Here is a 72089-nt window from a genome sequence, read left to right as displayed (position 1 = left end):
ACGTGTCCAATACTCAAGTAATGAACAAACTTGGATAATCACAACAGAAGTTTAAAAGTCCCCACCGTGTTAGTCAGAGGATGACGTCATAAGACACGAGCAGGGACTTGCGGGGAAAATGTACGCCCTGATATTCAGCCCGGGTCTTTTATGCAGCTCGAGTACAGCTGGCTAGCTAATAACAGTACTAAAGGATCTACAAGTTGACATCTCCTCTGCGAAGGCAGTGCGATTCCCCAGGTGATAACACGAGCTGAGGAATACGAAGCATTAAGGCACGAGCTGGAGATGGATATAAAGCACAGCCTCCTGGGCGCAAGCTGACGTTATGTTCAGGTCGTGGTACTCTGACAATCTGCCATATCTAGGAGTCTTTATAAATCTGGATACGTTATTTATAAACGTGCATGGTCAGACACTACATGTCTGTTATCCCTGAATTCTCGGACACGTAACATAAACGTGCATAATCAAACATCACATGTCCGATTATGCCAGACGACCCATGATCATTTTTACCTAATGATTAGACCATACCTTAATATCTATTCTAATATTTACCATTTGTGCAAGACAGGTCACAAATGGGATGGGTATTCACGTGATGACCCCTACACCTATCCTAGGATTGTTCTTCTATAAATACCAAGACCTTGGATAGAAAAGGGGTTGGGTTTTCTCTGTGTAATCCAAATACTCTGTCAAAATATAGAGAGAGATACAGTAATAATATTGACTCGTGGACTAGGGGGATTTTAGCCTCCGAATTATGTAAAAAGGAACAAGTGTTCTAACTATCTCATTCTAAGCTTCCTTAAGAATTGTTATTCGTATTGCAGTTTATCCTTAAGCACTAAGTTTCTCCAGCTAATTACGTAATACACTGTTGGCGAAAAACCGCGCCGACACAATCAAATTTGAAGATATGAATTGGAATTCATTAGAAATTGAAATTGAAAGAATTTAGAGAGAAGAAGTGAAAAAAAATAAAGTGGAGGAAAATATAATATTAATAAAGAATATTTAGAATATATATAGATTCACAAAGATATATTTATCTATATTTAAATAATAATATCTTATAAATATCTCATTTAAATTTTAAAAAATCACATTTATTATTATTATAATTTATAAAATGAATAAAAAATTTAGATTAAAGGAGAAAATAATAAAGTGGTTTAAAGAGTTTTTAGAGTGTCACAACATCTCCTTAGTCATCTCCTTATATAGATATAAATGCTCTCATTTATATATATATATAGATTGTTTTGGAGTATGTCAACATTTTACATTTAATAATATCATAAATTATTATTAATGTTCAATGCTAGATTGGAAAATAAATAATACTTTTAGTTTTTTTTTGTAAGTAAAGGGATATTAAGGTATAATTACTCTAATATATATTGAGCATCTAATCATTTTTTTCTTTACAGAAAAAATACCTAAAAGCACGAAAAAATAGTACTTTAGTCATTATGGTCGGTTAATTTTAGTGTTGTTTGGTAACACTTAAAAAAATAGTTTTTTATTTAATTAATTAAAAATTTGACAATTAAACAAAAAATGTGTTTGGTAACTCTATTTTTATTTATTATTTTTAAATTTTAATTAAAATTTATTAAAATTTGAAAATAGAATTTTTTTTCACTTTCAAATTTTTTTTAAACAGTTTTCAATTTTTTCTTTTTTTTTTTCCTTCATCTTCTTCAAATCAACACCTCATATTGTTAAACAAAAAATAAAAATAAAAGTTATCAAACGCGTTTATTATTTTTTGTTTTTAAAAAAAAAAAACAAAAATAGTTACCAAACATATTTTTATTTTTTAAAAATAAAGAAATAAAAATAAAATTTTATTTTCATTTTTGTGTTTAAAAAATTTAAAAACAAAAATTTTACCAAACGGACCCTATCTTAAGTGCTAACTATGCTGATATGTATGGTACTTTTATTTGTCAAATTTATATATATTTTTAAATAATTTAAATTGATTTAAAAAAAGATCAATTGAAAATAATTGATTTATTTAATTAATAATTGAATGCTAAATCTTTTTGCTTAATGATTATTTGTTTTTTTTAAGAATTATGAGTTGGATAGATTATTTAAGAGTATTAAGGGATTCGGCAAAACTAAGAGTACTACCATTAGTTTTCCAATTTTATTTTTCAAAATATATCATCAAAATTCGATTTTTCTTTATCTTACATTAGACTTTTACAGTACATCATCTAATAGGTTCTCTATATTTTTATTTACCTTATATAAATATTATATCTTTAAATATTTTTTATTAATTAAAATAAGAAAATTAAAAAAAAAGGGAAAGATAAATAATAAAAAAAATTAATTAGAGAGAAAACAAAGAAAATGAAACAAAATATTTTTCTACGTGTAGAAATGAGAATGAAGAAAAATAAGAAATTCTAAGATAGTGAACTTGTTTTTTAATATTATTTTGGTAAAATAAATAATTGAGTATATTTCTATAACATTTATTGGGAATTTATGTCAGAAATATCGCTTATTAAATAGAATGAAAACACGTTACTGTGACAGTGACTTAGTTCCATTAACAAAAGTTTACTATTTTTAGGAAAACAAATGAAAAACATTCGACTCTCAGTCCTATCTTAAAACTTGTCGCATCAAATTATTTACTATTATTATTATCGTTGATTGCCATGATCTCGTAGGGGTAAAACCGTCACAACACCTCCGTAAAGTTCACGACACAGAAGGGAGCGGCGCGTGGCCATGGTGGTGGGGATATGAAACTGGGGAGGATGACATCATGACGTACGAGGGTCATTGCGACACGTGGCACCAGCAAGTTGCCAAATAGCTGAAAGGTTGGACCCCCACCTATCCCAAACCCAACGTGCTCATCTATCATATTTGCTGTCCACGTGTCAATCTCCTGACGGACCGGACCTTTACTTGCCTGCCATAAAGAGCAAAAATAAAATAAAGAAGAGCAACTTGCATTGTGAGAATGACCTTAAGTGGGTCCCACTACCCTCGCTGACTGTAGCTGTTTCAGGATTGTGCATGGCCCACACGTCACACCAAAGATCTTTCATATATATTTTTTTAAAATTTTTAACAATAAAAGTTCTTACTTGTTTTTAATTCTAACTAATCAAAATTAAATAAGGGAAAAAAGTGCTTAGAGTAACTTGAATGGAAATAATTTTTAAATTTATTTTATGAAAATTAATTTCTATTAGAGAAATGATTTGATTGTTACAAAATCAAAGTTTTTTTTGCTAAAAAATAAAATCGTGAAATTAATGTATGGATCCAACTCATAATATATTAGTGTAACCAATAGTATCAAATACTTTTTTTTTGGCAAAAAAAAAAAAAATAGTATCAAATACTTTTTGTTTTTGACTGGAAAAGCACGTTGCCACGTAGGATCGACCATAATGTTTTGAGAGATAACATACATTATTATTTCGATTTTTTTTTTTTTGGGAGAAATACCCCTTATTTTTTTCTGTTTAAATATAAAAATAACTTAAATAATATGCGATAAAAACACAATATAACGTACGTTGATTGTATTTTTTTTATCAAGTAAAATCTCATAAAAGGATTATAAAATGAGAGGAAATAATTAGGGAGTTCTTTATTGATGTAATGCACTATGGAGGAGTCAGCGCCAATCCTACGTAAAGATTTCTTTTTCATTTTTATTTTTTTCATTTTGAGAAAACCAATTTCTTATAATGTGGTTGCCGCCCAAATAGTATTTTAATAGTTATGCGTGGAGTGGCTTATTAATTTCCAATAATATGCCTTAGCTAAAATAATAATTTTGTATTTTTTTGTTACCATCATTATCGAAAGTGATACTAAAAACACCCACACAAAAAAAATCAAGTAAGAAGTCCAAAAGGAAAATTTCATGAGTGGTTGATACCTTTGAGTCTTGGATAATACTAGGTATCCCATCCCACCTCATACATCACGTTCGCAGTATCACTTTGTACAGTAGGCGAGTTGTCAGAAATTTAATTAATATAGTATCATTAATAAAAAAATTATTATTTTATATGATAATATGAGTTGTTACAAATTTTCAATTTATAAAACACCACAACGATCTAGTCAGCATTGGCAATAACACCTCACCTATGATAATTTGCATTTGTCAATTAACATTGTGGATTCAAATCTCTTGTCAAACTCATTAATGTATTTATTAATTATTTTTTACACAATATTAAAAAAATCCATATTGTGAATGAGGTGTCTTATTTTAATCAATTTGACCTTAGTAAGACATTTTTTTTTTATATATAATAAACATAAATCCTATATCCTTACTAATATAGCTGAACAAGTAAATAAGTATTTTGCCGATGCTATTTGGATTTTAATTTTTTGTAGAGATTTTAGCATTTTCTACTTTAATCTCTTTAGGATTTTTATGATTGAGCACTCACCAAAATTTATTTTAAATATATAATTTTCTAGACTAATTGAAAAGTAAAATACAAAATAAAATAAAGCTTCAGCCTCAAAATACCAAGAGTAGAGAATTGTTGCTAGTAATATCATTTTTTTACTATCTAAGAGCATCTTCAATGTAGTGCTATAAAGATGGTGCAATACTATATTTAACATATTTTACAAAAAATATAACTCTAATGTTGTTTTAAAAAGTGTACCAAATTTAGTACATACTAAAATTTATGTCAAATTTGGCACAAAATATAGTATGTGCCAAATTTAATACATCAATAAATACAATTTTTTTTATTTACCATATTGTCACTAATTATTATAAGGACAATTTACATAAAATATCTAAATTAGTTATATTTTTTCATTTTTACAGAAGGCTGGAAATTTTTACATTTATACTAATTTTTTTTTTATACGGTTTGTTTACTTTTTTTTTAGTCTTATACGGGTTTGTCCATTGATGTCCACCCACATATCTCTCTCATGTTTTTATTTTTAGTTTCTATACCGCCATGAGATTATCTCCTTATTTTTTATACAGTGTCATTAGTTTTAATTGATCAAAAATATGGTTTTGTGTATTATCGTGTATACCATCTTACATTTATATCTTTATTTTCTATTTTTTTATTATTTTCATGCACTCTCTCTCCAACACTCATCTACTTTAATTGTTATTCTCCATAGTTTCTTTTTTTTTTACTACTACACAATCACATCATAATCATCTTTTTATTAGCATTATTAATTGGTAGAATTGTAGAATATAATTTAATAAAATAATATTTGAGTGTAAAATGAAGACATTGTACTTATACCCAATAATACTCCCCCATCTTTAATCATGATACTTCACCATCTTCTTTTTCTACACTTTTAATCATTTTTTTTCTTGCACTTTATCATATAAACTCATTTTAGTTGTTATTCTTCTTCTTCAACTTATTCGAAGATCAATATATTGTTTTTATCTCATATTCATCATAATGGTCACTGCTTAATGACTTCTTTTCTTGAACATTACTTTATACCCAATATCCATTACAATTCTTATTTTTATGCACGTGTCAACAACCATAAATATTAAGTTATTAAATATTTAATTTTTTCTTTATATATATTTTATGTAATTATGTTGTACATGGGTATATATATATGTTTTTTGTTTCTGCCAAAAAAAAATTATTGTTTTGTTGTTGTTTTTTAGCTCATGTTGTGTTCATGTAATGTATTGATTGTATTGTTGTGGGGTTGATGCCTAGTTGATTTTAAATTGTTTTTTTTAACACTACATTGTTTAGGTTTTAGATTTATGTATAGTTGTCTAATATCATTTTGTTTTTGTGTTGTTTTTTAGTTGTTTAGGTTTTCTGTATAGTTGTTTTCATGTTGTTTTTTAGTTGTGTAAATTTAAATATAGTTGTTGTGTTGATGTCTAATTTATGTTTAATTGTTTTCCGATATATTTTGAATTTTTTTATAAAAAAAATGTGTTAGTATGTAATGGGTTGACTTCTAGTTGTTCTATTGTTGTTTTTTTAATTATTTTTTAATGCAATGAGTTGATGTTTAGTTGTTGTCCAATTGTTATTTTCTAGTTGCTTTTTTGATATTGTATTACAGTGTGTTGCTTTTTAAAAATGTGATGGGTTGCATTGTGTTTGTTGTGGGGTTGTTGTTTAGATTTTATGTATAGTTTTTTTCATTTTGATTTTTAGTTGTTTAAGTTTATTTATAGTTATTCTGCTGTTGTGTTGATGCTTATTGACGCGGTTTTTCACCAACAGTGAATTATATGAATAACTGGGAAGGATTAGTGCTTAATGGTAAACCATACTAAGAAAATTGTAATGCTCAAGGATTTTGGCAATTAGCTGCAAAGAAAATGATCACTCCTTTTTACGTGGTTTGGAGGTTAAAATCCCCCTAGTCCACGAGTCGATATTATTGCTATATACTTCTCTCTATTTTTACAAAGTATTTGCATTACAGAAAGAATCCAACCCCTTGCACTACCCAGGATCCTGGTATTTATAGGAGAATGATCTCTGGGTAGGTATTGGGGTTATCCCGTGATCTCTTGATCCTTCACATCATTTATGCGATATTGATGATTGGTATCTAAATTTTACATTGAAGTGTGGTCTAATCAACAGATAAAAAAGTTAATGGGCCGCATGGCCTAAATCAGGTGTGTGGTGTCTGATCACGCACGTTTATCTTACGTATCCGGGAATTCGGGAATAAAACAGACACGTGATGTCTGTTTTATGCACGTTTATATTGCGTGGTCAACTTTATAAAGACCCTGAGGTATGTCAGACCTTTGGCGTACCCCAAGCTTAACGTAATGTTAGCTCGTGCCTTTTGATGCCGTATTACACAAAATGGTTCCAGGTGATAGGTTGCTAAATGTCTCAACAGCTTGAGCTATTTGTATAGGGGATGGCACCGAATGTTCTCGGATGAGAGGTGAACACGTGGTGCATCGATTATGGCTTTTTATTAGCTCGCTTACCCAAGCTGTCTCAACAAGGTATGTGCTGATTTTCAGGGCGTACATTTGCCCCCCAAGTCCCTGCTCGTGTTCAACGAAGTCACTTCTGACTTACACAGTAGGGACTTTTAAACTCCTATTGCGATCATCCGGATCCTGTCCATTACTTGAGTATCAGACACGTGGAACGTCGTGATTGGCGTCTGTTCGGGTTTCGAGGATTGTATTAAATGGCTTGGCCACCTTTTTGTCGTTGTTTCGTCTTTCGAGTTATGACCCTCGTATCTCACATTAGTTTGATCGGACGGTCCTCATTTCCTAATGCCTCTTACGTATAAATAGAGCTGGCCCTTTTCAGTACTCATCACCTTTCATTTGAAATTTTTCTTCATTTTCTCTCTTCCGAGTCTCAAAAACCCTTCCTCCTCTTCTTATTAAAATCTCATAAATCCCCGTATTCTTGCCACAAAAACCCTTTAGAAGCCTAGTCTTGAGGATTTTTCTGGGACTCCTACTTCTATGCTGCTTGCAACCTTCGCTTGGAAAACATGCTGTAAGTTTTTTGTTTTTCGTGTGTTTCGATTTCCTTTTTTTTTTTTTTTTGCCATGCAAATCTACATTTCATAGTCATAAAAGATAGGTTGTTCCTGAATAACTTTGGCGCATAGGTTTCGACTTTAGGCGTATTGAATAGATCCTAAAACATGCCTAGGCGATTTCTAGGTAATTTTCTGGGTAAACTTAAGAATTCCCCACTCGGGGTATAGAAGGTGAGAGGTTTTTAGGGTATAAAACCAGGTAGCTTAAGGGTCACGTTTCTTGGGCAGTTTTTCTTTAAAACCCTCTTCCCAAGGCAAGTAGTGGCCTGACTCGCCTGACACATGGATCCCTGAATATCAGGGGTCTGTTGGAAAACCTAGGCGCGTGGCACAGGCAACGCGTGGCATCACGCGAGCTGATATTGCGTCAGCTCGCGTATTAGGACATCTCGCCTTTGTTATTTCTCTTGTTCAAAAATTCTACGTCGCCCACTAAAAACCCCGTCGTTTTTATTCGATGGGCAATCTGATGGCACCAAAGAAAGGAGCATCTAAAAAGAGCGCGGCTGGCTCGTCATCCCAGCAGCCTCACAAGGGGAAGGAGGTTGTCCCCGACTCCCCCCTTCCTGAGTTTGGTCCCGTGGTGGAGGCAGAGGTCACGGTTTCTCCTGATGCCTTCTTCGAGGCCAAGAGGATCATCTCCAAGATAACGACCCAAGGAAGGGTCAACAAAATCCTTCTGTCCCACAACATTGAGGCTGGGAAAGGTGCCTTAATCGCTCGACCTCCCTACGAGGGGGAGCGGAGCTGTTCACCGCTCTGGGACGATTTCGCGGCCTGGAGTGATGAACATCTGAAGGCCGGGGCCTTTCTTCCCCTCAATCAGTATTTTGCGGACTTCCTCAATTATTTGAGGTTGGCACCGTTCCAGCTCCCCCCTAACTCGTATCGGCTGTTGGCGGGGTTGAAATACCTTTTTCTGAAGCATGAGTGGGATGTCCCCACTCCGGCGGACATCCTCTACTTCTTCTGCCTCAAATCCATCCCAGACTAGAGCGGTCGAGGGGACGGGTTCTATTACTTGACTTGGTTCCCGAACTCGCCTGCAGTCATCGAGCTACCCAGTCACCCTAATGACTTCAAAGACCAATTCTTCATGTCGAACGAGTTCCGCAACTGCGAACACCTATACTTCAACCGCCCCCGTAAGTTTTCTTTCTTCAGCTCGCATAAAATTCCTTTCATACTTAGTCTTCCTTGTGCGTATATTGATTGGAATGTTTTCGTGCAGCCATTTTTGCGAGGACGACCAGATCTGTGACCCTTGGGGGTCAGTACGAGACTTTGGCGGGGCTCCCATCCAATGAAAAGGACTACCGCCAGCTCATGTCTGATGACACGATGTTGGCGTGTAGGCTGATTGTTGAAGGTCAGACCCTGGCCTTGAGAAGGATGCGGGCCAATGTTCCCGTAATCCGCGAGCTCCCTCCTATTCCTGAAAGGAATGCTGAGGCTGACGGCAAGGAGTCGGAGGAGGACGAGGTACCCCTCGTGCAAAAGAGGTGAGCTCCTGAGGCCGCCAGGGATCCCATTGCTGAGCGGGCTGCGTCGGGGGCAGCAGTCGGCCCCTCCGGCCAAGGTAACCCATATCTTTTAAGGGATTTAGATAGCCCTATGGCCGACCTTAGGATAGTTAGGTTTAACCCCAACTAGCTCGCACATCGTAACCCAGATGACCTAGATCGCAATATTACCTTGCTCCAGTGTGTGGACCACTTAGTTCTCCGGTATGATATGGGCCATCCTAGGGGGACCGTAGTGGTGGACAATACCTTGTCCTTTAGGTCGACCTTCTTTGAAGAGTATGGAACTAATCTTAGGTTGTGGCCATCTCTTCTTCAAGTTGTTGTTGCCTCTGGACTTAGGCAATACATAGAGGAGTCCAGCCCCGAGGTAGAGCTTGACCCGGAACCTCCCTTAATCCAAGAAGTGGTTGACGTAGACTCTCCTTCCCCCATAGCAGCTCCGAGGTCGGAGGTCGTGGAAATAGACTCCTCCTCTAGCTTGGAGGGTATGGTTTTTTGATACATTGAATGTACTTTCCTTGCAAACTGATGATCGTGTATGCATACTTAACATATTTCTCTTTCTTTTTCAGTTGAGGAGATGGCACAGCGAGGGGAACCCGATATCCGGGTGATGTTCCAGAAGGCGAGATCCAGCGGGGGTCCCCTGGTCAAGAAACTTCGACCTACGTCGAAGAAAACTCCTTCGGTCGCGGCTGCTTCCAAATCCCCGGCCAATGGGGCAGGCATGGGCTCGGGAGCTGCGCCTGCCGCACCTGCTGAGAATAGGGGTCCGGCCGCACACCCTCCTCGCCTTCCCCCAGTTCCTGCTCGGGATCAGGTAGCACCAACTGGTCCCCCGGCTCCAGCAATCCCTTCCGCCTCCGTCCGCATTCCTGTCAACCCCCAAGACCTGGAGCAAATTCCAGACACTTTTCGGGGGACTGTCTACGGGACGGCGAACTACGCGGTGGAACATTTTTACAAGGCCAAGCCCAACGACCTGAGGGCGATCGAGGAGAGGAGCCCGGAGAACGTCATGGAGTCAGCCTTGGGAATGAACCTCACAGTAAGCACTTTTCCTGACCTGATTTTTGTTATTTTCCCTGGTATGTGCCTACACTGTTTCTCTGCCTTTTTGCAGGCAGCCCTGGTTCAACATCGCAGTATATCTCGAGCAAGGGCCAGAAATGATGAACTCCAGGCCGAGCTGACTATGACCCAAACCGCTCTCGCCGCCTCTCAACAGAGCAAACAAAGTGCCAAGGCTTCCTTGGTGTTAGCCCAGGCGGGTGAACAGGCGCCGAAGGCTGCCTTGACCACTACTCTGGAAGGCGAGCAGATGGCGAAGGCTGCCTCGGCAGCCCTTCAAGCCGAGCTCGAGGGGGCCAAGGCCAAACAGCTGGAGGTCGAGGCGACCCTTCTAGAGGAGAAGAAAGCATCGACATCCTCCATTGAGAGCATGCTTTACCACTGCTGGGCCTTCAACCAGGATGACAACTTCTCCTTTATGGCCTCCGACGCGTGGGGGCACTACCTCGAGAAGTTCAAGGCTCGGCTACAACAGGAGTTGCAGACTGAGACCAGGGAGGCCTCTGCTGCTGGCGAGCAGGAGACTGAGGAGGTGACGTCCTCAGAGCGGCCTGGAGGGGCTTAGAGTTTTTTGTATTTTTATTTTATTTTTTATTTGTAAATGTTAAGTTTATACATTATGATGTGCTCGAGACAATTTAGTTTGCGTTAATTTTTGTTGACACCTCATTTCTATAGAAGAAATATCGTTAATCTATTAACCAACTTCTAAGTTTCTGAAACCTGGTCGTGTCCAGGATATTTAATTTGAAAAAATTAGTTTGCGTTAGTTTTATTGACACGTCGCGTTTTTTTAGAAAAAACACTGGTTAATCAATTTAACCAACTTCTAAGTTTCTGAAACCTGGTCGTGTCCAGGATATTTAATTTGAAAAACTTAGTTCGCGTTAGTTTTATTGACACCTTGCGTTTTTTAGAAAAAACACTAGTTAATCAATTTAACCAACTTCTAATTTTTGGAACCTGGTCGTGTCCAGGATATTTAATTTTAAAAACTTAGTTTGTGTTAGTTTTATTGACACTTCGCGTATTTTTAGAAAAACACTGGTTAATCAATTTAACCAACTTCTAAGTTTCTGAAACCTGGTCGTGTCCAGGATATTTAATTTGAAAACTTAGTTCGCGTTAGTTTTATTGACACCTCGCGTTTTTTTAGAAAAAACACTGGTTAATAAATTTAACCAACTTCTAATTTTTGGAACCTGGTCGTGTCCAGGATATTTAATTTTAAAACTTAGTTCGCGTTAGTTTTATTGACACATCGCGTTTTTTAGAAAAAACACTGCTTAATCAATTTAATCAACTTCCAAGTTTCGAATATGGTCCTCGGGTTATCTACCCCCCCAAGTAATCAGGAAGTGGACTTGCTGGGTTACTTTGAACTAAGTGTGGATGCCAAAAATCCACCAAAAAGAAAAAGTCTCTAAGTCCATGGTTGGAATACAAGGGTAAAGGTCACTTAGTCATGTTATTAGACTTGGGCCCATAAATCTTGCGGAACCGGGAGATTGTCCTAAGGGAAGCATCACCTTATGAGCCATGAAGTATGGTCTTGCTAGGCTAAGGGGCCAAGCTACGCATTGCAAAAGGGCAACTGCATGAGGGCCTTGCGTAGCGAGGCCCTACTTGTCTTGAGCCATGATCCTCTCATGCAGCAGCATGTCTCGCGTCTCGCAAGTCTCCCCTAACGTCGTGCCCACGCATCTCGCAAGTCTCCCCTAACGCCGTGCCCACGCGTCTCGTAAGTCTCCCCTCGCAACAGGCCTCGTCCTAAGGTTCTCGCGTAGCCTCGCCTAGCGAGGCCAAGGGCCTCGCACCACGTCGAAGCCTTGCACCAACCTACAGCCTCGCGCCTTGCACATCCAAAGGTCTCGCACCATGCGGAGCCTCGCACCACGTCGAAGCCTTGCACCAACCTACAACCTCGCATAGTGAGGCCAAGTGCTTCACACCTCGCACACCAGGAGGACTCGCGCGCGCATAGCCTCGCGGCATAACCAGGGGCTCGCACCAAGGGTCGTGCGTCATGGCCTCGCTCCAAGAGACCCGCGCGCCCACAGCCTCGCGACACCACTAGGGCCTTGCGCCAAGGCCCGTGGTCATGGCCTCGCTCCAAGGGACCTGCGCGTGCACAGCCTCGCGATACCACCAGGGGCACGCGCCAAGGGCCGTGCATCATGGCCTCTCTCCAAGGGCCCTCACCCAGATGTCGTCTCGCATGCCTAGGAGCCTCACTCGGATGCCATCTCACGCACCTAAGAACATCGCCTTGCATGACCACCCACCACCAGGATTGCTAGGGGTGTCCCGACGAAGGCATCACGAGACATCTCTCGGCTCATTCCCATGAAGCCATCCCGCAAGGTCCATGATCGCCAAGCACCTTGGAATGATGCATAAGGGTTTCAACACTTGAGTCTATGGGAATAAGATGCCTTGCGAGGATAAAAACCTATGGCTCGAGGAGGTTGTACATGTACGATGTGCGCCTGCGAACCAAGAAGAATTAGAGTACGGACATGATGTCCATGCCAGACAAGTAATGGCGGTATAAGAATGGTACATGGTATGAACTCCTTCAGCATGCTTATGAGGTCCGTACCAGACAAGTAGCGGAAGCATAATACGGCACCAAGACAGGAGCACTTTTGCAGACCTCTGACACGTATTGGAGCAAACCACCACTCTTCCAGCACCACTACCACCTGTGTTGTTACCTTAACAGTGTACTCATGTACTAATTGGTCCCAGGGGACCACCATGTAAGGGGGCCATTAGAGCCCAGCTATAAATATAGCTTGACCCCTCAGAATAAGGGGTTGGAAAATTGATTATATGCTAGGGCTGTTAAGTAATATACAATTTTTGACTCCATTGTAGTTCTACATATTTACTCTTTCAAGTTTTCTCCATCTTCTTCTAAGATACCTTTGGCAATACAGTCTTAGTTTTCTAACCTTATATCGTTGACGAGATTTCACCGTCAACAGTTTGGCGCTGTCTATGGGAAGAATAATCATCAGGCCAACGTTCTCTCATCACTTCCAACATAGAAAGATGCTAAGACGTTCAAAATGCCTACGGCAAATGCAAGATGATGAAGTTCGTTGGGATGGAGTAGAGTGGAGGGATTCCAAGAAAGACCCCCCTCCGCCTAAGCATGGAGGTAGACCGGAGGAACCTCTTCCCTCAGGGGAGGAGAAGGAAGCATCGTCCCCAGCTATTCGGCCCGATGGAGGTCATTCAGAGCCGCCGGTGTTTTCGCTTAACCGGCCCCCATTGACACCATGCTCAGGCCACCAAGACCTAGGTCCCTCGACGCACTGGCCAGGTAAGGGTCTCGGGGTACGCTCGGTAAGTTCCAGCTCAAGGACTCGCTCCTACAAGGATGAGATTCACGAGTTGCATAAAAAGACTCGAAGGCTGGAAACCATGATAGAGAACATGAAGGAGGTTTTAAACAATCTACGGCAAGGAAAGTCAAGCATACCCCTCCCTAAGCGTAAAGGGAAGGAGCATGAAAAATGGGAAAAAATTGTCCCCATAGACGAGGGGGGAACCCAATTTTCAACCAGTAAAACCCCCCCAGACAAAGTACCATGGGGGACCTAGCCCGATGAAATGTCCCCAGGAGCAAAGGCGGAGGGAAGATGATGGTCATAAGAACGAGGCCGAAGTCCCCTCAAAAGAGGCACCCCCTGGCCTAAGAAAAGAGCTCCATGGGAAGAGGTCGGAAGTAAGAAACGCACCCCTCGCGGTTCCCCTGAGGAACACAACCAAGGCAAGGGATCAGCCCGAGAACCCGCAAGACTCCTTATGCAAAAAAAGGAAGGGACTAGACACCAAAATGCGAAGCCCACGAGCCAAGATCACTACTGCACTTGGGGGGCACATGGATGATGAAGAATTTGACCATGATTCTCCTTTCACAAGGGAGATCCAGGCTGAGCAAATGCCCACTGGCTTTAGGGAGCCTCGCATGACTCCGTACGAGGGTACTACAGACCCAAAATATCACTTAGACTCCTTCAATAACTTGATGAGGTTAAGAGGGGTCAACAACAGGGCAAAGTGTCATTGCTTTGTTGTTACGCTTAAAGGAGCGACGTATAAGTGGTTCAAGAGGTTAAGGCCAGGAACAATCGAGTCATGGCAACAATTCTCTAATGAATTTCTTCAGCAACACCATGCAGCCTGTGATTACGTCATGCCAGCTACCGGCCTCGCTAACATAAAACAAGGCGAGAATGAAAGTCTGAAGGACTACATCCATAGGTTCCGTATAGAAGCAACAAAGGTGGGAAGTTTAACCAAAGTGGAGCTTAAGATGGCTATTACAGCCGGAGTTCATCCAGGAAGCAAGTTATGGGGTAGCATGCTCAAAAGAGAAGTTTCAAATTTAGATGATTTCTTCGAAAGAGCACAAAAGTACATACGTGTGGAAGAGGGCCATAAGAACTTGCATGTTGAAGAAAGCGAACCTTCCTCCAATCGCATTGCTACCAATACGTCTGAAGATTCCATATAGAAGGGGACGTCGTGCTAGAGGGGTCACTGACCAAGGTTAAAATTGGACGAGGACCATCTAGCCATAAAAGTTCTGACCAGAGGGGGGATCACCTCAAAAAATCGTAAAAGGGTCTCAAAGTAAACACTTGCAAAAAAGGGTATCAAAGTAGACACTTGCAAAAAAGGGTCTCAAAGTAGACACTTGCAAAAAAGGTCTCAAAGAAGATACTTGCAAAAAGGGTCTCAAAGAAGACGCTTGTGAAAAGGGTCTCAAAGAAGACACTTGCAAAAAGGGTCTCAAAGAAGACGCTTGTTAAAAGGGTCTCATAGAAGACGCTTGCAAAAAGGGTCTCACAGAAGATGCTTGTAAAAAGGGTCTCGAAGAAGATGCTTGCAAAAATAGTACTATGCCTAATGACGAGAAGGACGCTTCTCGCAAGAAATAATAAGCGCGCACAAAAGTATGTAAAATGATAACTAGAACCCAAGGGTTAACATATCCTTATAGATACAATCAAGGTGTGTTGACCCAAGATTTGGCCAACTGACACGGAGTCAAAGCGTGATTGATGTGGACGAATGTATAGAGAAGAACGCAATGACAAAAGTAAAGAAAACGCAGTAATTTATAGTGGTTCGGCCCCAGGATCTGATAATGACCTACGTCCACTTAGAATGATATTGATATAAGAATCAGAAGGGTGATCAAAGAACCTGGGTTCAATGAGTTTCACTAACCTCTGAAGAACAATACCAGTTTACTTGGAAAATTACTATAGTTTTGAATGACTAAAAAGCAAAAAAAAGGTCCCTTCCTTTGAGCTATCTCTTGCTATTTATAGGCTCAAGGAGGGTTACAAGAGATTGTTACAGATATTCTTCCCTGAATAATCGGATATCCAAAAGATTGTATGAGATAAATTCGGGATTCATAAAGATCTTCCCATAAAAATTGCCTTGTACACGGACCCATCGACCAGACTGGTCGCGGGTAAGACAGGCTTACCCTGCTTCTACTGTGTCTCCTGGTCGATACTCTAGCAGACACTTCCAGGTATCAGCCACGTGTCCAGAGATTATTTGCCACGTCACCAATGCTAATTTATTGGATAACATTTGCCCCCCAAAGTTTATTTACTACGAACAGTAAAATAAACTTTGAACGAACGACTCTTCGGTAACCCCTCCTGACGTGTCAGAACCCTTCGTGTGCTCTCGAGAAAAGCAACCCACTTCTGTCTAATCATGCCTTTTCAGTTCCCCAGAAACGATTTCGACGGCCATCCCGTTTCCCCATACTTTGAAAAAGGAAAACTAATGATTACACTTTTTTAATATCAGAGACAAACTTATATAAGACCGTCGGAGCCTCTTCTTTCTTTTTACGCACGCCATTATCTTTGTAGAAAACCCTAAAAACCAGAGCTTTAACCTTCTCTAGAGACCGTTTTTCTGCACTTCCAAGACTCAGACCGCAGACTCTTTAATCTCCGAAGACCGTTCTTCCATCTTCGCGATCACTTTTTTTGGTACGTTTTCGAAGTCCCATGCTTCTAATTTCTCGTGGTGCATGCTTCTGATGGTATACTATTTAAGTCCTTCTGTTTCTGGTTTAGGATGCTTGTAGACAGAATGTTTTGTAGGCGCAGTAGAGTTACGAGTTAGTTTAAAATCCAGGATCATGCTTTTTAGGACGTAAAACCGAAGTAACATTTCGATTTTTAAGCCAGTTGAAAAATAAATTTTTCCCGCCCTAAGGGGAGTTGAAAAAGCTTTCTCAGAAAAACTTTTTACTTTCACCCTTTGATCCGTTTTTCAAACTGTTCGTGTAGAAAGATCCAGCTTTTTGTTAGAATGATGTTGTATAAAAGCCTAACTTTTATACTCGACCAGCGCTATTCTAAAAAGCTTTTTAAAGTTCTATTTCCTCACCTCCCCATTCTTCTGTTTGCAGACTTTAATGCCAGATTTGTGGGGAGGTGAAAGACCCATCGACGACGACCTTCTTGCCCAGCTGCTCGAGGGAGAAGAACATCCAACTGTACGCGTCCACGAGATTCCTTTCTCGCGATCTTCTTCCAGACCCCATCCTTCCTCCCAAATGGCCTGCTCCAAGTCTTCTGGCAAGAAAAGACCTGAGTCTGAAAGCAACCCTACTTCTCCTGCCCAGCCTGATCTGCAGGCTAGGGCTCCCTCGACCAGCGGTCGAGAAAATCTTGTTCCTAACCCTAATATCCAAACTAGGGCTCGTCCTCGTCATCGGAATCCTCCCGATGTCGAGTGGTATACTTCCCCAGCCAGTTCAGTGACCCTTCGAATGGTCGCTAACTGCTTCAGGAAATTCCCCCTTACGGGGATAACCATTATACGCCCCACCGCAGACCAGAGGGCTAACCGTCCAGGAGGGGCGAACAGTGCCTGGTCCCGGTATCATATTGAGGCGGGAGCTTATCTCCCTCTTCATCCCTTTTTTGTGGGGGTGGCCAATTATTTTGGTGTCGCCCCCTTCCAAATAACTCCAAACGGGTATAGGATACTGGCCGCACTCTATATCCTGTATAAACTTAACAAATGGCCAGAACCTTCGCCCCACGAGGTCAACTATCTTTTTGACCTCAAGTCCAACCCACAGCACAACGGGACGGGCTTTTTCCACTTCTGCCACCAGGAGACCGGCCGGACGTTCTTGAGTGGCACTACCCATATATCAAACGTGGGGCACTACAATAGGGAGTATTTCCTTACTCCAGACATAACCAGCAACAACTTGGTCTTCGCGAGAGGAGGTAGGAGCTTGTCTTTGACTGGTCGATATTTTAACAGAGTGTTTCCTTTCATTTTTCTCAAACTTAATCTGTTTTTCAGGCCCTTGGTTATGCCCGACCCCAACACCAGACATGGTGTCGAGGTCTAACACTCTGGCCAGGATGTCTGATGCAGCAAAATGTGTCAAGACCCTGATAACCGAAAAGAAATTGAGGTCGTCTGGCCTCCTGGCTCCTCGCCATGAAAATAGAGGGTCCGTGGTGGATGAAGCCACTGCCGAGGGGGTTCCCGAGCAGCAACTTCCTGTGCCTCCTCCCAGGAGGAGGCCAACAGGAGTTACGATCAGGGAACCCACGGGTAGCCCTTCCGCAGAAAGGCCTTCTGCTCCCCAAGGCAAGGGGAAAGAAAAGGCCAAAGAGTCTATTGTTGACTTGGGAGAATCTTCCGATGACAATGGTAAAGTTATTTTGCTTTTAAATGGTTTGCCGATTCCCTGTCACTTGTTTGATGGGGATGGTAACTTTACATATGCTCCAAACTTAGGGTCAGACTTCTTCATGCCAGATAATGAGTATATGACTAATAGAGTCACTAATGTAGCGACCAGTAGTTGTAGCTCGGGTATTTACTTTATTACCTTCTTTTTGTTGTATAGCCTACTTTCACCTGCTTCTTTTTTCCTTGACTTCTTGTGTTTACTTGCATGCAGATATGTCGACTCCCAACATCTTCGACATGTACCAGGCTGAGGACGAAGAGGAAGTTCCTCAACTCCAGCGGAAGCCTAAGAAGAGAACTGGTGAATCCAGTCGAGGCCCTCCAGCCAAGAAGGGTCGACAAGAAGACCCTCCTCAGGGTACGCCAACTGGGCAAAGTCCTGCACCTACTGGGCGAACTCCTACCCCTCCTCCTACTCCTTCCGAGCAGCAAAACGCCCCTGCCTCGTCGAACCCTCCAGCCGCACCTGCCAGAGAGTAGCTTTCTCGTGAAGAGGCTCATGGGGCCAGACTCATGAGCCACGCCATTCGATCTGCCAGGGACCGCCTCGATCGCATCGGCAAAGGTGACCGTGTTAGGGCCGCAATGGTCCAAGCTGAAGAGCTGCCAGTCGACCAGATCCTGAACAGGGCTCTGAACGAAATCTCCAGCGTAAGTACTTCTTTACTCTTCAAGCTTTAGTTTTTTAGTCCTTATGATAAGTTCTAACTCCTTTTTCTTTGTTTACAGGCCTTACTTTCTGCCACTACTGCTCGTACCCGAGCCCAGGCTTACCTCGAGTAGGCCGAGGCTAAAGCCATCGAGAGGTATTATGTGAAGGCGGCTGAGGAGCTATCGGCTGCTGAGGCTAGGCATGCCAAGGAGTTGGAGGCAGTGGTCTGAGAGAGGGATGCGGCGGTGACTAAGCTGTCAGAGGCTGAAGCTGCGAAGGAAGCAGCGGTCAAGTTGAGGCAGGAATACCAAGATTTCAACAAGGCTCACCTCCGCGAAATCAAGCATCTGGGGGAGGTACTTAAGACCAAGGATGAGGCCATTCTCACTCTCGGGGGCAAGGTGAAGCAGTTGGAGCTCGACAACTCCAAAAATCTGGAAAATTACAAGAGGACGACACTCCGATGTTTCTACAATTTCTAGAAACACAATCAGGGTGCTGACTTTAGCTACCTTTCAGAGGAAGTCAGAACTGCAGAGTTGGCCCGATGTGCTGCCCAACTGGCCGAAGAGGAGGCAAGAGCCGCGACCCCTGCCACTCCAAGCGTCGCTGGTGTGGAAGAAGAAGATGCTGTTGAGGACGCGACTAACCAGGATGCTACCCAGGACCCTCCGGCCCCGAATGCCTCTTGAATTCTTTTCATTTATTTTTTCTTCTTTTTGGGTATACGACCCAAGGGTCGTGATGTAAAGACAATAGTTTCTTTTTTAAACTTTGTTGCACGGGCAGCAAATCTTTTTACTTGAACAGTTACATCCAAGCTGCGATGCTTGCGGTGTAAAAGCTTAAATCTTGATGCTATAATATCTTTACTTATTATAACATTTGTCCGTATGACCGGACTTAGCATAGTACTTTGGCATGATTTAACAAAACATAAATTTTGAAAAATACTCTAAGTACTGTAGCATGCTTTCACTTATTTTGTTCATGTGTTTACATACCTTGAGAGTATGCTTTGCTATCGATGTGCCTTATATGCCCCCCAAGTGATCGAGGAGCTTTAGGTCCTTTGGTCACTTGCCTTGACCATAACCTGCTCGAACATTCCTGTTCGCGTGAGAAATGATACTTGTAATACAGCAAAACAACACACGTAATGAACAAATACTTGTAAATATAAATTCACAAGGGTTGGCAAGAATGACTAGCTGAGCACAGTCCCTTATAATCTCGTATTAAAAATGGACTAAACATGTCTTTACGAGTGATTCTGAAGTAGAATCTTACATATACGAGCAGTTAGCCATACAACGTGGCTAACCCTCTTTGCAAAACTTGTAAAAATTAAAAAGGAAAATTTAAACAAGCCAGTCCTTTAAGAAGGACTGTTCATTGATAATACTTGCGCATGTGTTCTCCATTCCAATAGCGCGGAACGAGATCTCCGTTTAGGCGTGCAAGTTTGTAGGTGCCTGGGTGAAGGACTTCTTCAATCTGGTAAGGTCCTTCCCAGTTAGGTCCGAGCACTCCAGCAGTGGGGTCGCGGGTATTTAAGAAAACTCGTCGTAGTACCAAATCTCCGACGTTGAATTTTCTTTCTTTAACTTTGGAGTTAAAGTACCGGGCGACTTTTTGCTGGTAAGCAGCAACTCGGAGTTGAGATTTTTCTCGCATCTCGTCGATCGAGTGTAGGGACTCCATCATCAGCTGGCTATTCAGGTCCTGGTCGTAAGTCAAACGCCAATGTGAGGGGGGATCTAACTCGACAGGTAACATGGCCTCATATCCGTAGGCTAGGGAAAATGGGGTATGCCCTGTTGCTGTTCGGTGAGATGTTCTATACGACCAGAGGACTTCAGGCAGTTACTCTGGCCATGCTCCTTTAGCTTCTTCAAGTCTTTTCTTTAGGGTGTCCTTAAGAGTTTTGTTCACGGCTTTGACTTGCCCATTCGATTGGGAATGTGCGACTGAAGAAAAACTTTTAATGACCCCATGCCTTTCACAGAAATCTGTGAATAAATCACTGTCAAATTGGGTCCCGTTGTCTGAAACTATCTTCCTGGGTAATCCATACCGGCATACAATGTTCTTGATGACGAAGTCAAGAACTTTTTTGGTCGTGATGGTCGCGAGTGGTTCAGCTTTGGCCCATTTTGTGAAGTAATCGATTGCCACAACTGCGTACTTTACTCCTCCTTTCCCTGTTGGCAGGGATCCAATCAAATCTATCCCCCAAACTGCGAAGGGCCATGGGCTCTGCATCTGTTTTAGTTCATTTGGAGCTGTTTGTGGGATCTTGGAGAACCTCTGACATTTGTCGCATCTTCGTACATACTCCATTGAATCCTCGTTCATTATTGGCCAGAAGTAACCTTGTCTTAGAATCTCTTTTGCCAAACTCTGCCCTCCAGCATGATCTCCGCAGAAGCCTTCATGCACCTCCCTCATGAGTTCCTTAGCTTTTTCTGGTGTAACGCACCTAAGTAGCGGCATTGAATATCCTCTTCGATACATAACGCCATCGACTAGTATGTACCTAGCGGCTCGCCTTTGCAGAGTTCTGGCTTTGTTTCTATCTGTTGGTAGTGCACCATTTGCCAGATACTCCAAGTAAGGTGCCATCCATGTATCCTCCATTCGAATCTCCATACTGGACTCAGCTGCTTGTATGCTTGGCTTGCTCAGTCTTTCCACTGGCACAATGTTCAAAGTGTCAGCGTCCTTTGCGCTCGCGAGTTTAGCTAAGGCGTCTGCATTCGAATTCTGGTCTCGCGGAATTTGCTGGAGGGTGTACTTTGTAAACTGGGCTAGCAAATCCTTCGTTTTATTTAGGTAGGCCATCATCTTTAAGCCTCGCGCTTGATATTCTCCCAGGACTTGGTTTACGACTAGCTGAGAGTCACTATAAACATCAAGCGTTTTTATGCTCATATCTTTGGCCATTCTCAATCCAGCTAGGAGTGCTTCGTATTCTGCTTCATTGTTTGATGCCGCGAAGTCAAACCTGATTGCGCAGTGAAATCGATGCCCTTCCGGTGTTATCAATATCACTCCCGCTCCAGCGTGGGATTCGTTGGATGAACCATCCGTGAATAGCTTCCATGAAGGAGTTTTGTCTTGAGGCATGGGCGCTTCAGGCTGTTCGCACTGTTTACTGCCTGGGAGTTCGGTGAACTCCGCAACAAGATCGGCCAAGACTTGTCCCTTTATTGCTGCTCGCGGTGAATAAGTTACATCGAACTGCCCTAGTTCGACTGCTCACTTTAACAATCTTCCAGCTGCCTCAGGTTTTTGGAGGACTTGTCGAAGAGGCTGGTCGGTTAAAACTGTGATAGGATGGGCTTGGAAGTAAGGACGCAACTTCCTGGAGGCCAGAATTAAGCAATATGCTAACCTTTCGATTGGCGGATATCTTAATTCTGCACCGATCAGCCTTTTGCTGACATAGTAGACTGCTTTCTGCACGCCTTCTTCCTCCCGTACTAGTACCGCACTAGCAGTAACTTCGGTAATCGCCAGATAAATATACAAAGTCTCTCCTTCGACTGGTTTTGATAAGATGGGAGGTTGCGCCATATGAGCTTTTAAGGCCTGGAATTCTTGTTCGCAGTATCCCGTCCATTCAAACTTCTTATTCCCCCTGAGTAGATTGAAGAATGGGACGCACTTGTCAGTTGATTTCGAGATAAATCTACTCAGGGCCGCGATCCTCCCAGTTAAACTTTGTACATCCTTAATCCTCTCTGGCGACTTCATGTCGATCAGGGCTCTTATCTTGTCGGGGTTAGCCTCGATCCCTCTTGAATTCACTATAAAACCCAATAACTTCCCTGATCCGACTCCAAAGGAACATTTGAGGGGATTCAACTTCATCCGGTACTTGTTTAGCACATCAAAGCATTCTTGTAGATCCCTCACATGTCCTTCTGCCTTTTTAGACTTTACCAGCATGTCATCCACATATACTTCCATGTTTGCACCGATCAGCTCCTTAAACATATGGTTGACTAGCCGTTGGTAAGTCGCACCTGCGTTTTTCAGCCCGAAGGGCATCACTTTGTAACAGTATAAGCCCGTATCGGTCCGAAAGCTGGTGTGATCCTCGTCAGGGGGATGCATGCTGATCTGGTTGTAGCCTGAATATGCATCCATGAACGAGAGGATCTCATGTCCGGCAGTTGCATCGACCAGCTGGTCAATCCTTGGGAGCGGGAAGTAGTCCTTCGGGCAGGCTTTATTGAGGTCTGTAAAATCCACACAGGTCCGCCATTTGTCGTTAGGCTTGGGGACCAGCACCGGATTGGAGACCCATGACGGAGAAAACACCACCCTGATAAACCCATTCTCCTTAAGCCTTTCGACTTCTTCTTTCAAGGCTCTTGATCTTTCCTTATCGAGCAGCCTTCTCTTTTGTTGCACGGGTGGAAAGGTTTTATCTATGTTTAGGACATGGCTGATTACTGCAGGATCTATCCCACCCATGTCTTTGTGCGACCAGGCGAAAACCTCCTGGTTCTTTTGCAAGAATTCCACCAGGACTTGCTTCATAGTAGGCTCTAAATTCTTCCCAACCTTCACTACTCTGGTCGGGTCTTCTTTGTCGAGTTGGACCTCCTCAAGGTCCTCGACGAGTCCAACATTTTCTTCAAAATCCCCAAAGCGAGGATCCAAATCTCCATCCTCACTTTGGGCAACACCCTATTTGGTGACTTCACCACCGGATTGGGCTTGCGTGTCTATTTCCATCTGCAATCGATCTGGGGTAGTGCTCCTCGATGTCCCACTTTTCGCCTTTGTGATCGAGGCGTTGTAGCACTCCCTGGCTTCCCTTTGGTTTCCTAAGACGCGTCCTAACCCCTTGTCCGTCGGGAATTTCATGGCTAGGTGCCACATAGAGATGACGGCCCGTAGATTAACCAGTATGGGCCTTCCAACAACGGCGTTGTATGCCGAAGGACAATCGACCACTACAAAAGTGGTGAGTAATGTCCTTGTTACGGGCGCTATACCCGTCGTTACTGGAAGCTTGACCATTCCGGCTGGGGCAAGTCCTTCTCCAGAGAAGCCGTATATGGTTTGATTGCAGGGCTCCAAGTCTTTTACGGAAAACTTCATGCGTTTTAGTGTTGACTTATACAGGATGTTCACTGAACTCCCTGTATCGACCAGTACCCTCTTTACCATCATATTGGCCATCTGGATGTCCACGACCAGCGGATCGGAATGTGGGAACCGAACGTGCTGGGCATCACCATCAGAGAAGGTTATCTCACCCTCCTCTGACCGAGCCTTTTTTGGTGCACGGTCCTCCACAGTCATCATCTCGATCTCCTGGTCGTGACGTAGAGTCCGAGCGTATCGTTCCCTGGCCTTTTCGCTATTTCCCGCGAGGTGTGGGCCTCCATAGATGGTTAAGAGTGTTCCAGCCACGGGGGCAGGCTGTAATGGTGGCGAGCGTTGGCGTGTAGACGCCTGCTCGTTGCCACCTGGAGCTTCTCATTGGGAAGTTCCCGAGGCCCGTACGTACCTTCTCAAGTGTCCTTGTCTAATAAGGAACTCGATTTCATCTTTTAACTGGTTGCATTCATTAGTGTCATGTCCGTAGTCGTTATGGTAACGACAGAACTTGGTAGTGTCTCTTTTCGAAATGTCCTTTCGAATGGGTCCCGGTTTCTTGTAAGGCACACTAGAGCTTGTGGCCTGATAAACCTCTCCCCGAGACTCGACGAGGGCAGTGTAGTTAGTGAACCTAGGTTCATAACAATTACCCTTGGCTCGTTTGTTGTCGGAGGTGGAAGGCTCGTTATACGGCCGTTTCCCACCATTTTTGCCATTACTGTTGCCGTTTCCGTGGCCTTTGTCGTTGCCATTAGGTTTGGAACCATTGGCGGCTTTGGGAGGTTCAGCGGCCTTCTTACCCTTGTTTGAGGGCTTTCCATCATCAGCAATGGCCTCCTCGAGCTTGATGTAACGATCAGCTCTGTCCAGGAACTTCTGGGTTGTTTTAACTCCTTCCTTCCGGAGACTTTTCCAGAGGGGAGAGCAACGCTTGACCCCCGCGGTTATGGCCATCATCTTGCCTTCATCTCCTACTGTTTTTGCTCCAGCTGCTGCTCGCATAAAGCGCTGGACGTAATCTTTCACTGACTCTCCGTCCTGCTGGCGAATCTCGACCAGCTGGTTTGCTTCGGTTGGGTGCACACGACCCGCATAGAACTGTCTGTAGAACTCCCTTACGAACATTTCCCAGGAAACTATGCTTGCAGGCGGGAACTTAAAGAACCACTCCTGCGCAGCTTCAGAAAGTGTTGCAGGGAAGATCCTGCACCGAGCGTCTTTGGACACTTTCTGAATGTCCATCTGAATCTCAAATTTATTCACATGCGAGACTGGGTCCCCATATCCATCAAAGTTTGGGAGCGTAGGCATTTTGAACTTGCTGGGAGTTTCGGCGTTAGCTATCCTCTAGACAAAAGGAGTGCCTTTCCTCCTATCGTGGTCGATGTAAGAAGTCCGTCCTCCGACCAGCTGCTGCACAGCTTGATTGAGTGCGTCTATCTGGGCTTGTACTGTAGTAGGAATTGTGGTGGCCTCTGTTGCTGGGGGGATGTTCTCGCCGTGCTTCTCTCAACGATCATTGAGCACATCTCTCAGGTCCTCCTCTCTTCTTCGCTGCTCGCTACCACCGAGCCGGTTGAAGACATTATTTTGTCTGGGTTGCCCCCCAGCATCCCGTCTATTTGGCTGATCGTCTTGAGGTACTTGGCTCCTGCTTTTACCTTTTTCTCCATTCCTCCCGCCGGCATTTCCCTTGCCTGAGTCAGCTTCATTGTATCCGTGGCCATCTCTGAACCTTGACTGGCTATGGTGAGATTAACTGTTCCCTCTATTCCCGTCTCTGGCAGAAACGCCCTGAGCGTTAGAGGGTGGCCTGCGCTGGTCGCGGTGTCCCCGTGCATTATCATACCGTGGGGGTCCTCGGACCGCAGAGCCTAGCTCTGAGTCCCTCCTGTTACCAGGAGGGTAGTGACCTCTGTTCGCTTGGTTTGGCCCATCATTCTCATGGCGTCTAGGACTACGAGGCTGACGCTCGGCCCTATTCTGCCTTTGCTGTGGGGGATTACCCCGAGCAGCTTGGGATGGTGGATTTGCCTCAGGGTCCAACGGGACATCGTCATAGGGTGTCTGAGGCTACTTGGGCCTCTGTGGACTTGAAGGCTGAATTGGTGGGCTAGGATTAGGACCCCTCTGGGGTGGCCCATTCGCGGGTTGTTCAGGCTGCGAGGCAGGTGCGGCCTGATTTCTAGCCAACAGCAAGGCTGCTTCGAGGGCGGCCATGACTTCGGTCTGGCGGCGATCCACCTCCGCCTGTCTCTCGTTCAATTCTGCAGGCTGCCGATCAATCTCCTGCTGCTGCCGCGTCATAACTTCTACGGCGGTCTCTTGATTGGCCCTCAGACTAGCCAATTCTTCCTGCAACGCGCCCAGGGTGCTCTTCAGCATCGCATCGTCCATTTCCTCCTCTTCAAAATCTAGTTGCGGCTCATCTTCCGCCATGCTTGCAGGGGGAGGAGGTGGTGGATTCGACGGTGCAGCGGCGGTTGCCTGCCCAGTTTTCCTTCCTGCTTTCGCCATTGGTTTTCTTAACAGCAATAAATCAATCTCTCAATGAAAGCACCAGAATGTTGACCCAAGATTTGGCCAACTAACATGGAGTCAAAGCGTGATTGATGTGGACGAATGTATCGAGAAGAACGCAATGACAAAAGTAAAGAAAATGCAGTAATTTATAGTGGTTCGGCCCCAGGATCTGGTAATGACCTATGTCCACTTAGAATGATATTGATATAAGAATCAGAAGGGTGATCAAAGAACCTGGGTTCAATGAGTTTCACTAACCTCTGAAGAACAATACCAGTTTACTTGGAAAATTACTATAGTTTTGAATGACTAAAAAGCGAAAAAAAGGTCCCTTCCTTTGAGCTATCTCTTGCTATTTATAGGCTCAAGGAGGGTTACAAGAGATTGTTACAGATATTCTTCCCTGAATAATCGGATATCCAAAAGATTGTATGAGATAAATTCGGGATTCATAAAGATCTTCCCATAAAAATTGCCTTGTACACGGACCCATCGACCAGACTGGTCGCGGGTAAGACAGGCTTACCCTGCTTCTACTGTGTCTCCTGGTCGATACTCTAGCAGACACTTCCAGGTATCAGCCACGTGTCCAGAGATTATTTGCCACGTCACCAATGCTAATTTATTGGATAACAAGGTGCACCAAAGAGAGACCTACTGAACCCCCTTTCGCGTGGGTTCCAAAGGACCTCGAGCATGATAAATACAAAAAAAAAAAATAGAAAAAAAATATATATCTATGATAAAAAGGGAGAGAAGAGTCTACAAGAACGCCTAAAGGCCTCCCTATAGACTGGGGGGCAAGTGTGGATGCCAAAAATCCACCAAAAAGAAAAAGTCTCTAAGTCCATGGTTGGAATACAAGGGTAAAGGTCACTTAGTCATGTTATTAGACTCGGGCCCATAAGTCTTGCGGAACCGGGAGATTGTCCCAAGGGAAGCATCACCTTATGAGCCATGAAGTATGGTCTTGCTAGGCTAAGGGGCCAAGCTACGCATTGCAAAAGGGCAACTGCATGAGGGCCTTGCGTAGCGAGGCCCTACTTGTCTTGAGCCATGCTCCTCTCATGCAGCAGCATGTCTCGCGTCTTGCAAGTCTCCCCCAAAGTCGTGCCCACGCGTCTCGCAAGTCTCCCCTAACGCCGTGCCCACGCGTCCCACAAGTCTCCCCTTGCAACGGGCCTCGTCCTAAGGGTCTCGCGTAGCCTCACCTAGTGAGGCCAAGGGCCTCGCGCCTTGCACATTCGAGGGTCTCACGTAGCCTCGCCTAGCGAGGCCAAGGGCCTCGCACCTTGCACACCCGAAGGTCTCGCACCACGTCGAAGCCTTGCACCAACCTACAACCTCGCACCTTGCACATTCGAGGGTCTCGCGTAGCCTCGCCTAGCGGGTCAAGGGCCTCACGCCTTGCACATCCGTAGGTCTCGCACCATGCGGAGCCTCGCACCACGTCGAAGCCGTGCACCAACCTACAGCCTCGCATAGTGAGGCCAAGTGCTTTACACCTCGCACACCTAAAGGACTCGCGCGTGCATAGCCTCGCGGAATAACCAGGGGCTCGCGCCAAGGGCCGTGCATCATGGCCTCGCTCCAAGAACCCGCACGACCACAACCTCGTGACACCACCAGGGCCTCGCACCAAGGGCCGTGGTCATGGCCTCGCTCCAAGGGACCTGCGCGCGCACAACCTTGCGATACCACCAGGGGCGCGCGCCAAGGGCCGTGCATCATGGCCTCGCTTCAAGGGCCCTCGCCTAGATGTCGTCTCGCGCGCCTAGGAGCCTCACTCGGATGCCGTCTCGCGCGCCTAAGAACATCGCCTTGCATGACCACCCACCACCAGGATTGCTGGGGGTGTCCCGACGAAGGCATCACGAGACATCTCTCGGCTCATTTCCATGAAGCCATCCCGCAAGGTCCGTGATCGCCAAGCACCTTGGAATGATGCATAAGGGTTCCAACACTTGAAGTCTATTGGAATAAGATGCCTTGCAAGGATAAAAACCTATGGCTGGAGGAGGCCATACAGGTACGATGTGCGCCTACGAACCAAGAAGAATTAGAGTACGGACATGATGTCCATGCCAGACAAGTAATGGAGGTATAAGAATGGTACATGGTACGAACTCCTTCAGCATTCTTATGAGGTCCGTACCAGACAAGTAGTGGAAGCATAATAAGGCACCAAGACATGAGCACTTTTGCAGACCTTTGACACGTATTGGAGCAGACCACCACTCTTCTAGCACCACTATCACCTGTGTTGTTACCTTAACAGTGTACTCATGTACTAATTAGTCCCAGGGGACCGCCATGTAAGGGGGCCATTAGAGCCCATCTATAAATATAGCTTGACCCCTTAGAATAAGGGGTTGGAAAATTGATTATATGCTAAGGCTGTTAAGTAATATACAATTTCGACTCCATTGTAGTTCTACATATTTACTCTTTCAAGTTTTCTCCATCTTCTTCTAAGATACCTTTGGAAATACAGTCTTAGTTTTCTAACCTTATATCGTTGACGAGATTTCACCGTCAACACTAACATACAAATGAAACCGTACAAAGACACAAATACTCCATAAGCATTTTTTTATATATATTCTTTTAAAATTAACTGACTTTTATATCCAAGACTTACATAGACAGGTAGTTTGATTACTGATAGTATTTTTTCAAATGTATAGCGTTCCAGGTCCGTGGTACCACTTCCTTATTAAGTCGGGCCAATTTGAAAGTTCCTTCCTGTATGATTTTGATTATTTGATAGGGCCTTTCCCAGCTCGGGCCTAAGGCACCATCTTTGGGGTCCTTGCCTGCTAAAAACACCCTTTGGAGTACCAGGTCTCCCAATCCAAAGACACGCTTCTTGACCTTTGTATTAAAGTAACAAGTGATTTTTTGTTGATAATGTGCGAGCCGTAGCTGTGAATCTTCTCACTTTTCATCAATCAGGTCGAGGGACGCACTGAGCAATTTATCATTCTACTCCTGGTTGAAGGTCTGGATCCTATGCGTAGTTAACTTTGTTTCAACAGGAAGGACGACCTCACTTCCGAAAGTCAGGGAAAAAGGGGTGTGCCCCGTCGAAGTTTGATGTGAAGTCCGGTATGCCCACAGTACCTGCGGGAGCTGCTCGGGCCAAACTCCCTTGGCCTTGTCTAGCCTCTTTTTAAGGCTTGCCTTGAGCGTTTTGTTCACAGCTTTGACCTGCCCATTAGCCTGGGGGTAGGCCACTTAGGAAAAACTCTTAATTATGCCGTGTCTTTCACAAAATTCGGTGAAGAGGTCACTATCGAACTGGGTTCCATTGTCTGATACGATCTTCCTTGGCAGTCCGAACTGGCAGACGATATTCTTAACCACAAAATCAAGGACCCTCTTTGACGTTATTGTTGCCAGGGGCTATGCTTCTGCCCACTTCGTGAAATAGTCAATGGCCATGACTGCATAGCAAACTCCTCCTTTTCCCGTGGGCAGGGCTCCAATTAAATCAATTCCCCAAACCGCAAACAGCCATGGGGACGAGATCATCTTCAGCTTGACTGGTGGAGCTCGGGCGATCATAGCAAACCGTTGGCATTTGTCACACTTTCGAACGTAGGAAATTGAGTCATTTGATAGAGTGGTCCAATAATATCCTTGCCTCAATATTTTTAAGTCCAGGTTTTGCCCCTCAGCGAGATCTCCACAAAAGCCTTCATGCACCTCCTGCAAAATAGTTTTAGTCTCCTCCGGCAGAACGCATCGTAGAAGAGGCAGGGAAAGGCCACACCAGTACAACATTCCATCTATAATTGTATACCTTGGAGCTTGATAGAGTATCTTCCTCGCGTCATTTCGCTCGTCGGGTAACTTCCCTGTTGTAAGGTATTCGACTATGGGAGTCATCCAGGTCGCCCTGGTGTCGATCATCTCGACCTCCCTTGTGATCTCTACCACGCTTGGTCTTTCCAAGAATTCCACCGGTATCAAGCTCAAGGTTTCGGCCTCCTTTGAGGTGGCGAGTCTTGCTAGAGCATCAGCATTGGCATTCTGCTCCTGAGGGATTTGCTTGACTAGGCTGTATTCAAATTCAGACAGCTCTGTCTTCACCTTGGCTAAATAGACCGCCATCTTGGTTCCCCGCGCTTGGTATTCCCCTAATACTTGGTTTACCATGAGTTGGGAATCACTGTAGCACTGGACGGCCTTGGCCTTCAACTCCTTTGCCATTCTAAGCCCAGCCAATAGAGCTTCGTATTCGGCCTCGTTGTTGGACGCCTCGAATCCGAATCGTAACGCAGAGTGGAAATGATGCCCCTCTGGGGATATCAAAATGATTCCAGCTCCGGACCCATTTTCATTAGATGAGCCATCCACAAAGACTCTGCACAAGGCCTGCACTGGTTCTCCCACAGGTTCCTCTTGGAATCCAGTGCATTTAGCCATGAAATCAGCCAGAGCTTGGCCTTTGATTGCTGTCCATGGTACGTACAATATTTTTAACTGGCTGAGCTCGATAGCCCATTTCAAAATACGTCTCGATGCCTCAGGTTTCTGGAGTACCTGCTTTAAAGGTTGATCGATCATGACGTGGATTGAATGGGACTAGAAGTACGGCCTAAGCTTTTTGTAGGCCGTGATAAGGCAGAAATCCATCTTTTCCATTAAAGGATACTGCAATTCAGCTCCGAGAAGTCTTTTGCTAATGTAATAGACTGGATTTTGAACTCGGTCCTCTTCCCGGACCAGCACGGCACTAGCTGCGTCTTCCGTAACAGCTAAGTAAAGAAAAAGAGGCTCTCCTGCTGTTGGTTTAGATAACATCGGCGGCTTGGATAAATGCGTTTTTAGATCGAGGAAGGCCCGCTCGCACTCTTCGGTCCATTCAAACTTTTTGTTCCCCCAGAGCAGGTTATAGAATGGAAAACACTTGTCAGTAGACTTGAAAATAAACCGATTAAGGGTTTCCACTCTTCCTATCAGACTCTGGACGTTTTTTCGTGACCTGGGCGGTGGCATTTCAAACAACGATATGATTTTGTTAGGGTTTGCCTCTATCCCTCTAGTGTTGACTATGAACCCCAGAAATTTTCCCGATGCCACCCCGAAGGTACATTTTTGGGGATTCAACCTCATACCATACTTCCTTAGGATATTGAAACACTCCCTCAGATCGGGAACATGGTTATCGACTGTTTTCGACTTGAATAACATGTCGTTAACATACACTTCCATGTTTTTCCTAATCTGATTAGCGAACATTTTGTTAACCAATCTCTGATATGTAGCTCCTACGTTCTTCAGCCCGAAGGGCATGACTTTATAACAATAGACATTGGTTGGAGTCATGAAGCTTGTATGTTCCTGGTTTGCGGGGTTCATAGCGATCTAGTTCTAACCAGAGTATGCATCCATGAAGGACATGAGCTCGTGCCCCGCCGTGGCATCCACCAATTGATCAATTCTTGGCAAGGGGAAGCAATCCTTGGGACATGCTTTATTCAGGTCAGAGAAGTCGATGTAGGTCTGCCACTTTCCGTTAGGTTTTGGAACCAAAACAGGATTGGCGACCCAGATCGGGTATTTTGCTTCGCGAATAAAGCCGCATTTTAAAAGTCGAGCTACTTCCTCTTCCAGGGCCGCAGCTTGGGTCGTGCCCAGACGCCTCTATTTCTGGGACTTCGCAGACATGCTTTTGTCCAAGTTAAGGGTATGCATGATGACGCTTGGGCTTATCCCTACCATGTCTTCATGAGCCCAGGAGAAAACGTCTAGATTTCCTTGCAAAAATTTTAGCAGCTCCGCCTTTCTCTCGCCGTAAAGGTTTTTCCCAAGCCTAACCACCCTTGAAGGGTCTTTAGGATCGATGCTTACCTCTTCAAGCTCTTTGATAGCCTGGAGCTCGGATCTATCTTTGCCTATTCTTGAGTCGATATCATCACTCAGGATTGTACCTACACCATCGGCTTGCTGAGGTTCTTCTATCGCAAGGCTATCCCTCATTTCTTGGGATTCCTCGTTCCCGTCTTGGATGCCCATCGTCTGCTGCCCGGGTTGTGACTTTCCCTTCATGGAAATGCTATAGCATTCCCTGGCAGCAAGCTGATCGCCTCAGACCGTACATATCCCCGTAGAAGAGGGGAATTTGACTACGAGGTGGTGGATAGAAGTTATGGCTTTGAATGCCATCAACGTAGGGCGACCCAAAATTGCATTGTACGCGGTGGCACAATCGATGACCACAAAATCGAGGAGCTTGGAAATAGTTCGGGGTCCCTCACCCAAGGTTATTACTAACTCGATTGTTCCTATCGCTGCCGACCCTTCGCCAGAAAACCCGTACAACATCATGGAGGTGGCCTTCAGCTCGGTTACAGACAACCCCATCTTATCTAGCGTGGACCGAAACAACAAGTTCACCAAACTTCCATTATCAACTAGTATCCTTCTAACTCTCCAATTGGCGAGCTGGGTGGTTATGACTAGAGGATCGCTATGCGGGAACTAGACATGACTAGCATATTCTTCAGTAAAATTGATTGGTTGTCTCTCCAATCGCTGCTATTTAGGAAGATGTTTCTCCGGGATAAACTCAACTCCGTTATGAGACCTTAGTTCATTGATGTATCTCTTCTGGGCACCTTTACTCGTGCCTGCCAGATGAGGGCCTCTGGAGATGGTGGTTATTTCTCCCCCCACTATGGGAGGAGGGGTATCCTGATTTACCCGGGCCCCGGGCTGGTTGATAAGAGCCTCCGGAGCTTGTTGAATGCTTTGCCCAGCGGGCTGACTGGAAGGGACTCGATTCCGCGCATACTAGGCCAAGGACCCGGCCCTAATGAGCATCTCGATCTCATCCTTCAAATTCCTGCAATCATTTGTGTTGTGACCAATGTCGTTGTGGAATTGAAAAAATTTGGAAGGGTCCCTTTTTGCCCTTTGATTTTTCAAGGGCTCCCGCTTTTTCCACAGAAGGCGAGTAGAATTTGCCAGAAAAATACACTTTCTAGTATCCGTGAGGTTGGCATAAGTAGCGTAGACTGGTTTGAACTTCTCCACGGACTTGTTTTTCTTAGGACCATTATGGCCGCCCTCTCCATTTCCCTTTCTCTTGCTTCCTCCCCCTGGCTATTCTGGGCAACGGTTTGAGTCATAGTTACGACGTCCGTTTCCGCTCCAGCGGGCTAGTCAGGGACTTGGCCACTCGTGCTTCTTCCAAGTTTATCCATCTCTGGGCCTTGTTCAGGAATTCATCCACGGTCCTGACACCCTTCCTCTAGATTTCTTTCCATAGATTGCCCCCAACAAGGATTCCAGTTCTCATAGGCATGAGTTTGGAACTTTCGTTTGCGTCTCTAGCTTGGGCCGCGACGTTGGCAAACCTGCTCAGATAAGCTTTTAAGGGTTTCTCTGGCCTGCTGCTTTACGTTTGCAAGGGAGTTCGCCTTGATGGGAACTGCTTGAGAGGCTCAGAATACCCTCTTGAAATCGGCAGAGAAACTTTTCCACGAGCTGATAGAATGTTTCTTATATTGCTTAAACCATTGCCTAGTTGGCCCGATCAGAGTCGAAGGGAATATCAAGCATCTTAGCTCGGGCCCGATATTATGGGCCATCATTAGGGTGTTGAACATCCCCAAGTGATCCGATGGATCTCTGTCCCCATCAAATTTGGATAGATGGGGCATCCTGAAACCCAGCGGGTACACCGTTGCTGCGATGTTGGGGGAAAAAAGCTCGAGCTCGTCCCCCGAGTCGTATTCATCTTTTCCTTTCTCTGATAGGAGTCTCTTCATTAGCTCCTCCATCTAAGCTAACCTTTCGAGGGTTTGGTCTTTGATCCCTTGGTTGTTCGGGGGCTGTTTAACAGCTCCCGTCCCATTGTACACGTTAGGCGGGTCATTATCCCTCCAAGCTTGAGCTTGGTTTGGTGGGACATTCCCATTGTCACGTATTTCGGAAGGACCATCCTCTCGGCGAGCATGACTTTCATTTCTGGTCGGATCTCCCCTATACGAGTTGAGGTGATCTCGAAGGTCGGTCCGCGGGGCGGCTTGAGGGCTTTGTGCCGAACTTAGATGATTTCTCAGGTCTCCACCAGATCTGCCACTTCAGTGGCTTTCGGTCCAATAATTCCCATTAGAGAAGCTCAGAGCCTGCTGTCGAGGGTGAGGATCTGGGACATTTTCGTGCACTCGTGGGGGATGAGCAGGAACAGCAGGAGGAAGGTTCCTCCTGTTGTTTCCGTATGCAAGAATGTTTCGGGCAGGATGACGAGGAGATGGATATCTTATCGGCGAAGGAGGATGTATGATCGATGATGCAATTCTAGTTTCGTCAGGTCAGACCAAACTAGCCCATGGTCTCTTTGCTCCAGTGCCTCCAGCCCTCTGCGTCTGGTGATCCGATCGCTGCGCGGGGGGGCTAGCCAGAGCAGGTTGGCCACGCGAGCTCCCCCCAGATCTCCTTCTTGAACCGTTGCGAGCTCTCCTGGGTGCATTCGATGGTGGAGCCGAACTTGGGGTTGAAGTTCTGACTGACCGGCTGACTCGTTGATGGTCCCTGGGAAAATCATCAAACATAGTTTCCCTGTGATGGTGCGACATGGGCGCAGAACTCGGGGTTGAGGTTCTAAGCGATCGACTGGGCCTGGGCCGACTATCCCGGCAGGACTTGTGAGTCTTGCTTTGCTTCTTTACGACATTAACGTCGGTCGCAAGAGGGGGTAGCCGGGTCAAGACTTCCTCAATTTGCTTATTTTCATTGGCTAGATGGCTCCTCAACTGCATGTTCTCCATCTCCACCGCCGTCAGGTAACCCGGGTTCAGATTTGGCGGTAGGGGCGCTGAACTTCCGGTGTCGTCATGGTCCATCGGTTGTTTCCCTGATCGTTGCTGAATCTCTGGGTTTTGTTCGTTGGACACAGCGATATGGTGAGCCTCCTGCCCACCATGCTGATCTGTTTCGTTACCATGCCTTGAACGAGTGACCACCATGATAAACTTTTCGCGATAGCACTAACCTAAATCCTTTCAATGAAAGCACCAAACTGTTGAAGCGGATTTTCGCCAACAGTGAATTATATGAATAACTGGGATGGATTAGTGCTTAATGGTAAACTGTAATAAGAAAATGATAATGCTCAAGGATGTTGGCAATTAGCTGCAAAGAAAATGATCACTTATTTTTACGTGGATCGGAGGTTAAAATCCCCCTAGTCCACGAGTCGATATTATTGCTATATATTTCTCTCTATTTTTACAGAGTATTTGCATTATAGAAAGAATTCAACCCCTTGCACTACCCAGGATCCTGGTATTTATAGGAGAATGATCTCTGGGTAGGTATTAGGTTCATCCCAAGATCTCTTGATCCTTCACATCATTTCTGCGACATTGATGATTGATATCTAAATTTTACATTGAAGTGTAGTCTAATCAACAAATAAAAAGGTAATGGGCTGCATGGCCTAAATCAGGCGTGTGGTGTCTGATCACGCACGTTTATATTACGTATCCAGGAATTCGGGAATAAAACAGACACGTGATGTCTGTTTTATGCACGTTTATATTGCGTGGTCAACTTTATAAAGACCTTGAGGTATGTCAGACCTTTAGCGTACCTCGAGCTTAACGTAATGTTAGCTCGTGCCTTTTGATGCCGTATTACACAAAATGGTTCCAGGTGATAGGTTGCTAAATGTCTCAACAGCTCGAGCTATTTGTATAGGGGATGGCACCGAATGTTCTCGGATGAGAGGTGAACACGTGGTGCATCGATTATGACTTTTTATTAGCTCGCTGTACCCGAGATGTCTTAACAAGGTACGTGCTGATTTTCAGGGCGTACAATGCCTATTTGTTGTTTGCAGATATATTTTGAATTTAAAAAAAAAAAAACATGTTGGTATGCGGTGGGTTAATGTTTATTTGTTGTCTTATTGTTGTTTCATTAACACTGTATTTTTGTAGATATAAAACTTTAAAAAACGTATTTTTGAAAACTTCAGTTAGTATTTTTTTTAAAAAAAAATCAAGCACCGTAAAATAGTAAAAAAATACAAAAAAAAAATATATTTTTGAAAAAACCTCTTATTATAATTGAGTAGTTGACAATTAATGACTAACTATATATTATTTTTTAATAGAAAATTTTTTGGAGTGCATAATTTGGATAATAAAAAATAATTTAAAAAACTAATTTTTATATGTTCTTAATAAGTATTAAATAAATTATTAATTTTTTTTGTATTAATTTACTTCTTGTGCATTAAAGTATAATTATAAATATTGAGTTAAATATAATATTATTTTTTTCTTTACTTTGGCACAAAAATTACTTATTGCATGGTCTAAATCTAATTTGTAATCAAATCAAGAAATTAAATGCACTTTTTAAATACAAGTGACATTTGCTTTTGGAATGTGCCAAACTTATTTTATTTTATTAAAATTGGTAATAAATTTGATAAAATAATAAAAGAAGAGTTTATATTTTTTTGGACGCTGTGTTTTATCCAATTACCTGTTTAGACACTGTGTTTTGATAAATGAATTTTTGGATTCTGTGTTTTGTAAAATTGTTTAAATAGAACCTTAAACTCAATTTTAGTCAAAATTTTATGAGCTAAAATTAAAAATAATTTACCAAATTAATAATTTAAAATAAACATAAAATTATTTTGCTTAATAACTGTATTGTTATATTCAATTTTGTTTTTATCAAAATTGAATTTAAGAGTTTATTTAAACTATTTTACAAAGATTCTAAAAAAAAAAAATTAAATAAATAATAAGACAAACAAAGTCGAAAATATATAAACCCATACAAGAAAACCGAGAAGTAAGCCGAATGAAAATTGGAGGGCTGGTCTAAAAGATCGAAACGTGTCGCCACATAAGACTATCAGAGGCAAAACACTCGAAACTTGTCTGTGTGAACCTAGAACGTAGACTACTGTTTCACCACGATCTTCTCTTGAATACCCTTCATTTTCACCACTAATTACGAACGACTCCACAACCCCATTCAACTTGAGCTTCACATAGAAAGAAAAGTACAGCGTTACAGCTAGTTTACAGGTGGGACTGTAACTAGGTTGCTGTTGTTGATGTTCTCTCTACTCTAATCACTATTTGATTTAAGCTCCAACTTGCACAAACATGGAGACGCTAAACCTGAAAAGGCTACTAATAAAACAACCGTAGTAACGGAACCTGATGTGAAACACCACACCACACGCTCACCCTCTCTCTCTCTCTCTCTCTCCATTGATAACCAACCTGAGAAGCTCTGTTTCAGGTAGATATACAGCTTCAGGTAGATATACTTGTCTCTGATACGAAACAGAGGATCTGTTTTGTAGTTATTGTGATCCAATCCAACAGTTCTCTTTTTCTCTCGATTCAATCACAAATCGGTAGAATCTTTTCTGGTGTACGTCGATTCTTTCTCTCTTTCTATTTCAATTTCAGTTTTCGCTGCGAATTCTATTTGGGTTTTAGATTAGCTGATCTGGGTTTTCGTTAAATTTTTCATTTGTTTTTGGGTGACAGAGTTATGGCTGAAGTGAACAGTGTAATCAAGATTGGTCAAACTGAGTTTTGTAGACAGAAATACGAAACCCCGTCAAATGGTTTGTGGAGATTCTCACCGGAGCAGACGAACCAGGGAGAAACTCAGTTATTCCTTAGCTCTGAAGAACCGGACCTCAATCTGGGACTCTCTTTAAACGGACTTTACGCCAGAAGCTCCAAAGAAAAGAATCTGATTCGGTCATCGTCGTCCGTCGCCGGATTTCTCGCTCAAGACCGAGTTCTCGGATACTCCACCCACCGGCAAGAAGGTTCTTTCCTTTCTCTCTCAAGATCTTGCTCGCTTCCGGCGGAGACGAACGAGACGGCGATCAAGCTCAGGGACTTGCAGACGATGAGAAGAATGGCGGCCAAGAAGAGATTGGTTGAGAAACAGAGAAATTGTAGGGAAGCCCTTGACGAAGATAAGCCTCCTCTGGCACCGGCACCAGCGCCGGAGACGGCAGCTTGGGCGGCCGCTTCTGCAGCGAAAAGCGCCGCACTTAGTCGCGCCATTAGTAAGATCAAAACTCAGGGATATGTATCCAGTAACTATCGACAATTAGAAGGTATAGACTGCTCTATTTTTTCTTAAAATTATTATTTGTTTATTTACTTTTTTATGTTTGGGAGTTAAAATTGAACTCAGAACTTTTATGAGAGATAAATATGTGCTAGTTAGACATGGACGATAACAAATAAAAATATTAAAAAAATGTTGTCCGCAAACAAAACTCTACTAAAATTATTGCAAAGTTCATTAGAATGGTTGATGATGTAATTTTGCATACTTTGTTTCAAAACAAATATCACATTAAGACTAAAGAGAAGAGGAAAACTGTCTTCTTCTTTGAATTGGTATCTGAACATGTTCTGTGAAGTCTTTTTCTTGTAATGCTACTGATTAGAAAATAGGAAAAGTTAAGGATAAGGGTTATTGAGAAATCCCCTGTTACAATTTCCTAAACAAGCCTTTTTTTTTTCCTGATTTTCCTCAACAGGACATGAATTCCTAACTTCTGCTAGAGACAGCACTGAGTCCAATTCGCGACATGAGCAAAGATATGCCGTGGAACCTCCGATGGTTGCCTCCTCAGAGGAGGTGACCGGAGACAGAAGTGTTGAGTCTTCGGACAATGAGCCAAAGCATAGTCCATTGAAGAAGCTCAAAGTTTCAAATGGCATAAAGGCCATGGACAATTGGATGGATGTGATGAACAGAATGCCTAGTGTGACAACCACTGGGGATGGTCCTAATGGGAGGAGAATAGAAGGGTTTTTGTACAAGTACACCAAAGGTCAAGTGAGCATTGTATGTGTTTGCCATGGAAGCTTCCTCTCCCCGGCCGAATTCGTCAGGCATGCCGGAGGCAAGGAGGTCGTGAATCCTATGAAACATATCCATGTCTGCACTGCGTATCGCTTGTAGATCAAACATCAATCAGTGGTGGTGGTAGCATTTTTTTGTCACCCCTTTTATCAACAATGTTTTGACTAGCGATGAGAACTAAGAAGCTCAGCTATTAATTTTTTTTTTAGAATTTAACTAAATCTTCCTTTTATGCTTAGGTTAGAATTAATATCTAGATTTCTGGTGAATGGATGAATCAGCTGTTTGATCATGTTCTTACTTTTGGTAGTCCTTCCTCTGAAAAAGAGGTATCACAAAAGATAGAGAAAAAATGTACTAAGTAAAGTCAACAAATGATTTATGCGCATCTTCTTATACGACAAGTTTTACATTGTCGTTTTCTATGTATCATTTTACCTTTTGAATTGTGACATCATTTTAAGATTAATTTGGTATAGGGAGCAACCATGGCACATAAAATTTATACTCGATTGTTATATTTGGATACCCACAACTTATTCCAGTGGTTAAAAAAGTATTATCAAGTATGATATTGTTTTGTGATCCAACCCTAATCATTTGTATGGTGTAAGTGAGGGATGTCAATATTGTATATGGATAGACAATGGTATCGGCAATTATGGTGTAAATATGACATGTGAAATATGTTAAGTTGGTGGTTATTAAATAGTTGTGATTGTTGATGACTGGTTTTCATCAATTAGTGGGGTGTTTTTAGATATAGGAAATTTGTGGGAGAGAAAGGAAGATGTTTCGGAAGAATGGAGAGAATAGTTTATGGAAACTTGGAAGGAAATCTCAGTTTGGTTACAAAGTTTTGGTTTCCTCTTAGAATTTTTTTTTGGTTTGGAACTAGTTCCTCCTCCCTCATTTATAGGGAGAATGAGCATTTAATTACACTTAATGCCCTTGGTGGAGTACAATTAATGAGACAAATAAGAAATACATTAGGTCAACTATTTCCTAGGCGTAATATATGCCTTGAGCAGTGTGTCGGGTCAGAGTCATGTTTCTGGGGAAGCTGTGTGTCAGAGACTAATCTGTTCTTGTAGACGTGGGTCAGGGACCTGTTCCAAAGATTCGGCAGAGTGTGAACAGGATCTTCAAGATCTTTTAGCTTTACTCTTTCTCACTAGGTACCTGTAGATCTCCCCAGAGAACCTTTTGTGTCATGGGTTTGCTTTCGGGCCTTTTTCATGAGAATTGGTAATTCCTTATCTCCTTAGCTGGTGTCATCGTACACGTTTGGGATGCATACAAGGACTCTCTTGACCTTTTTTGGTTCTCGTGCAATATAGGAAAGGACTAGCACCCTTTTAGTGGATTGCTCTTCACTAGGGTATCTTCTTCTAATGCAGGAGATTGAGATTACTTTTAGACTATCTCGTTGATCTCTCCCTTGAGACGAACCTTGGATCGAGCTTTGAGGTGAGCGCATTTTCTCTCTGTGAGGTGATTTACCCTTTTACTTGATGAAGACCCAAAGTCTATGTTCTCAGGACATGAGGGTGACTAACCAATAGCTAGTTGTGAGGGCTAGTCTTATGTTAACTAAGACCTTGGTTTAGCATGGACCCTTGTTGTGTTTAAGCTTAACTTCGGTCTCATTGTCTTCCGAAGGGGAAACAATTCTCTTAACTTATCCCTGGCATGTACCCTGTCAACATGTTTTTTGGGTACAAAAACTGACCCCAGTTCTTTGAGACATAGTTAAGTCTAGAAGAACTCTGTTGGTTAGGGAGGGGACTTGTTTCCCCTTTGCCCTTGGATGGCTCTACTTGTGCATCGTTCTCCTGCTCTATAAGACTTGGTGTGTCTTATTAAATGTGGATTCTTTAGTTGTTATTTAGGTTGTGGTGGAGCCTTCGCCTTGTTGCAATGCTTTGCATTTTGGTGTCCTTGTAAGGTGCTTTTCGCGAGGCTCCTGTCAAGGATCTTTGGAGTTCCATGGTTTGGCCCCAGTTGGAAAATATTCAGAGATGGTCCTTCCAACCTCTCGGTTATCCCCACCCTAATTTCAAAATCTTTTCCTAAAAGGAAAGTTGTTTCCCTCCTTTGTGTAGATGGTGCTTTTGGTGCGTCTTAGCCAAGAATAAACTTCTCGTGAAGGGGGGCCCTTGTAAGGCATCTTAAGGAACCCTTTTTGAATGATCTTTGGATGCCAGTGGTTAATTTCCTAGAGGACTCTCTCAAGATGCTCGTAGGGCGTCCTTTTGGAGGTTTGTCTTGATGTCCGATTGCTTTTTGCAAGGTGCTTCAAGGAGCTCCTTTTCATGTACTCGAGGCATTTACTCTTTGAGGATATTTGTAAGGTTTCGTTGGGAGTATTTTTCAAAGGATCACTAGATACTTTCTATTTGGTTTTTCCATGGGCTTGTTTAAGGTGTGTGAGGGCTCCTCTTTGTCCCCTTGAGAATTTATGTAAAGTGCTCATGGAACTCTTTTGAGACGTGTTCGTGAAGCTTATTCTTATAAACTCCAACTTCACTTTTGTTGTGGGGTGAGTTTATTGAGGGAATATACTCCCTTGAATAACCTATTTGAGAAGCCCCGAGGGCGTCTCGTTTAGGTCGATTGCATGTTAATGTCTTGTTTTTGGGACTTGTTTAAGTCGATTTAGTATGCCTTTTATAAGTTGACGGGTGGCTTGTTTAAGGTGCTTATGGACATCTCTTATGTCACTAATGTGTTGATACACTGTAACGTCCTACGTTTTCGGGTACCTTTAAACGACTCGGGTCGGTATTTTTCCCTCGGGTTAAGAATATTATTTTAAATAATATTATATTTTGTTTGTAAGTATTCCATGAGTTATTGCTAGCCAAAATATGAATTTTGTGATTTTAAATGTCAAGATAAGACTTTCGGTTCTGGACCGACACAAAAACCCTGATCGGGTAAAAATCTCGGAAAATAAAACGAAAAATCATGGCAATTATATTTTGGGCATAAAATACATTCATAAAAGTTAAAGTTTGGTCAAAAATAATAAACCTAAAAGAAAATGGAAATTTTAGGGCATTTTGTGTTAAATGCCTAATTTTGCCGAAATGAGGAATTTTATTCCATGAATGGACCTTAGGTTAAATTTTATTATGTGATTAATTAAATTAAATGTGAGAGACATTTAATTTAATGAATTAATGTTAAGTTTGGTGATTAAAACTTAATAAGAGTGAAAAAATGTGTCAAAAGTCAATTTGGACTTTTCTTCTTATAAACCTTTATTAACCTTTATAAAAAAATAAAAAAAAAATAAAAAAAATTAATGGTCACATATATGGAAAATGGTGGCTGGCCATGTGCTATTTTAGAGTGGTGTGAACCCAATTTTATAAAATTCAAATCCCATTTAATTAAGAAGTCAAGTGGGCAAGTGGGTAGAAAAGCACTCAAGTGTTTTGTGATATTTTGAAGAGTTGTGTGAGCCATTCTAACCCCCAAATCCGACCACTCTCCCTCCCTCATTCACTCTCATCTGATTTTTGAAGACTCTCTCAAGTGTTCTCTCCATTTTCAACCCCAAGAACACCAAAGAAACTTGGAAGCTAAGTCTTGGTCTAGGAAGGGTTTTCCCTAAGGTAAAGTTTCATTAATCTAGACTTTTGTTAAGTTTTAATCATAGAGTTTCAAATAGCTAATTACCTATGTTGTTGGAGGAAGTTGGTTAGGGTTTTTGAAAGGTTTTGAAGGAGTCAAAGCTTATAGGAAGGTCCAAACCTTAAGCAAGTATACCAAAGAGGTAAAAAGTTTACTTTTGATGATTTTGTTGTAGGGTTTTTAGTTTTAAGCATTATTTTGTATATCTAATGCTTAGAGTTTCTTGTTGATGATGTAATAAGGTTATGATAGTTGTTTAATAATTTTTATGATGCATGTGTATTGATTTTTGAAAATGGGAACCAAAACCCCCAAGGGTTTTGTAGGATACCCTAAAACAAAACATGTTTTAAGCTGTGACTTCCAAGGGGTCAAGTAGCCACTGTATATTGTTTTTGTAAAATTAAATTGTACTGTTATGTTGTTGAGATTGAGTACATAAAATTGAGCTTTTGAAACACTAAAAAATGTTTAGAAATGAGTAAGTTATGCTATTTCAAAGTTTAGGTAAAAAACTGTTTTTTCGTATTCTCATTTTCGGAACCAAGTTTGGACAGCCACTGTATAGGGCAAATGAACCCAGTTTTTTTCTAAAATTTTGTGGACATATTTCTGGCATAACCTATTAGTCCACTGTAAAATTTGGTAAGAAAATATTGAACGGTTTGAAAGTTATTAACTGTCAAAGTTTGGAAAAAATAAGGACTTGAAAATAAGGTCATTTTTACCTCATTGTTGGAAAATGATTTCACCAATCAAAAATGCTCATTTTGACCTAAGATTTTACAAAGACCTAAATGGCATAACAAAAATGGAATTGGGAAATTTTGGTAACAATTGGGTAAGTAAATTTCAAGTTATGAACTAACGAAGTATGTAGTTAAAAATGTGAAAAATATGTTTTTCACACTTAGTGTAAAAATGAGATTTTGGAACATAAGGTAAAAAGTAAAATTTTGTTTATTTCAAGATATAAATTGGTAAGTCTTGAAATCATATTTTCACTAAAATTACCCCTTTGAGTTTAAATGAATTATTTTTCTAGTAAGTAAAATTGATTAATTGCTTTTGGGAAAATTAATTAGTCAAGATGAGAAATTTATAACGGTTTTCCTAATTAAGACAAATTAGGCAATTTTCTTAAAACGGTTTTTAGATATTAAAACCTTAAGAAAAATAAAAGGAAAATTTAAAGAGTTTATTTTCTTTAAAAATAATTAAGGAATTTATTTGTATTTTCTGGATATAATACCGGCTAAAATCTTACATATTTTAACCGACTAGTCGAAAGTGCGGGTTAATAGTGATACCTTGAAAGAGTAAGATTTTTAGCGGGTTGTGGGGAAATACCATTGTGATACCCGAGCCTAGGTATCGAGACTTTAGGATAGGTCTCCCCGAGACTTAGGGTTTAGTCTCGAATATTTTGTATGACTTTTCTTAATAGGTTTAAAACCAAATAAGGATTATAAATCCTTACAAATGACTTTTATTAAAATGACCCAACTGCCCAAAATAATAATAATGAATTATGAGTGCCATAATTAATCCGAGTATACTGTATGGATAACTACAGTATTGGCTAAGCGTAACTGGACTGAACGTTGGAGGGTGAAAACCTGTTGAGCGCTAAGGACTTTAAGTAAGTCAACTTATATTGTATGGCTGCAACATGAAATGATTATTGTCTTGTATGTTAGTATAGGGATACATGCATATATATAGGCTGTCATAGAAAGTTGCTTAGAGACATTAGTCTAGTGAGTGCTGATTTAGAAAATATGAACGGTAGAAGTCCGTCATATCCTAGACGGTTGATCCCCGTCACACTGCTTGATTTTATTTATGTCCGGTTCATTACCGCGACGAGTGGCCATGAGATGAGGATAAGATGGTTAAACCTAGGGGCGCCAAGATAAATGGGACCTAGGGGCCCTCATGCTTACTTAATCATTGGACAGTTAGAATCCGAGCAAGTGCTCTGATAAGTTATTCCCGGATAGCAGCCGTGAATATTGGCCATTCCGTGAGAGTGCCTAGAGATACTAGGGGTTGCCAAGATTGAGTGAGGTTGAACACCCTAGGGGCAGCTGCTCACCAGCACCACTGATTAACATAGAAGTCTCCGAAAAATCGTGTAAATTGGATTACACTCTTGAATATGTAGTGATGCCCTAGGTAACACGATAGTTACCCTTGATGAGAATATTTATTGGCTAGATCTTAGTGTGGGGACTCAGTTCTCTTTTACAGATTAGCAATTATGTTGGAGGGCGCGTTACGCATGAATTGTTGGAAATTGTCGAGCGTTGGTCTCGAATTATGTGGTGATATAATATATCTGCTTGCTCTTGGATTTTCTGAGCGCAGGGATATAATTGTTGATAAGATATAGTTGTGATATAATATATCTGCTTGCTCTGGGATTTTTTGAGTGCAGGGATATAATTGTTGATAAGATGTAGTTGTGATATAATATATCTGCTTGCTCTGGGATTTTCTGAGTGCAGGGATATAATTGTTGATAAGATATAGTTGTGATATAATATATCTGCTTGTTCTGGGATTTTTCTGAGTGCAGGATTTTTATCTAGTTACGAATTAATTTATCATTGGTTATCAGGCATGACCATAAGTTTGCCAGGACGCTTTAGCGTTCTTGAAATTGATTGTGTAGGGTCCGGATGGGTCCGGATCCCTATTTCTCTATCTGCTTTGTTTGGAAGTTGATCTTACTAAGCGTTTTCGCTTACCTAGTTGTTTCATGTTGTAGGTAAGAGCAAGGGCAAGGCAGAGCAGTGAGCGCTGGAGTCTTCCTTGCAAATGTACATGTGGACCGACCTTTTGGGAAGCCTTTTTATTTTTGGAAATGTTGTGTAATTTTCCTAAACTAGGCTCACTCTAATCTTTATAAAACATGTTTGTAACTAAATGTTAAGTATGGCCATACGACTTTTTAAAAAGTTTTTTTTTCTATGGGTTTTTGAGACATTTTGTTAAATGAAAACATTTATATTTCCGCATTATCGAGTCTTGAGAATCTGGGTCGTTACATACACTCTTTAGTAGTAACCTATTAATGCACACATGGGTGTCTTTTTCGATCGACCGCATGTTTATGCCATTTTCCCAAGACCCGTTTGAAGCGGCCAGTTGTCGTCTCTTATAGGCTGACTACATGTTAATATGTAGTCTTAGGTGATCTATTTAAGGTGCTCATAGACATTTTTTTAGGTCGTTGATGTGTATACCACTTTCTAAGTGTGATGCGGGGGCATCCTTTTTAAGTGGGTTACTCATTTGTGCGGCTTGTCATGGATCTCATTGAAGTTTCTCCTTTGGACCTTGTATAAGATCACTTATTGTAAGCATATGTGGAGACGTATTACTCGAGGCTATGGAGAGCCTTTCTCGCTTGATGCGTGAGGATTTATTCTTTCTTCCGCGAGATGCATTTGTTGGGTTTGATTACTTCACACAAGGCTCATATGGTTTGAGCCATTTGATTAAATTAGCCGCGACGAGATGCAAAGTGGTTCAAAGAGCTTACGTATTGTCATCAAGGTGTGAGGTTGATCCATTTTATTAAATTGAGCTCACCTACAACCTTCCATGGCATGAGGGATGTACGTTGATTGTATCAGAGCAGATAGGTTTCTGGGCTTCCTTGGAGGGAGTGTTCCATCTGTACTCATTTTCATTGCTCAACTTCTTTCGAGGATGCTCTTCTAGGCCAGGTTCATTTGATGCCAATTTATGCTCAGTCTGCCGGGAAAAGGCCCACAATTCTGCCAATATTAAATCCATGGCCTGGCAAGGATGTAATATGAGAAGCGATCATTTCCTTATTGTGAGGATATGTGACGCCTCCTGTAAACGTCTTTCCTCCGTGCATATATGGTAAACATCTTTAAATATCAAGACCCATTTAGATTTTATAAACCTAACATATATATCAATGTAGAATCAGTCAATAACTGATTAGGATTAGATTTAATTATTTAATTAATATTTTAGTCAAGTAAAAATATCTCTTTTAAATAATAATTTAATAAATAAAATAATTCAAAATATAACATTTAAAATTTGAACAATTCAGTATCAATGGACAGTGGATAATAAAAACATATTAATGGTGGATAATATTATGAGAAAACCCTAGTTTTCTCTCATCCTCTTATTAGATCGCCGCCCACTTTCTTTATTGCCTCTGGTCAGGCTCGCTGACCCTTTTAAGGGTCTAGGTGTGGCTCTGCTCGGGAGGTGTTGTTATGTGACCTCCCATGGTTGGAATCGTTCCCCTCTACCCTAGGTTTTTTCTCTCTTCTCCTGCCCCGTGGCTCCAATTTTGTTTGGATGGTGGGAGTCTCTTCTCCGGCTTGTGCTTCCGTGTTCCTGTGCGTGGGCCTCTCCTCCAATTGGTTTGGCTTGGTTGGGCTGCGGTTTTCTTGTCTGAGAGGTGTGGGCGCCTAGTCGGGCTTGCGTTGGTGGGGATGGTGGTGCGTCAAAGGGTCACGGGAGATAACTTTCCGGTGGAAGTGGTTGGTACCGAAAGAGTAAGAGACTTCAGGGTTGGGTCGGTGTTGGATTGCATTGGGAGTTCTCTCTATTTGTGTTTTAATGTCTCGATTTTCTTTTATTTTAATGTCTTTTTTTTTTTTTCATTTCCAGAATAAAGGTGGAGTTTATCCACTGCCCTGCTAGATTAGTGGGGGGTTTAGTTTGTATGGCAATGGAGAATAACTTTAAGTCCTATTGAGTGGCTGGTGTTTCATCTAGCTACTTAGTTTTCTTTTACAGGGATCTCGATCATGCTTCCCTTCGTCTTAAGATTAAGGAGATTCATCGATCTCTATCCTTATTTACCTTGTGCTTCGTGAATTACCATTCTCTTGAGTCGTGTTTGATGAGCATAGTTGGTCATTGCTATGTTGCTGTTATTTCTTGAATGAATAATGAGTTTATTTTTTCCTAATTTTTATTGGAAGACTTTTGGCTGATTGTCATTAGTGGGATAAATATGTCATATGCTCATTTGGTTTGGAAACCTAGTCTACCTCGCACTCTTTTGATGCTGAATAACTGGCAGCTTATTGGACCTTTAATTGGGGTAGCTATTAGGGTTTTCTTCATTTTTATTGTAAACAACTTGGTAAGCCTATTATTTTTTATCATGCTCATGAGTGTTATCTTCATGTAATGGACTATGTTTGATTTTCCTATTAATGGAAATTTCCTTACCTTTCAAAAAAAAAAAAAAAAGGACAATTCAAATTTGGGTCTAGCCTAGTGTTACACGTCAGTCACTGTCAGTGACTGGGCGTGTGGCAACATGTGGTGCTCCCCAATTTTTCTCATATATTTATTTGATTGATAAGATAAAATATCTATGCATTAAAATAATGTATTATTTCATAAATGCATAAATATCATTTAATTCAAAATTAATTTTTTTCTTATCAAATCTAAATAATTTATTATAATATAATAAAATAATATCATACTCTCTTAATATTAATTAATTTTAAGTCAATTAATATCATTCTCAACTAATAGATAATTTTCAAATAAAACATATTAGTTAAATCAATTAATTAATTAATTATATCTAATTATCACATAATTATACATTTGTCCTTAAAAATTAATTCATAACAATTTTAGTCATTTATCAATTTATTTTGTCAATACCACCCACACCCTAGGCAGTGTAGTATAGAGATGACTTGAGGGCTATAATACTACACTTCAATAAACTAGACTATTAATTAAGCTCTTTAATTAAATAATATTATTTATTAATTCAATTATTACTCCACTATAAATATGAAATTGAACTCTTAGTTATTAAAGAATTATATTTACAGAATTATTTTGTGCAGTCCATTGATATAATCATTTCATGTAGTTTTATCCTCCAGTTATTGATTCGTTAATTATAGCTGGTCAAAATTTACCATTTTACCCTTCTAATTACCTCTTGTTCCTTAAGTACCATTAATTCACTAGTGAACAATTAATCTATAATCATACTATAAATTCGAGCTCAATAACTATTCAATTATAGAATTAACCTTTAAGGGAACCAATATTCCATCCTTACAGGAAAGCTTGGATTTAAAATATTGTAAGATCATGTTCCCAACCATTCATCCTATTGAATCACCAAAATAAAAGTCATTATCCTCATTATTCTAAGACACCTTAACGAGTGAATCAAAAGACCCAACAGACATGAACATGAGTTCATGACTACTCATAATTTAGACTGATCTACATATGATCATCGTATTGATATGAATTGGGAAATTTGACTTTTAATGCATTAAGTGGTACTGTATAGGAAAATGATACCAAGCTAAAAAAACATTACATTTTTATTCTAGTATTCTTTGGATTCCCAAAAATGCCCCTATCATAAATTTCCCACTCTTTTTCTCCGATTGTCTTCTCCCTCTCTATCTCTAACGTTTTCCCTCTCTGTCTCTGAAGCTCTCGTACACAAAAAAATAAGTCAACTTAATCTATACAAATTTTTGAGCTTGGATTTCAGGGGCAAGTTGTGAATCTTTCAAGGCAAGAACTTCATTTTGATTTCGGATAAAAATTGTATGGGTAAGTATGTATTTGTTATATATAGTGAGGAAACTTGTTTATCAACATTGCTTTTGCTATTTCGAATAGATCTGTGTATGCCTTCATGTTTTATTGTAATTTTTCACTATCAGAATGGATTTTCGCTCCTTTCTTGGTTTTTTTTCCTGGGATTTTTGTCTGACTCGATAGGACTCGATGGACCCCGATAAGCCCTCATATGTTTATATTATTTGTCTACCTCGATATGCCTCGATGAGACTCGATGGTCCTCGATGAACCTCGACAAAACCCTCACATATTAGGGAAAATGACTACCTCGATAAGACTCGATGGTCCTCGATAAAACCCTCACATTAGGGGATAATGGCTACCTCTATGGTCCTCGATGGACCTCGATAAAAACCTCAGACTTTTAGGAACAATGGGACCTCGATCAGACTCAATGGTCCTCGATGGACCTTGATAGAGGCATAGAACTTAATTTATGTAGTGTATGCCCCGATGGGACTTGATGGGTTGACCTTGATAGTTTGATAGTTTGACCTCGATATGACTCGATTTTTTGCTGTTTGATGTTATAGTTTTAATTTTTGACCTATTTTTTTATGTTTTTTTTTATACAGATTTGTCTGTTTCCATATTTGTTGCATTCAATGGTGTTTGGGAATTGGAAAATAAGGATTGGATTTTCAGGGATGTTGAAAACCAAGTTCTGCCTTTGGAGAAGGGTGTGACGTATGAGCAACTACTTGACATTCTGTACGATGAGCTTGAAGTGGATAAATGTGTTCATGACTTGAAAATTGAGGTCCAGTACACATGCCTATCACAATCTGTCAAACCTACCCTTATAAAAAATGATAGGCATGTGCGTGCATTCATTGGGTTAGCATCGAAATCTGTAGAGAAGCTGATTCCTCTATGTGTGACATTGATTAAGAAGGGAGGTATAAGAAATGCACCGGCCTCTCCCAGCGTTAATAAAGAAGTTTGATTTAAAGAGAACATTTCTCCTCCATGTCATGGTTTCAAAGGAACTCAAAGTGAGGTTGGAAGATTTGTTCTTGAGACAAATCCAGACGTCATAGTCCATGATGATATCCCAGTTAGAGATCCCCCATATTTGCATGACACGGTGGAGTATGATCCCTATGGCTATGATCCTTATGTCAACGACGATCCTATTTCTGATGCAACAGATCTTGGTGGGCCAGATATTAGGGTAGAGTTGCCAACACAGAGTTCAGATGTTATGGTAGTTGAGGAGCGCATAATAGAAGATTGGCAAACACCTGGGACCAGCAATAGTCGTCCAGGTCCAAGTAGAACCGATGATAGTTTTAGATGGAGTTCTCCATTGGAATTAGGTGAAGATCGTAGAACATGGAGTGCTCCCATGTTCACCAAAGAGGATATAGAGGCCTCACATCAACATCATTCCTCAACCAGCAAAGCTTCAGGAGAATTGCACCTTGGCAAGTTTGTTCAGAACAAGCTTGAATTGAAAACCAAAGCATTCATATTTGCGATGTAGAATAATTTTGAGTTTATGGTGAAGAAATCTGGGACTGATGTGTGGTACATTACCTACAAGGATCTTGATTGTGGTTGGAGATTGAGGGGTAAGAAAAAAATGCGATCTGAAATGTTCGAGATTATTGTATACAATGAAGTATACACTTGCTCACAAGAAATTTGAGATAAGGACCACCATCAAGCATCACCGTGGGTTGTTGGGCACCTAATCAAGAGGAAATTTGCTACCGATGGTACTCGGTACGTGAAAAACAACATAAGGGAGGACATGAAGCACCATTTTGGAGTCGAAATGAGCTATGAGAAGGCGTGGAGATGTAGAGAAAGGCTCTTATGTATGCCAGAGGGACACCTGAGGAATCATACCCCAAGTTACTGGGATACCCGTGTCAGTTGGAGCATAAGAACCTAGGTACAATTACTGATTTTGTAGCAGAAGATGGTCGTTTCTTGTATTGCTTCTTTTCCTTCGGTGTTTCTAGGCGTGGTTTCCAGTACTGTCGTCTTGTAATTTGTGTGGATGGCACATTCTTGAAGAATAAGTATGGTGGCCACATGCTCTGTGCTTTTGCCTTGGATGCAAAGAACCAGTTGTTTCCAACTGCGTTTGCATTGGTGGACAGTGAGAACCATAACTCTTGGACTTATTTCATGAGAAAATTGAAGGAAGCCATAGGGGACGTTGAGAACCTTGCTTTTGTATCAGACAGGCATAAAAGCATTAGTCATGCTTTGGAGCTTGTGTTCCCAGATGCCTATCACGGTGCATGTTACCATCACATTTGTATGAATGTGGTGGAAAAATTCAAAACTGATCATTGTCAAGACATCATGGGGTGTGCAGCGTACGCATTTCGAAGAATGGAATTTCACATGTTCTTTGACAAGATTAAGGTAATTGATCCGCCCATTGCTTAATATCTTGAGGGAGTTGGTTTTGAAAGGTGGAGTAGCACTTATTTTCCTGGTAACTGATACAATATCATGACGAGTAACTACGCAGAAAGCTTTAACAATAAAACCAAGGAGGCAAGAAGCTTTCCAGTTGCCACTTTTCTTGAATTCTTAAGATTCACTCTTCAGTCTTGGTTTGCAGATAGACGTGAAAGAGCTGCAAAAGCAACAACTATGTTATCACCTAAGATGGAAAAGGATTTGAAGCAAATAGGTGATAAAGAAATTTTCCTGGATGTCCAAGTCCTTGGTCATCATGAATTTCTTGTGGTCGATGGTAATGGTGATGGTGAGGTGAACTTGGCCACAAAATCATGCTCTTGTTTCATGTTCCAAACCATTGGGATACCCTGTGTACATGCTTTTGCTGCAACCAGAAAAAGAAGCATAAACATTTACTCATTGTGTTCCCCTTACTATAGAATCGAGGCATTGAGGGACACTTATAAAGATACTATTTACCCTGTTGGGAACGAGGATGAATGGGTAATCCCTGATCACATCAGAGATACGGTTGTCAGTGTCCCCGTGGAGAAAACCCCTGTAGGAAGGCCCAAGAAGCAGAAAGTGGGTAGGCGATAGAAAAACCGCTATGCTTCACGCGGGGAAAAGATCGTCAAGCCACGTAAGTGTAGCAGATGTGGTGGTAGTGGGCACAATAGGAAGTCATGTAAGGCCATGATTTAAAAATTTGCGTTATGTAATTATTCAATTGATTTTGCTGCATTTATTATATTCAGTACTTCTTCTAATACTTTGTTGGTTTTGAACTAAATATATGCATTTATTATTATGACTCTTTCGAGGCCTATCAAGGAAGATTTGGATAGTATTATTTTTTAGCTATCGAGGCTTATCGAGGTAGTTCGTTTGGCCCATCGAGTTTTGTCGAGGTAGACACATTATGTGAATTTAGTAGTTTTCTATTTAATAACTTTTTCAAAAAATAATGTTTCATAAAAAACAATATACAAAACTAACTATATGCTATACTATACAAGAGGTGTATCAAGAAAATGTAAAGAGCATCACGGGGAAAAATTCTGATAGAATAGGTCCACACACCACTTGGTCCTGAATGTTCTCATCGATAACGGTATCAAGTGGTAGCCTGGCAACCAAATGCTTGATATGTTTGATGGAAAACGTACCACAATCCCCACTGCATATAATCAATTTTGTGTCAATAGAAGATAAAAATAACTTTAATATTTAGATTTCAAAATACACTAATTAAATAGGGGAATACCTTGTCATAGTCGGAGGACACTCCGCAGGAGGAATACGACAATATGAAAAAGGCTTTGCGTTCTGCTCAGGATATGTATGGAGGTTGTCATGGTTGTCAAACATGCCAGAACACTACAACAACGAAGGCAACAATAAGCACCAAGGCTTGATCACTTCCTCCAACAGAGTCGGACTAAGCACGCTATGGTTGGAATCATAAATGTTGATGCACCACGTTGGAATGGCGACTTCAATGGCGATCCAATGTGCGGCTTTCTCGACGTGCAAGAGAAAATATACATCACTCATATTTTGCTAGGATATGAGGAATTGATTATCATCGCCCTTCAACATTTTCAGCACATCATCGTCCCATGTATACTTAGTGCCGGTCTCTCTGAAATGATTCCAACGACCTAGGCACACTTGGGGGAAGGTGGTGTTCATGATCGCAGCATCTTGCCAAAATGCAGCATGATAAAAGTGGCGTCGGTGGCGTAGCATGTGCAAAGCGGCATCAATATGCTAAAAAAACGTGAAAATTCGTTATAACCATCAATATATTTTAAGATTGAATTGAAAACATAAATGTAATTTACATACCGAATCCCAAAGCCAAGTCTGGATTGTGTGCAACTGCAAGAATCATGCCACACCATGCGTCCTAGTATGGATGTTCCAATCTCTCTTGTTGTCGATCTTCCCGATGATCCACTTATGGAAGCTCTTCTCTTATTGTGGGTCACACTTCCTCAAAGGTTCAACAACTAGCCCCTATTTATCTACTCTCATCCTCTTCATTGGGACGGTGAAGTCATCAAAACGCTTGGGCCTACGTTTCTTCTTAACAACTTCAAGGCCAGCTGCCTCCTCAGGCTGTAGTACTCGTACACTGGGACTATTGGCATCACTGACAACTACAGATGTCTGGGCCTGTGGAGTGGAGGGTGGATCACCAGGCTCGTAGTCCTCAGGAAATATATCAGACTCTGTATCTTATTTCACATGGGTGGATCGACTTGAGACCACTGAAAGCAGCTGCGCCAATTGAGCCATGATCGTAGTTTGATTCTAAAGTAAGGTTGCTTGGCCCTCCTTAACCCTCTTGAGCCTCTGCATTAATTTCTCATAATCAGGCTGGGCAACCTGACTAGAGGAAGGTGCACAAGCCTGTGAAGTGCCCTCCTCAACCCTCGGGACATCCTCGTAAAAAATGGAGGCTTCCTTTGCAACCTCTGCCAGCTTCTTTGACTCCTTCTTAGGCACTACTTCCTCCACTGCAGTCCCAGCCTCCCCCACAGTTGATTCCAACTTAGGAAATAACCTGGAATCAACTTCTGAGAGGCTATTGTAGTAGACTACCTCTCCGGGACGTGGCTTTAGCATGGAAAATACCACTAACTGTATGGTTGAATAACATATGTCAGAAAAACTTTAATAAAATAAGTTGTTAATCAATTAATTTGTGACATTTAACAAGATAAAATGGAACTTACTCGATGGATGGCGAATATAGGAACCAACTGAGCTGTCAAAATAGTGATATCGGTCTTCGTAGCCCAGCTAAGCATCCTCCAAATCTGGTTCCCACTGTTCTCACCGAACTTACTCTCAAGAGTTGGCATGGCCTTAAAAGCCCAGTAAAGAAGTACGAGTGCATAGCCATTGAAACTATACTTCGCCTCCTTCTATTTTTTGCTCGAACCCTCTTTCTTCTTCGCCTCGTAATGCTTCAATTGCTTCTACATGTCCTTGTGAACTCCTCTAATAACCTTTTGAAGGACAGCTTCCCCCATGAATACTTGAAAAAGTATTCAAGATCCTCAACCATCTTCATGGAATCACCCCATATTGTCGTTGTCTTCTCTGGGACATTTAGTACCCCCTCTATCAAATAGCACAAACCCAGCTTAAATGCATCTTCTAGGTTTGTCGAGGCCTTCAAAGCATCTTCCAACTGGCTGAAACTAACCTCCGAATCACCATTAAAGTATTCATGGATGATTCGATCACTTGAAAGATGCTCTCTCAACTCGTATGGGGACGGGGTGTTCCCAAAATTTAGCCCGGTGACTAGGGCAAACTCTGTAATCCCAAATTTGCAAAGAATGTTGCCCAAGTAGAAGTGGCGCTCTTCAGCCTTCTTGGTTTCCACCTTCCGCAACATAAGCTGATGTAGCAGAACCCCAGAAAAACTTAACGACTTAGCCTTGAAAAACTGTCCCAATGAGCATGCCTGTGCCCGTTCAATTAGTCTGTGCCCCTTAAATTACTCTATAAGGGTTTCCATGTAAGCATTACCCCTATAGGTGACACGACCAGGAAAGTGCTTCTCCAATGGCATAATCAATTCAGGCATCTGAAAAAAAAAGTTAAAAAACGTAAAAAAAAAATGTTAAACAATCTGGTAACTATCGAGTCCTATCGAGGCAGGTGCTTGATGAGTCATAAGTCTAATATCATTGAGTCCTATCGAGGCAGGTGCTTGATGAGTCATAAGTCTAATATCTTCGAGTCCTATCGAGACAGGTGCTAAAAAATAAGTCATATGCCTAATATCGTCGAGTTCTATCGAGGCAAATGCTAAATCAGTCATATGCCCCAATGTCATCGAGTCCTATCAAGGCAGATGCTCAAATCGTTCATAGTCTAATATTATCGAGTCCTATCGAGGTAGATGCTAAGATAAGCTATAAGCCTAAAATATCATCGAAACCTATCGAGTCCCATCGAGGTCTATCGAGGCACAATCAAATCCATAACCTACATATACTATCGAGTCCTATCAATTTCTATCGAGGTGCATAAAAAATCTTGAAAAAACCCCAGATTTCTTCTTTCCCCAGCCCCGAACTATCCTATGGCCAAAAATCAACAAAAAAACCAGGCACATACACATATTGCAGATTAAAAAGGAAATCCCTCACCTTCGCTTTCTTTGGGGTTGTTTCCTCAAAGCTTGGTCTGTTTGCTCGGCGTTCTTCTCCTTTTCCTTCTCCGGTCGTCAACTCTGACAATATCCGAGCCACAGATGCTTGGTCGTGGTCGTGGAAGACAATGCTTCTCCAATTTGCTTGGGTTCTGATAGATTAAATTGGGTTTGAGGGTTTTTTCCTTCGGACTAAGAAAGTGAGAGAGAGAGACCAAGAGAATACAGAGAGATTGTGGGAAACAAATGCTAGGGGTATTTTGGGTACTAAGATAAATACTAGGACCAAAATGAGACTCATATAGTGATAGGGTATTTTTTTAAATACAATCCCCTTATATGCATTAAAAATCAAATTTCCCTATGAATTAATTCACATCGGTCCAGTCATATATATTCTAATTATATAAAGTACATTTACTAAGATGTCTCTCTACACCAGCTATCCGAATCTAGATCACATTTATTACAACTATACATAGTGAACCATATTAGTAACCATTCATTAAGGATTTCATACTTTAATATGTTACTGATTATATATGATCTTAATCATCTCGTACTCATAAAAGATAATCTCTCATTGACAAATATGGAATTTTCTGATATTTATAATAATTATTCAGTAATAATTCAAATAGTCAATTATAAGGAACATATACTTTTATTAAATTCTAAAATAAAATTTCTTTACACGTGCTTTTAGGGCATCAACCATAATGTCGTACTCTTGCAATAAACAAGACACCCCCACACTTTAAGATAACCAATATTTGGTTTCTATCCTTTCCATAACTCATATGGAGAGATATTATTTTTCTTCATAGGAATACAATTCAAAATATGACATGCATATAGCAAGGCTTCACTCCACAAATTAAAACTCAATTTAGAATGTAATAACATAGCATTGACCATCTTGTTGTGGAGTATATGAGATACAATTCAATTTAGAATGTAATACTTTTGATTTCCACTATACCATTTTGTTGTGGAGTATATGAGATAGCACATTCATGTATTATACCATGCTCATCAAAAAATAAGTTGAAATCATTTGAAAAGTATTCACCCCCCTATCACTTCTAAGTACTTTTGTTTTCCTTTCCAAATGATTTTCAACGTCCACTTTATATATTTTAAACACATGAAATACTTAATCTTTATTCTTAAGAAAATAAACATATGTGAACCTAGAGCAATCATCTATAAAAGTAATAAAATATCTACTTCCTCCTCTAGCTAATATTTTATTAAGTTCACATAAATCACTATGTATTAAATAACAAGTTAGAATTTCTATCAACATTAGGAAAATGTTTCTTAACCATTTTAGATTTTACACATAGCTCACATTTATCATGCTCAACATTATCATAACTACTCAATCCACATTTAATTGTTCTTTTGATGGTAATAAAACTTGTTCACTAGTTTTTTTTGTCAACTACAAATAAAAGTAAAAGCTCAAAGAAAGTGGAGATCAAACACAAGATTTTATGTAGTTTAGGCTATTAATTAGCCCTAGTCCACAAGTCAATCGTCTTGAGAATGAAGAACTTGCAAAGCTCAAGTTTTGTAACGTCCTCCTAATCCAGGACCTTTACACTGTGTACTTTAAATGGTGTTAGACTTGCTAATCAAGTCATTTGGTTATAAACGTGTAACTAAGGTTAACGTCAAGGGTTAGGGTTAAAATTTTTGGTCAAGGAACTGTTGACTTTTCATTAAAAGTTTCATGTGTACATGGGATCCCCAAAAATATTACAAACAACTATTAAAAAGGGGTGTATATACATCAAAAGTTACAACCAGCCGACCTAAGTGGAAAAATAAGGGATACAACCCTAGTTCCTCTGAGATATCCTCAGCTGTGGTGGATGAGCAGTCGCATATGTACACACTGCCACCGAAGCTCTCCAACTCATGGCTGGTCAATCTTTCCTTTCCCTTTACCTGCACCACATCACACCCGTGAACCAAGGCTCAGCAAGAAAACTTAAATATGTGCATGAACAGTAAATACAGGTTCTACATACATATCTAGCATGCCTAGCAGTAATAACCTACTCATGCATACATACAATTATAAACACATGATCATAGGATCATTCTAGGGCCCACTGCCCTGAATAGTTGACCATAGAATCAACCCCGGCCCCTGTGCCCTAGCTACATGACCATAGAGTCACCAAGGGCCTCTGCTCTTAGCTCTGAGTAACTAGCCATAGAGCTAGTCTAGTGTACCTGGCACTTTAATGTTTCAATGACCCCGACCAACGTAATAGTACGTTCCTGTTTGGCCTAAGCCTTTCGACTAGTGCGCAATGCGCTATTGCCGCCCTTGACTAATAAGTCAAGCCCTGAGTCAGGTATTCAAATACAGATACAGATAAGCATACTTCAGACAATACAAGTATGCATACATATTAATCATATGATACCATCAATTAAATGCAAACATAGCAATAACTAGGGGTGTTCGTGGTGCGGGTGGTGCGATTTTTCTCTAATTTTTTGGGCTGCACCGCATATGTGGTTTGAACAATTTTTCAAACCGCAACCCGCACCACATAGACCTCAAACCGCACCGCAAAAATGCGGTGTGGTGCGGTGTGGTGTGGGCGGTTTATACCTATCGCCAAATAATTTAAAAATGAAATATTATAATTAAGAACGATTCATAATAAATCTCATAACCATAGAGTGTTTAACAAAAATAATTAAATGTACAACAAACTAATAAAATTTAAGCAAAACAATAAAAATATAACAAACTAATAACAAAGAAAAAATGTAATATAAAAGTAAATATTATTTTAATTAAGGATGAATATATTTAGATTGAAGTAGAATATGTGTTAGCATCCTATGAAACATTATATTTTTTTTCTAGATATTGTGTATATTATATTATACTATATAAATATTTATGCATTAACTTTACATGTAGTAAAATAAAAAATATATATAATGATGCGGTGCGGTGTCGTGTGGTTTGAACCACATTTATAAAATTTAAAACCGTAAACCGCACCGCACCGCGTGGTTTGGCAAAAATACAAACCGCAACCGCACCGCAAAGGGTTCTAAATCGCAAATTGTGATGCGGTGCAGTGCAGTGTAGGCAGTTTGTGTGGTGTGGGTGGTTTTATGAACACCCCTAGCAATAACCATGCTCCTTAACGGGCCAAGCCCTATCTATGCAAACCATGCGAACAATCATGTAACACTTAGCTAGAAAAAGAATATTCAAGTATGTTTAATCAACAAGCGCAATCATAACTTAAACACATACATTTTTAGGGGCTTGAGCCCTATCCATAATTATAATTAACAATCGGGCCAAGTCCTAATCACATATATTACATATTGGGTGCAGTTTTCTTACCCCAGGTCCGAGTATAGTGTAATAATAAGAAGACCCTCGAGCACGATCCCAGTTCCAAGCCCGTAGCGATAACCTAGTCACAACCATAATATAGGACCCATCAATAACGAACAAATAAAGACTTCTGGGCCAAGTCCTAGCCTCTGGGACATCGAATTCTACTAAATCGAGTAGTAGGGTCGATCCCGAGCCCTTAGGGTTGAGTTTCCACACTCAAAAACCCTCCCGGGGATCAAAACCCCTTAAGCGCCGTGGCCCTAGACACCTGTGCCGCTGCCTGCCCAAGTCAGAGGCTCTAGCCTCCTTTTTCACTGAACACATGCTGCGGCACAACCTAATAGGCGCTGTGGTGCACCCTTGCGTCATACACCTCTCTTGGCCTCTAGGTTCAAGAGGGCCACGACACCCCAAGAACAGGGTTGCGGCTCGCCCCTACGAACCCAATATTTCTCTGGTTTTTCTTTAGCCAAACTAACACATAAATTTGGTGGAAAATAGAGCCTAAAGCTTACCTTAATTATGATTTAAGCCCTCTTAACTGTAGCTAATCCAATTCCAAGTTTAGGCCTTCAATTCCCCCAAGCTTTTAGCCAAGAATTCACCTTAGTTCTCAAGTAATTCACTTAGAGAAAATTGAGGGAGATTGAGAGAGAAAGAGAAAGTCAGTTGGGGTGAGCTGAGTGTTTTTGTGTTTATGTTTGTTTCTTAAGGCTTAAGTAATCTTAAGATAATCCTGAGGCTCGGGGTACCAAAAACATCCCCGAGGGAAAAATGGTTAAAATCCCCGATGTTGTACCCTAATTTTAGCACGAGTTCATTCGTGTAGCTCGGGTACAGTTGACAGATAGATACACAGAGAGATAACCGAGGGGAATAATATCTGCTTGTTATCCACGTGGGCAGTTTTAGATTCATAGTGGGCATATGTAAATATAGCCGTCCTGAGTATATCCCGAACTAAGGGTGCAATGGCTGTGAAGCGCAAGCTCAGAATAGATATCCAGATCATGGTAATTCTAGTATATTGCATACTCAAGGATCCCTAGAGACTTGGGATCCCTTTATACATTTATTTATGACCAGGCTGTCATAATTATTATCCGAGATAGTAGGAGCCTATTATACTGTTATAAAATCATATCTCGATATAAATGGGAATTATTTGTGTTAAATGTAATTATTATGTAACCACGTGATTGACTCACGCGGTTACCCAAACCTGTCCATGGAATCCCTCAATAAATACTGGGAATATTGGACAGGAAAGGGGACTATTATTCTGTAATACCAAAACTTTGCCAAAATAGAGAGAGAAACAACAATAATATTGACTCGTGGACTAGGTGGATTTTAACCACTGAACCACGTAAAAATTTATGTGTTCTTGAGTGAATTTTGTTTATTGTTCATTATGGTTTACAATTAAGCACTAATCTGCCTTATTATTTCTTAATACACTGTTGGCGAAAAACTGCGTCAACAGTTTGGTGCCTTCATTGAGAGCAAATTAGTGCTTCATCGAAATCCCAGTCGATTCTCATCATGGTGCTCACTCGCTCAATGCATGATAATGAGATAGAATAGCCTGATGGGCAGGAGGCCCATCAAACTGTTGTTCCGAATGAACGAGGCCCTAAGATTCAACAACGTCCAGGAAAACAACCAGCGGGTCATGGCGACACTGGGAGTTTGGCATCATTGCCACCGAATCCAAATCCAAACTACCTAATAGCCGTTGAGTTGGAAAACATGCAATTGAGAAGTCATCTTGCTAAGGAAAACAGGCATATTGAGAAGGTTTTGGCCCGGTTACCCCCTCTTGCAACCGACGTTAATGTCGGAAAGAGGCAAAGTGGGTCTCACAAGTCCCACAGGAATAATCGATCCAAACCAAGTCCATCAGTCAGAACCGCCACTCCAAGTTCTGTACCTGCGGAGCGAGATCACAAAAATGCTCGACCCAGTGGCCATCATAGGGGTCGTCAGCATGTCATTCGGTCGGTTTGGACTGCAACCCCAAGTTTGGTGCCTTCTTCATAGGTCCCTAGGAATGCCCATATCAATCCACGAGGAGGGGCTGGGATAGGCTCACAAAGACCAAAAGTTACAACCAACCCTCCTACGTCGTGATCGGATCACCAAGCACAGAGAACCAAGGACATTGGAGTAGAACATAGGCGAGCTAATTTAATTCGCCTTGATGGAACGGGGATAGCCTGACCAATAAGGCATCACCCGTCGCCTATAAGACATCCGACAACAACTCATCCTCAACGGGACATTCCATCTTATGGAGACAGTAGGAGGTATCCTCCCCCATCTGCCAATACGTACGTCCCACGAACACGTGTCAAAAATCTAGATCCTCGGTCACAACCACAAGCTGTAAGTTTCGCAAATGGGAGTTACTGTACTGAAATTCGTCGTAGCGGTAGGTCTGAGGGTGACCTAAGGAACAATTGAGTTCAGCTTAGAGCCCTTGGTATGATCCACAACCCGATTTGCATGATTGTTTGAATTCACAGAGAAGAAATCCAGCTCGGAATGAAGATATTAGCTATACTCAACAAGAAGGAGGTTCGTCCATAGTACGCGATAATGGGAATGCCCCACAAAACAAATCTTGAGCTTGGAGGGACAATAACCCATCAAACACATATGATAGGATGGGAGCTGTTGAACAACCCCCAGATAACCTAGGGAATAAGGACCAAACTCTCGAAAGACTAGCTTTGATGGAAGAGCAAATGAAGAGGCTTTTATCTAGAAAAGAAAAAGACGACTGCGACTTAGAAGATGAGCTCGAGCCTTTCACTCCAAATATTGTGGTGGCTACATATCCGGCAGGCTTTAGAATGCCACACTTTTCAAAATTTGATGGAGATGGAGATCTGTCAGATCACCTCGGAATGTTTAACACCATGATGGTGGCTCACAATGTCGGGCTCAATCTAAGGTGTATTTTATTCCCCGCAACTCTGGTCGGGCCAGCCAGGCAGTGGTTTAAGCAATATAAGAGGCATTCCATAAGCTCGTGGAGGAAGTTTTCTTCTGATTTTAAAAAAGCATTCCGAGTTTCAAAGGCAGCTCGGGTTAATACTAATTCATTGGCCAACGTAAAGCAGCAACCTGGCGAGACGTTGAAGGCATATCTAAGTAGATTCGCCAATGTCGCTGCACGAGCTAGGGATGCTGATGAGAGCTCTAAGCTAATGGCACTGAGGGCAGGAATCGTCGTTGGGGGCGACCTGTCGCAAGAAATCCAAAGAAAAGGAGTTAAGAGTGTGGATGAATTCTTGGCCCGAGCTCAAGAGTGGATTAACCTAGAGGAGGCGCGAGCTTTCGTTGCGGGAACCAGCCAGGCCCCTGTTCGGCTCCTTGGAGCGGTAACGGACGTTATAGCTACGACTCAAACCGTTACCCAGAATAACCAAGGGGGAAATAACAAAAGGAAGGGAAATGGCGAGGGTGACAAGAGCGGGACGAAGAAAAAAAAATCTGTGGAGAATTTCAAACCTATTTACACTACTTATACCTAATGGACACCAGGGAGCACATCTTCCTGGAAAATGCTAATCGCCTTCCATGGAAGAAGCTAGAACCATTAAAGAACTAGAGGGAAAAGATAGATTCTTCAAAGTTCTGCCGATTCCATAACGACATTGGTCATAACACTGATGACTATCGACAACTGAAGGATGACCCACTAGACCAAACCCTTAATTAGTTCCCCAAGCTCCAGTAAGTCAAACCAGAGCTCAAACAAATCAGGTCGATCCTCCTCTAATAGTAGGGGGGATATAACCACCATTTCAGGAGGACCTCATTTGGAAAGCACGAGCAGCAGAGCCCAGAAGAGGTACATTAACGAACTGAAGTCCCATAATGGAGTGGAGTTCGTCCCAGAACAACGGCTATCAAAACAGCAATGATTGGAAAACCAACCAATCATTTTCACAGAAGAGAATGCTAGCCACGCCCAATTCCCACATAGCGATCCGTTGGTCATAACCGTTCAGCTTGCAAACCAGAGGGTCTGGAGAACACTAGTAGATAATGGAAGTTCGATGAATTTACTTTTCAGGTCCACCTTGGAAAAAATGGGGTTACTTGTAACTGATTTGAAGGCAACCTCAATGACTCTGTATGAATTTTTTGGTGAAGGGTTGGCAGCCATCGGGACGATCAGATTGGTGGTGACATTGGGAGAAGACTTGCGAACTGTTTCCAAGTTACTTAAGTTCGTAGTAATCGATTGCCCAGCTACGTATAATGCGATTTTGGGCCGACCTGCGCTGATGGCGTTTAAAGCCATAATCTCTATCCGCCACCTAGCAATAAAATTCCCCCAGCCTCAAGAATATGCACCATCAGAGGTGATCAGTTCACTGCCAGAGAATGCTATAGCATTTATATGAAGGAAAATCACAACTCGGGTAACAAGCAATGGTCATAAATGATGGAGGTGAGGAGTCCCAAGAAGTAGAAGTTACTTGCGGGATGGAAGAACCTCAGCGAAAAGAGGATAGTGATGTTTCCCAACGCGAGGACATTGACCAATGGATAGGCAAAGACAGATTAGAACTCCAACCCATAGAGGAGCTCAAGGAAGTAAACGTTGACCCCACAGAGGCTTCAAGAGTCGTAAATATTGGGAAGAATCTTGATGATAAAAGGAAGAAGGAGTTGGTCGATTTCTTACAGGAAAATCTGGACATTTTCGCTTGGTCACATGAAGATATGGTGGGAATAAGTTCGAATGTAATCATGCCCACCTAAAATTTGGACAAGAACGTGCCTGCAAAATCCCAAAAATGGAGACGCTTGGGAATAGTCCGAGCTAAGGCTCTTGAGGAAGAAGTAACACGACTAAAATGTGGGTTTATCCACGAGGCAAAATACCCGTTCTGGGTCGCCAATCCTGTGCTGGTCCCAAAGCCAAATAGGAAATGGAGGACCTGTATTGACTTCTCTGATCTGAATAAAGCTTGTCCCAAGGATTGTTTCCCACTTCCAATGATTGATCAGTTAGTAGATGCCACGGCAGGTCACGATCTGATGTCCTTCATGGACATGTATTCTGGATATAACCAGATCGTTATGAGTCCTGCGGATCAGGAACATACTAGGTTCATGACCGAACATAATGTATATTGTTACAAAGTTATGCCCTTCGGGTTACAGAAATATGGAAGTGTATGTTGATGAGATGCTTGTCAAATCAAAGACTGCCAATAACCATGTGTCCGATCTAGAATAATGTTTTGGAATATTAAGGACGTATGACATGAAGCTGAACCCTCAGAAATGCACTTTCGGGGTGGCATCTGGAAAATTCCTGGGATTCATAGTCAACACAAGGGGGATAGAGATTAATCCTGAAAACATCAAATCGCTGTTAGAAATGCCCTCACCTAGGTCACATAAAGAAGTTCAAAGCCTGACTGGAAGGGTGGCGGCTTTGAATCGTTTCATTTCAAAATCCACTGACAAGTGTCTGCCATTCTATAACTTGCTCTGAGGAAACAAAAAATTTGAGTGGACTGAGGAGTGCGAACAGGCATTCCTCGACCTAAAAACACACCTGGCCGAACCCCCAGTGTTATGTAAGCCTATGTCTGGAGAACCTCTATTCCTTTATCTAGCCATGATAGAGAATGCAGTCAGTGCCGTGTTAGTTCAAGAAGAAGACTGTGCTAAAAAACTAGTATATTATATAAGCAAGAGGCTTCTCGGAGCCGAGTCATGATATTGGCTTCCAGAAAGCTCCGGCCATATTTCCAGTCCCATTCTATCAACATCATGACCGACCAACCTTTAAGGCAGGTTTTGCAAAAACCTAAAACGTCGGAACGTCTTTTAAAATGGGCTATCGAACTTAGCCAGTTTGAGATATTGTATGTGCCATAGACCTTAATCAAAAGTCAGGCCTTTGCTGATGTTATGGCTAAATGCACCGGGTTTCAAGAGGAGCTCTTGAAGGAGCCAGTGCAGGAGTTATGGAAAATCTTTGTGGACGGATCATCAAACGAGAATGGATCGGGAGCTGGGATAATCTTAATCTCACCAGAAGGGAATCGATTTCACACAACTCTGAGGTTTGGATTCGAGGCATCCAATAATGAAGCCGAATATGAGGCATTACTAGCAGGGTTGAGAGTGGCAAGGGAGCTCAAAGAGAAAGCTATCAAATGCTATAGTGATTCTTAGCTCGTGGTCAATCAGGTATTGGGAGAATATCAAGCTCGAGGTACCAAGATGGCGGCCTACCTAGCTAAGGTAAAGGGAGAGTTGTTTGAATTTGAGTACAATTTTGTTGAACAGATACCCCGCGAGTAGAATTCTAATGCTGATGCTTTGGCACGACTTGCCACCACAAAAGAAGCTAAAACGTTGAATGTAGTGCCTGTGGAGTTCTTGGAAAGCCCGAGTGTGATAGAAGGAATGATAGAGGTTGAAATGATCGATGTAAGACCGACCTGGATGACTCCCATAATGGAATACCTCGCAACAGGAAAGTTACCTAACGATAGAAAAGACGCAAGAAAAATACTTTACCAAGCTTCGCGGTACATAATAATAGATGGAACCTTGTATTGACGTGGTCATTCGTTGCCTCTCCTACGATGCGTTCTGCCTGAGGAAGCCAAAACCATTTTAAGAGAAATACATGAAGGCTTTTGTGGAGATCATGTTGGGGGGAAATACCTAGCACTGAGGATATTGAGGCAGGACTATTTTTGGCTCATTTTAATGAAAGACTCAATCTCGTATGTTCAGAAGTGCGACAAATGCCAGCGTTTCACTATGATTTCCCGAGCTGCTCCGGTCGAGCTAACGATGATTTCATCCCCATGGCCATTCGCGGTATGGGGAATCGACCGAATAGGCTCCCTACCTATGGGAAATGGGGGAGTTCGTTACACGGTGGTGGCGATTCACTATTTCACGAAGTGGGTAGAAGCCGAGCCTCTAGCAACCATCACTTCAAAAAGAGTCCTGGACTTTGTGGTGAAGAGTATTATATGTCAGTTTGGGCTTCCTAAAAAGATCGTGTCAGACAACGGGACACAGTTCAACATCGATCTCTTCACTGAATTCTGTGAAAAATATGGCATCACTAAGAGCTTCTCCTCAGTAGCATATCCACAGGCCAACGGGAAGGTCGAGGCTGTAAACAAAACCCTTAAGGCAAGCCTGGAGAAGAGGTTAGATGAAGCCAAAGGGCTATGGCCTAAACAGCTCCTGCAAGTACTTTGGGCCTACCGAACTTCTCACAGGACCTCCATGGGGCATACTCCTTTTTCCCTGACTTTTGAAAGCGAGGCCATGCTTCCAATCGAAGCAATGGTAACTACTCATAGGCAAAGGACGTTTGATCAAGAATAGGATAATGGATTACTTAACGCATCCCTCAATCTGATCGAAGAAAAATGAGAGGAATCGCAACTATAGCTCACCCATTATCAACAAAAGATCACTCGCTATTTCAATTCAAAAGTCAAAAGTCGTAGACTTGGACTGGGCGACCTGGTTCTCCGGAGGGTCTTTTTAGCGAATAAGGATCCCAAGGACGGTGTTTTAGGCCCGAACTGGGAGGGACCATATCAGGTCGTTGAGGTTTTGCGTGAATGAACTTTCAAGATAGCTCGGCTGAATGGGGAAGTAGTCCCGCGGACTTGGAATGCCCTAAATTTGAAAAAGTAGTATGAGTAGTACCACCATCAATGTAAGACTTATTTATAAAAGCCATTTGATTAAATAATAGATGGATTATTAAATAACTTTTTATTTTAAACGTGGTATTAGCTCGTGTTCTCATGTTTGTAGAAACAACCAAGAAAGTTTATACATTCTGATTACATGGGGGGCACATAACCCGAGGTTGGAAAAATTAAGCCTACCCGATAAAAAAAACTTAGAAGCTTGGAAAAATTGATTATTCAATGATTTTTTAGAAGCTCGAGTTTTCAATAAACCTAGCACGAACTATGTTTTAATCATTTAAAACCCTGGACGTAACTAGGTCAAAAACTTGGAAAGTTGGGAAAATTTATTATTCAAGGGCTTGTTAAAGCTCGAGTTGTCAGTAAACCTAGCACGAACTAAGTTTAAATTATTAAAAACCCTAGATATAACCAGGTTTAAGACCTGATTCTTAATAGGTACGATACAAATAAGCAAACAAAACTTGGATATAACCAAGTTTGATAAAATCTATCTTGATCTAAAAGTCAATTCCTAAAATCTCGAATGTCCACGAGTCTAAGGATTAAAAAACATAAGAAGATAATAAAGGAAAGACAGGTTGATCAAAAGATAGATATATGTTGAAAAAAAACAAATAAATTACACGAGGAAAAAAAAACCTCGAACTGAGCCCAAAGGAAATTGTTTAATATCAAAAAACTGTTAAACAATTAAAAAAAAAGAGATCATTGGGCTCCACTAGATCGCCCCACAGAAGTGACCTCCTCGTCGTCTCCCTCCACCGCTCCAGAAGCCTCACCAGTTTCTGAGGGTTCTTGTAGGAACCGAGCCTTGAATTTAGCAAGGTACAAATCCCATAACCCAGGCTCCATAAATGAGAAGTTTCCATCATGGTTGAAGGCCCATCAATGGTATAACATCTCCTCCATGGATGATGATGATGCCACATTTTCTTCCTTGGCCTTAGCTTTGGCCTCGAGTAGTTTTGCCTTGAGCACACCAATCTTGACCTGAAGACATTTAGCAAGATGATTCGCCTCGGCGGTCTAAGCTTGGGAGGAAGATAGCATAGTCTTCGCGGCCTGCTCGCTTTCCTGGGAAGAGGTGAGAGCAGCCTGGGCAGCCTGCTCATTCTTCTGAGCATTTATCAAGTCAGCTTTGGCGGCCTGCTCATTTTCCTTGGCAGTGTCCAGCTCGGCTCGGAGTTTGTCATTCCTGGCCCTAGCGTGAGCTATGCTGCAGTATTGGGCCAGGACAGATTACAAAATGACAGTACAAGTTAAAAATATAAGGTGAGCGCAGTAAAAAAAACAAAACAATTTCACCACCAAGATGGGAAAGGAACTCACGGTGAGATTCATCCCTATGGAGGACTCAAGAACTTTCTTAGGGCTTCGCTCCTCAATGGTCCTCAAAACCCTCGAGCTGGCTTTATAAGCATGACCCACCATATGAGTCGCGGTCTCATAAATGATACCCTGAAAGGCTTCAGGGATCTTCTCCAGGTCTTGAGGATTCAGACGGTGGGGGCATCTACTTGAATAACTTGAGGAGGTGGGGGCATGTGTCGAGAGGGGGGAGGAGGAAGTTGCTCAGCAGCGACCTTAGCCACCAGTGATGGCTCCCGAATCGAGCTCGTACCCTTATTCTTGGCAGGGGACTTTGAAGTGTTCCTCGTTGCGGGGGTGGTCTTCTTCGCCACCCTGAGCCTCTTCACGATGGGGCCCGCACCGGCTTTCTTAGCCTGGAAAGAAGTTGGTAGGTCAGGAGCTCCTGGTTGTTCCATCTCTTCGCCTAAAAAGAACAAAAGGAGTTAGTTCACAAAAATAATGTTTCAAAAGCATTTATAAAGAAAGAAAGAAAACAAATATCCTACCCTCCGGGCTGGGGGCGAAGTCTATTATCACCAGCTCGGGTGTTTTGACCGAGATAGGCACAACCTCCAGCCTTGGAACTAATGGAGGAGAAGAGTAATCTACAATTAATACTACTTGGATCCTAGGGGGTTCAGGTCCTTCCTCGGAGCTAGAATCATCTACGTATTGTTTGAACCTAGGGGCAAATGCACCCTAGAGCAAAGAAGGCCAGGACCTACGGTTTGTCCCGTATTCTTCCAAAATGACGGATCTAAAATTTAGGGTGTTATCAACTACGATTTTGCCCCTAGGATAACCATTGTCAAGGCATACCACTAGGTGGTCTATGCCCTGGATCAGGGTTACATTTAGATCCGAGTTGGAAGGATGACGGTGGATGAGCTGATTCAGATTATAACGAACTAACCTAAAATAGGCAACAACCCTATCTAATTCCCTAAGGGGGTATGGGTTACCTTGGCCGGAGGGGTCGGCTGCTGCCCCTGATGCAACTTGATCTGGATCGAGTTCTAGGACAGCCTCGGGAGCCCGTCTTTTTTGCACAAGAGGCATCTCGACCTTTTCCTCCTCACTGTCCTCATAGGCCGGTAAGGCCTCTTGAGGAGTGGGAAGTTAGGGATGGTTGGGAGCGGAGCCCGGGTCCTCAGAGCTAATGTCTTCCCCTCTCTGATCAGCTTGCATGCCAACATGGTGGCATCATTCATGACCTGGCGATAGTCCTTTTCGCCAAAGGGAAGACTGGATAAGTTTTCGTATTGACCCACGAGGGTCACAGATTTTCCCGTCCTCGCAAATATGGCTGCACAAGAAACAAAATCAATTAAAACATGTACAAAAAAGAAATGTTTTAAAGGAAAAAAATTCATGAGCTAAGTTCATAAGGATAGAAGACTTACGAGGATGGTTGAAGTGCCGGTGTTCGCAGTTCTTGAAGCCATTCGACCTAAAGAATAGATCTTTATAGTCGTTTGGATGACTGGGAAGCTTGATGACGGGGGCAGAGTTGGGAAACCGCGTGAGGTAGTAGAATCTGTCACCTCGCCCTCTCTGATCAGGGCTATCTTTGAGGTAGAAGAAGTATAGTATGTCTGCTAGAGTGGGGACCTCCCACTTGTGCTACAGAAATAAGTACTTCAACCCCGCCATAAGCCTGTAGGAGTTTGGGGCGAGCTGAAATGGAGCCAGCTTCATGTAGTTCAGGAAGTCCACAAAGTATTGGTCCAAAGGAAGGAATGCATCGACCTTCATGTGTTCATCACTCCAGGCCACGTAGTCGTCTTGAAAGGGGGCACAACTTTGTTCCCCCTCGAATGCAGGTTGGGCGAGAAGACTGCAAGATCCTACTTCTATATTGTGACTCAGTGGGATTTTGTTGACTTTCCCTTGAGTTGTGATTTTTGAGACTATATGCTCAGCCTTGAAATACGCATTGGGATCGATCACGAGCTCCTTCTCCACCACCGGACCGAAGTGCAAGATGGGAGATTTGGAGGTGACCTGCTTCCCCTTTTTCTTCTGATGAGAGGACGAGCTCGAGACGTTCTTCTTCAGAGCGTTCTTCTTTTGAGGGGCCATCAGATCGCTTGATGACAAAGCAACTTAATTAGTAGGCGACCTAAGATGATCTATAACTATGATGTGATAATACAATATAAAGAACGAAACTGGATATTTTGGTTATACAGACTAAAGTTAGCCTCAGCCCCATCGCGTGATGCCACGTGATATCCTAGGCTACGTGCCTCGGTTTCTTAACAATCCCCTGATATTTAGGGATCCGTGTGTCTAAAACGTCAGGCCACTACTTTCCTCTGAAAAGCAGTTTTGTGCAAAATTGCATAAGGAATCGTAACCCTTAAGCTACCTGGTTTTAAACCTAGAAACCTTACAATTTTCATGCCCTAAACATGTATTTTCTAAACCTATTTGATATTAGAACTATCCTAGATTAACCTAGAAAATTACCCAGTTTTATGAATACCTTCATATTTAGTTTCACTTATGGAGTCTAAAGTCGAAGCTCATTCCCTATTGACATTCACAAAAAGCCTAACAATACCTAGCGATGAACATTACAAAAAAAATGTTGTTGGGACATTAAAGATTGAGATACTTACAGGAAGTGTGTTCGTCAACAGAAGGATGCAGACTCGGATCACGGAAAGCTCGTGGAAAGCTTTTGAGAATTTGGGCATGACGAATCGTTATGGGAATTCTGGGGAAGAAGGAGGAAATTTGAAAAATGGTATTTTCTTGAATGCAAAGGTGGTAAGGTCTGAGGCTGGTCTCCCTATTTATACGGAAACCATGAAAATTGATCTAGACCGTTCGATGGGATTGATTCGAGATCCAAGGGTCAGGGTCAAACAGACCACATGGCGGAAAAAAGTTGATAAGACAATTATTACAGTCCTCGAAACCCGAACAGATGCCAATTGCAATAGACCACGTGTCCAGTACTCGAGTAGTGGGCAGGCATGGTTTTATGCACAGAAGTCTAAAAGTCCCTATTGTGCAGGTCATAAAGTGACGACATCAAACACGAGTAGGGACTTGGGGGGAAAATGTTGTACCCTAATTTTAGCACGAGTTCATTCGTTTAGCTCGGGTAGAGCTGACAGATAGATACAAGGAGAGATAACCGAGGGGAATAATATCTGCTTGTTATCCACGTGGACAGTTTTAGATCATAGTGGGCATACGTAAATATAGCCGTCTTAAGTTTATCTTGAACTAATGGTGCAATGGCTGTGAAGCTCGAGCTCGGAGGAGATATCCAGATCGTGGTAATTCTAGTATATTGCATACTCAAGGACCCCCAGAGACTCAGGATCCCTTTATACGTTTATTTATGACCAGGCTGTCATAATTATTATCTGAGATAGCAGGAACCTGTTATTAAATCATATCTCGATATAAATGGGAATTATTTGTATTAAATGTAATTATTATGTAAATACGTGATTGACTCATGCGGTTACCCAAACCTATCCATGGATTCCCCCTATAAATACTGGGAATATTAGACAGGAAATGGGACCATTATTCTTTAATACCAAAACTCTGCCAAAATAGAGAGATAAATAACAAT

The 72089-nt window shown here is 41.9% G+C and overlaps 1 protein-coding gene across 2 annotated transcripts; it reads left to right on the top strand.

The window, feature by feature from the left end:
- Positions 1-37203: 37203 nt before the first annotated feature.
- On the top strand, positions 37204-39601 carry LOC133830697 (ninja-family protein AFP3-like). Of its 2 annotated transcripts, none has more exons than XM_062260736.1 (3): positions 37204-37530; positions 37785-38371; positions 38804-39601. In XM_062260736.1, the coding sequence occupies exons 2-3, from the start codon at positions 37789-37791 to the stop codon at positions 39229-39231; spliced, it is 1011 nt and encodes a 336-aa protein (XP_062116720.1). In that variant the 5' UTR covers positions 37204-37530; positions 37785-37788; the 3' UTR covers positions 39232-39601. The 2 variants fall into 2 exon arrangements, with proteins under 2 accessions (XP_062116720.1, XP_062116719.1); XM_062260735.1 differs by having other exon boundaries at positions 37212-37665.
- The last annotated feature ends 32488 nt before the right edge of the window (positions 39602-72089 follow it).

This window comes from Humulus lupulus, chromosome 4 (assembly GCF_963169125.1).
Source record: "Humulus lupulus chromosome 4, drHumLupu1.1, whole genome shotgun sequence".
Classification (NCBI taxonomy): Eukaryota; Viridiplantae; Streptophyta; class Magnoliopsida; order Rosales; family Cannabaceae; genus Humulus; species Humulus lupulus.
The sequence above is the reverse complement of the archived record's forward strand: the minus strand, read 5'-3'. Positions and strand labels throughout refer to the sequence as shown.

Bases quoted from the DNA above. Each gene is read 5' to 3' on its own strand.
- LOC133830697 (XM_062260736.1), top strand. From the start codon at position 37,789: ATGGCTGAAGTGAACAGTGTAATCAAGATTGGTCAAACTGAGTTTTGT. The intron at 38,372-38,803 runs GTATAGACTGCT...TTTCCTCAACAG, and splicing joins TAACTATCGACAATTAGAAG to GACATGAATTCCTAACTTCT.